General features: G+C 47.2%; 4 protein-coding genes and 1 long non-coding RNA gene across 9 annotated transcripts; 2 read left to right on the top strand and 3 right to left on the bottom strand.

The window, feature by feature from the left end:
• Window positions 1-8,656: 8,656 nt before the first annotated feature.
• On the bottom strand, window positions 8,657-11,772 carry LOC123126099 (uncharacterized). The gene is made up of 3 exons (XR_006461560.1): window positions 10,397-11,772; window positions 10,253-10,315; window positions 8,657-9,953 (listed from the first exon to the last, which is right to left on the bottom strand). It is a non-coding gene; the product is annotated as an uncharacterized lncRNA (long non-coding RNA).
• Window positions 11,773-14,374: 2,602 nt separating this feature from the next.
• Window positions 14,375-15,977, top strand: LOC123126098 (zinc finger protein STAR3-like). Its single transcript, XM_044546499.1, has one exon. The coding sequence runs from the start codon at window positions 14,437-14,439 to the stop codon at window positions 15,673-15,675; it is 1,239 nt and encodes a 412-aa protein (XP_044402434.1). The 5' UTR covers window positions 14,375-14,436; the 3' UTR covers window positions 15,676-15,977.
• Window positions 15,978-33,663: 17,686 nt separating this feature from the next.
• On the bottom strand, window positions 33,664-42,444 carry LOC123123684 (uncharacterized). 3 transcript variants are annotated; one of them, XM_044544251.1, is made up of 4 exons: window positions 42,227-42,444; window positions 41,971-42,057; window positions 40,996-41,411; window positions 33,664-33,882 (listed from the first exon to the last, which is right to left on the bottom strand). In XM_044544251.1, the coding sequence occupies exons 2-4, from the start codon at window positions 42,049-42,051 to the stop codon at window positions 33,708-33,710; spliced, it is 672 nt and encodes a 223-aa protein (XP_044400186.1). In that variant the 5' UTR covers window positions 42,052-42,057; window positions 42,227-42,444; the 3' UTR covers window positions 33,664-33,707. The 3 variants fall into 3 exon arrangements, with proteins under 3 accessions (XP_044400186.1, XP_044400185.1, XP_044400187.1); XM_044544250.1 differs by lacking the exon at window positions 33,664-33,882 and having other exon boundaries at window positions 40,652-41,411; XM_044544252.1 differs by lacking the exon at window positions 33,664-33,882 and having other exon boundaries at window positions 40,652-41,411; window positions 41,971-42,052; window positions 42,227-42,438.
• Window positions 42,445-42,665: 221 nt separating this feature from the next.
• LOC123123685 (E3 ubiquitin-protein ligase RNF170) lies at window positions 42,666-45,527 on the bottom strand. Of its 2 annotated transcripts, XM_044544253.1 has the most exons (5): window positions 45,240-45,527; window positions 43,988-44,187; window positions 43,423-43,524; window positions 43,146-43,197; window positions 42,666-43,052 (listed from the first exon to the last, which is right to left on the bottom strand). In XM_044544253.1, the coding sequence occupies exons 1-5, from the start codon at window positions 45,364-45,366 to the stop codon at window positions 42,940-42,942; spliced, it is 594 nt and encodes a 197-aa protein (XP_044400188.1). In that variant the 5' UTR covers window positions 45,367-45,527; the 3' UTR covers window positions 42,666-42,939. The 2 variants fall into 2 exon arrangements, with proteins under 2 accessions (XP_044400188.1, XP_044400189.1); XM_044544254.1 differs by lacking the exon at window positions 42,666-43,052 and having other exon boundaries at window positions 43,146-43,329.
• Window positions 45,528-50,214: 4,687 nt separating this feature from the next.
• Window positions 50,215-56,715, top strand: LOC123123683 (ubiquinone biosynthesis monooxygenase COQ6, mitochondrial). Of its 2 annotated transcripts, none has more exons than XM_044544248.1 (10): window positions 50,215-50,512; window positions 50,612-50,690; window positions 50,790-50,892; window positions 51,232-51,375; window positions 52,114-52,172; window positions 54,329-54,396; window positions 54,500-54,551; window positions 55,031-55,219; window positions 55,307-55,909; window positions 56,152-56,715. In XM_044544248.1, exons 1-10 carry the CDS (start codon window positions 50,451-50,453, stop codon window positions 56,365-56,367), a joined length of 1,575 nt encoding a protein of 524 aa, XP_044400183.1. In that variant the 5' UTR covers window positions 50,215-50,450; the 3' UTR covers window positions 56,368-56,715. The 2 variants fall into 2 exon arrangements, with proteins under 2 accessions (XP_044400183.1, XP_044400184.1); XM_044544249.1 differs by having other exon boundaries at window positions 50,262-50,512; window positions 50,790-50,896.
• Window positions 56,716-70,441: the final 13,726 nt, after the last annotated feature.

Here is a 70,441-nt window from a genome sequence, read left to right as displayed (position 1 = left end):
AGGCGATCAGATTAGGACCCAAGAACACAGCATGTCCCCCCGTGGATCGCCTGTCATCTGGACACCCAGCCCAATCAGCATCAGAGAATGCAGAAAGAACTCCGGAGGAACTGGGGCGCAGGTGCAGACCAAAGGAGACAGTGAGACGCACATAGCGCAGTATGCGCTTCATAGCAGACCAGTGTACATCAGTAGGAGCATGAAGATACTGGCACACCCTGTTAACCGCAAAGGAGAGATCAGGACGCGTGATCGTCAGATACTGCAGGCCACCAACAATACTCCTGTACTCAGTAGCATCCTCAGGATAGAGAAGAGCACCATCAGCAACAGAAAGAGTGTCAGTGGAGGACATGGGCATAGGCGATGGCTTGCACTTGAGCATACCAGCACGGTGCAAGAGATCAAGAGAGTACTTCTTCTGGGTGAGAGCCAAACTGCCACGAGACTGATTAGCGACCTCAATACCCAGGAAGAAATGAAGCTGTCCCAAATCCTTAACTGCAAAATCACGACCAAGTGCAGCCACCAGAGCATCAGCAGCCGTCGGAGAAGAGCTCACCAGAACAATATCATCCACATACACAAGGAGGTACATGGTCACACTCGGTCGCTGAAACAAGAACAGTGAAGTATCAGCTGTTGAAGGAATGAACCCATGAGTGTGTAGAGCTGAAGCCAGGCGAGCATGCCAGGCACGGGGAGCCTGCTTCAGTCCATATATGGCCTTCGTCAGATGACAAAGATGATGAGGCTGAGTGTGATCAATAAATCCAGGTGGCTGCCGCATGTAAACCTCTTCTTCAAGTAATCCATGAAGAAAAGCGTTCTGCACATCAAGCTGGCGGAGAGACCATCCGCGAGAAACTGCCAGAGACAGAAGAAGTCGAATAGTGGTAGGCTTGACAACTGGGCTGAATGTATCCTCACAATCCAGGCCCTGACGCTGTTTAAAGCCCTTAGCCACGAGGCGTGCATTGTAGCGCTCAATGGAACCATCTGCATGTTTCTTCACCTTGAACACCCACTTCGAATCAATGATGTTGACGCGAGACGGAGGAGGAACAAGTGTCCAGGTCCTATTCTTCATAAGAGCATGATATTCTTGTTCCATAGCAGCCAGCCAGTGTGGAATACTCATAGCGGCTTGATAACTGCGTGGTTCGGCGGTTGGATCATCCACAGCATGAGCAAGACAAGCAGCAAGATAGGTGACCGTGCCATCGGTGCGCTCCATGGGATGAACAATGCCACTGCGGCTGCGAGTGTGTGGACGCCGCGGAGGAGCAAACACCAGGGCCGGCGGGATGTCCGGAGCAGGTGAGGCCGGTCCAGGGGACTCCGGCGATGAGGGACCGGGTGACGGCGGGTCGGGCGACGGCAGACCAGGCGACGTAGGCCCCAGCGACGTGTGAGCCGCTGCAGACCCAGGCGAAGGAGGCACCAGGGACGCCCGCGCGGATGGCGAAGGCGACGATGGAGGGGAGTCCGGGCGAGGAGTCGGCAACGAAGACTGCTCAGAGGAGGCCGTCGCAAGCTCTGGCCCGGTCGCAGTAGCCAGCATGGGCTCCGGCCCAGGCGCGGTTGAAGACGGGGCGCCCGGTGTGGGGTCGAGGACGGGAGGCGGTGCATCCACCGGCTGATCGACGCGCACCACAGGCGACGTAGCAGGTCCGTCAGGGAGGAGTTCCAGGCGAGCTCCACGTCCAATTCCTGCACCATGATTAGGTAACAACACAGGCGAATGTGCAACATCTTCAAATTGGCCAGACATACGAGGAGATGAATGCATAGATGGTGCTGTGAAGGATGACTGAGGCATGGCAGAAAAGGGGAAGACGGTCTCACCAAAAACAACATCCCGGGATATGTAGACTCGATTGGTTGGGACATGGAGACACTTGTAGCCTTTATGGAGAGAACAATACCCTAAGAACACACACTTTTTGGAGCGAAACTCAAGTTTGCGATCATTATAAGGACGAAGATGAGGCCAGCAGGCACACCCGAACACCTTAAAAAAGGTATAGTCAGGAGTTTCACCTAAGAGAAGCTCAATAGGAGTTTTCATATTAAGAACACGCGTAGTTAATCTGTTAATGAGAAAACACGCGGTAGCAAAAGCATCACTCCAAAAACGAAAGGGTACAGAAGCATGAGCAAGAAGTGTGAGGCCGGTCTCAACTATATGACGATGTTTGCGCTCAACAGCGCCATTCTGCTGATGTGTATACGGGCATGATAAACGATGAGAGATCCCAAGCTTATTAAAGAAAGTGTTGAGGTTGCGATATTCGCCCCCCCCCCCAATCCGACTGAACATGAATAATTTTATGCTTGAGTAGACGTTCAACATGCAATTGAAACTGTATGAATATATCAAACACATCAGATTTGCGCTTAAGAAGATAAAGCCACGTGAAGCGACTATTGGCATCAACAAAACTGACATAATAGTTGTGACCACTAACAGATGTTTGTGCCGGACCCCACACATCAGAAAACACAATTTCAAGATGGTTATTTACTTCTCTAGTAGATGAAACAAAAGGTAGCTGATGACTCTTGCCTTGTTGACAGGCATCACACATGGACATCTCTTTATTGCTAGACACTAATGGCAGCTCATGACGGTGGATTATGTGGCGAACGATGGGTGTGGCGGGGTGACCAAAGCGAGAGTGCCACTGGGAAGGCGACACACGAACACCGCTGAAGACGCACGGGGCGGATGGATCCTCCAAACGGTCCCGGGTTGCTCGATCCTTAACAAAAAGATTAAAAGGGTGAAATTCACATAGGACATGATTATCAAGGGTGAGCTTAGGGACAGATAAAAGATTACGAGTCACCGAGGGCACCCGTAAAACATTACGAAGATGGAGCTGCCTAGAGGGGTGACTAGTTAAAAGAGATGCTTGGCCAATGTGAGAGATGGGCATACCTACACCATTGGCGGTGTGAACCTGATCGTGCCCGTAGTAGGGCTGGTAGGTGGAGTGTTTGTTGAGCTCGTTCGTCATGTGATCCGTGGTGCCGGTGTCCATGTACCAGGCTGGATCAACAGGGTAGGATGGTCTGTATCCCTGCTCGACGCGCGGGTCCTTGCCCTTGGCGGCGATGTGGGTAGACGGGGCGGCAGCAATGTGGGCAGCCGGGGCGGTGGCGGGAGGACCGAAGTCTGCCATGGCAAACTGGCGCTCGTTTCCCTTGCCGTCATTGCTGGTGCCAAGGAAGCTCCTCTGAAAGCGGCGGTGACACTTGGAGGCAACATGGCGTTCACGACCACATAGCTGGCACACCACCCTAGTGTTAGGGCCCCCACCCAGGGTCGATGCAGGGGGCGGGGCTGCCTTGCCAGGTGACGGGGCAGGGGGCGCTGGCCGTGAGAGGCCCAGAAGGCCGCCGGCTGGGCGGTGATGGTGGCGGAGGAGCAACGAGCCTCGACGCGTTGGTCGGTGAAGAGGAGGCGTGAGTAGAGCTCGTGAGGAGGCATCGCTGGCTTGGCGTTGTGAACGGCCTCGGCAAGATTGTCGTAGTCGACGTCAAGGCCTTTGATGACGAAGCCAGCGAACTCCTCATCGCTAAGCGGCCGACCAATAGAGGTGAGCGTGTCCGCCAGCACCTTCATCTTTTTGAAGTAGGTCGTGGCGGAAGTGTCCAGCTTCTTGATGTCGGCGAGCTCACTGCGAAGGGCCATGGAGCGGGAGGTAGAGACCTGGGCAAAGGCGTGCTCCAGGGTCGTCCAGGCGTCCATGGAGGTGGCGGCGAAGAGACAAAGGCCAGCGACCCCGTCGCCGAGGGAACCCTAGACGGCAGAGAGGATCGCCTGGTCCTGCTGCACCCACATACGATGTTCCGGGTTGATGGCTGGGCCGTGGACGGTAGGGATGACCTGCGGAGGACACGGTAGCGAACCATCAACAAACCCTAGGAGAGACCGGCTGCGTAGCAGCGGTAGGACCTTGGCGCGCCAAAACAAGTAGTTGTTCGGCGTGAATCGGATGGCGATCAAGTTGTCGAAGTGGAACAGCCCGGTGGGCGTGATTGCGCCAGCAGCAGGGACGGTTGGCGGCAGAGCCGCGACAGGATCCACGGCCGCGACCGATGCCGCGGGTGGCGCCGCGGGCAGGGGCGGGATCGCGGCCGCAGGCAGCGTCGCGAGCGTGGCCGCGGGCGGAACCTCCCCCGAGGCCGCCGGGAGGACGGCAAGTGATGAGGAAGCAGCCGCGGGTGGCGCCGCGGGCAGGATCGCCGTCGTGGCTGCGGAGGTTGCAGGCGACGGCGGCGGGATTGGAGCTGAGAACATGGAGCCCACAGCGGTGGTGCCAAAGAACTGGGGCACCGACGGAGCCAGGGGCGAGGTGGGAGGTTGAGGAGGGCGGCAAGCGACGCGGGGATGCACCCGGAGCTGGTAGCGCCCGAAGCGGAAGCGGTCATGGCATCGGCAGCGGCGGCGCGGCCCTAGGGTTTAGGGTTTGTGGCGCGGCGGCGGCGGCGACGGTGGATGGGGTGGAGGACCTAGGTTAGACTCGATACCATGTAAAACGTAGGTTTTGGGGGAACTGGCTCAACCCTCAAAGGGGTGGTCTATCACATATATATATAATGATGACATACAAGTCCAATACCAATAAGGTATGGTTTACACAGTAAGGCTACAATACGTAGTCTAACAGACAAGAACAAGTTACTGGTGTGGTTCATTTGGGACATTCAGTACTTATTCTATACTGCTTTGTTTTAGGTGATGAAATAAAGAGAAGAAATTCCTATGATCTACTTTGAATACCTCTTGTGTTGGGTTTGGTCTTCATTCAATCTCCAAATTATATAGTTTGCTAAGATTTTCCTTTTTGCAAATTTGATCGTTTAATGATGTGTACGTCAGCATCCGTCTCCCACTGGTTGTGTCCCTTGCACGCTCACGGATAGCAGCGGCATCTGCGGACGAGGAGGACTATCCTGTGTTTATTCCGACGAGCATTGCAAGCTCTGAAATGTACTCCCTCCGTCCTGAATTACTTGTCACAAGAACGGATAGAAATGGATATTACCGTGACAAGGCCGCGCGCTCACGGATAGCAGCGGCGTCTGCGGAAGAGGACTATCTTGTGTTTATTCTGACGAGCGTTGCATGCTCTGAAATGTACATATTAACGTGACAAGGCCGCGCCGTCTCAATTCTTGGCTTCTACCGCAATCACACTGGAATAGTGTTGCGCGTCTTCTGTGCCGATGTTGTTGTGTTCTACCTCCACGCTTCGCCGTTGTCATTCCATCCGCCGCAATTGCAAGTGTTTGTGGATGGATTTTCTATTTGCCGCATATGCTCTGCCCCCTCGGTATGGGACAACAAGGAGAAAGCTGGGTAGGGAGAACAACAAGTCTTCTGCAAGTGAAAAATTGGGAAGAAAATGTTTGGCTTGGACGAGGAGGTTCATGGGTCGGAAACCATATATTTGATTTTGCTCTATGTGTATTTATCAAAAACATGGCATCATTTTTATGATGTCTTGGTACACCTTTTATTGTTCAGTAGGGTCTTGACACTTAAGTGAACAAGTTACACCCGATCTTTTGTGATTCCGTAGCGTAGCACGGGCATCTTACTAGTAAATGTATAAGAGCAACTCCAAAGGGCCGACCCATTTCGTCCGCCTGCGTCCATTTGGGTCGGCGCGGACAAAAGTGGCGGCCCAACGCGCCGACCCAAACCCAAATCACGTCCGCGCCGACGCATTTGCGGCCCAAATTTGCGCCCCAAATGCGTCGGCGCGGACGCCGAACGGACGATTCACGTGCCTTCTCGCTATCCGTCGCGTCCCCACATGGCGGCCGTCCAACTACCCGCTGCCCATGCGGTCAGCTTAATTTATGACGACGGGCCCACGCGTCAGCGACGGCTCTCGTCCTTTTTTAAGCCGACCGTGCGGCGGGGCCGTCCTCATCCAAACTCGCCGTCCACATCTGCCATCCTTTGCTCCCTCGTCGCTGGCAAACCCTAGCCACCACAACCACAGCGAGATGGGCCTCTTCTCCGGCGCCAGCGGCAGCAAGGCCAAGGGAAAGTCCCCCGCCATCCCTTTCCCCTCAGAGTTCCTCCCACCTCCGCCGGTGCCGGCGCCTCGCCGGCAGAGGCAGCGCGTGAACATGCCAGTGCACCAGGCGGAGTGGTACTGGCAGCACCGCCAGCCTCTGCGGTATCCCGACGTGACGCTGCCGCACGACTAGCATCTGGATCCAGATAGGATCCCAGTGCCGGCGGCGCCGCGGACGGCTCGTGCTCACGCAGAGGAGGTGCGGCCCCGGCGGTCGCTGCTGACGCCGGAGCAGCGCCGCGACCCCGCCTACGCAACCGACTCACCAAACTGGGCGAGGTGGTTCGCGTTCGAGCACGAGGAGGCGAGGCGACGGGGCGTGCGCGAGGTCGGCCGGAGGTCGCCGCCACCGACGCTCGTCGTCCGCGAGGAGGACCAGGCGGCCCTTGCGGCCGTCTACCAGGAGAGCGAGGAGGACGAGCGGCACAGAGCGAAGGCGGCGGAGGCGGAAGAGGAGGCTCGGTACGAGGCGGCAATGGCGTAGGCCCTTGCCCTCTCCGCGGCGGGCGACAGCGTGGTGCCGCCGGTGGCCCCGCCATCCCTCATCAAGCCGGAGCCGGAGTGGGAGCCGTCCCCCATCGAGCGCTACTCCTGGACGGGAGTAGTGCGCGAGTGGGTATGCGCGCCGCCGGTCTTGATGAGGGCGACGCCAGCGCAGGAGCAGGCGTACCTCGAGATGTGGCGCCAGCGCCGGCTGACAGAGGAGCGCCGTTGCGGCGAGTACGAGGAGATGCTCGAGCGCGACCTCAAGGAGGAGCAGCGCGAGGCCGAGGAGGAGGCGCGCCAGGCCGCGACTGCACAGGCGGCCGCACCCCCCCCCCCCCCCCCCCGCCCCGGCACTGCCCGACATGACGGCGCTCTGGAACACGGCGTTCGCCTGGGCCGGGCTGGCGCCGACGCTCATCGACCTCACGGACCCCGAGGACGACGCCGACGTCGCATAGGTCAGCGCGCCGCCTCGTAGTTTATGCTGTTTTTTATTTTTTTTAAATGCAAATGTGGACGCGTGGACTCTCGCCGGCCTTCGTGGCCGGCTTTAATATTTAATTAATGTTGTTTCTCTTTTTTTAATATGCATGTGTTTATTTATTTTTTTGCGCCGTTAAAATGGGTTCAGGCCAGCGTTGGGCGTACACGCCGACCCAAATGCGGAAGCGGGCATCCGTGTCCGACTGGCCGACCCAAACGGACAAAAAGCGGACGAAATCGCCGTTCATTTGGGTCGGCCCGTTGGAGTTGCTCTAAGCTGCTCGGTTTAAGATAAATCTGCTTTATCAAATATTGTACTACATGCCATCTGATCCCGCTGCAATTTCTAACGTGTCAAGTCGGGCCAGGGACGGAGGAAGGAAGTTCATATGAGGGGGGCCAATGATGCATGTATGTTCATTGGAGGGGGGGCATGGGGGGAGCCATGGCCCCAGCTCGCCCTGTGCTCGGCAACCGTGGACGCCTCTTCCAAGAAACCAAGATTTCAGAAAATTCAAAGTACTAGTTTGATCAAATTCCGTTGTAAGGGCCTGGCTGTATGCTAGTCATCTGAAAAATTACTTTGAGTAAGTCATTTTTAAGGTCATTAGACTAAGATTCAATGGCCGCCCTTTTCCCTCTTCCTCCTTCAATTGTTCCTCTTCCCACTAAGTCAACTTACATATAACTAGTAAGTATGCAGGTGTAACGCACGTATAATAGTATAAATATTTCCTGAGTCATCATACTTATTTTGAATCTTAATTGGGAATCGATTCCCCTCGACCGGCTGATTTTGTGGCTCCCATTCGCCGCTTCGCTCGCAAAACACATGTCCCACGTGACACGCCCCTGGCTCCTGATGTTTTTCTTTGGCAACTTCTGCAACATTACCAACGTTGTAGAAGTTTTCCCCATAACATCAACTATGTTGCAAAAAGGTGAAGATGATTTATTTTTTTGCAAACCCCGCTACAAAAAATCTGCAACAAAACCTGAGTTGCAAAAAAAAACTGCAACAAGACCTTTACTGCAGAAATTTTCTGCAACAAGACCTATGTTGCAATGACGGAGGGCGCTGATACGTTAAATCCGCGAGCCAGCCGATCTTTTAGAAAGATCAGCCGGCGAACGGGTAGCATACCCCATCTTAATTTGAACTAATAAATGTAGGTTTTGTAGATAATGTTTTTTTTCATATGAGCACCATATCTCAATGAACTTCTCAACCATGAAGACTTAGCAAAAACACATCACATACAACAGTACCTTGCCAATTTTGTCCCACAACATGGCACTTAAGTAACACACACATAGACAACATCTTGGTCATCGGCTCTGGATCCATATGCCAACAAAATGTGAAGACATTGAGCATATTTGATCTATTATCATAACACCATCCTTTACGGAAGCAACAAACCATGTGTATTTAACTTTCATATATAACTATTATTTCTCCTTAAATCTTAAGCTTAATCATACCTTCGTTGATGCTATGCACCTTCAGTGTAAACCACTAAATTAGGAACCGTCAAAGTATCAATAAATAGGGTACACAATTAACCTTGCAAAATGCATCTCCATGTATCACAATCTATAGATACAGTGTTACCATGACTTTGTGTAATCAAACAATAAAATTAACAACAACAATGATATATTAAATATAGAAAAAAAATGCATAATCGTGAAGCTCCCCATGCCCTACAACCCATCAATCACCTCAAGTCCTTGTAACGCAGAAAAATACAGAAACAAAAATGAAAATGAAAATAGAATAACTGAAAGTAGACTTCAACATGTGGTGAGACCTTGTACCTCCTGCACAAAGAGGAGATGTAAATCCGAAAGAAGAAATGCCAAACACATTAGATGGTAAGAAAACAAGTAATGAATAATTGTATATTTCACATATACTATAGTAGCCTCAAACATTTTTATCCCTCGGAAATGGAGTAGAATATTAAAGCCCATAGCGAAAAAAAGCAATGTATCAAAGCACATATGTCCCAAGCTCATGCAGCTGTGCACTATACTACTCATCCACATGCAAGCAGCGGCAACAAGCACACACACGATCATCAGCGTTCCAACCAGCAGCAGTAGCATCTCCCGCGATTCATTCACTTGACTTCGCAGGATAAGTAGATTAGGCCTCCTGAATCCTGACTCACCCATGGTAAGCACAAGTTGGAGGCATAATAATCCCCTCATTTAAATGGATTACCGCATTCCTTTTATATAAATGCTTTAAATAAGTATGTAAGAACATAAACTAATTTCATTCTTCTAGGGGTGCAGAGTACAATAGAGGCTAAAAAATGAAATATAAAGGGAACACTTAATATATTTTTTGCTGAGACAATTAGCTGATAAAATCTGAAATAATAAGCAATAAGAATAATCAGGCATGCAGTACTTATATAAAAAAATATTTAGCAAGCTTGGAGGGCTCATTCTACTACCCCAATAACAGCGAGTTAAGCTAAACCTGACAGGTACGCACATTGTGCATCTCTACTGACATAATTCAATGAAAGCACATTACAAAGCCCATTAGAAGTAATATCATTATCAAGCTCAAGCCTGGAATGAAATTCGACAATTCAACTCATCCTAAGAAGACAATTTATATCCGAGACACCAATCATATGGATACCACCACATTCGACAACTCTACTTAGAAACACACAAATAATTTTAACAATGAGCGTTTTTGTCTATTCTCATAATTTCATATTTTTTAAACCCACATACGATTGGTGCCAACTTCGATCTGTAAGAATTATTCTGACTCACCAACAGATCATCACGCTCAGGATCATCATCAATAAAGAGTAAATGCTTGTTTATCTTCAAGCGGCGGCATAATGATGTTACCTATCAGAGATGAGTACATATATGAAGTTACTTGATCAAGAAATAGTCATATATGTAGTTACTGATCCGGCTGCTGAATGATAGCATGACGATATTCATGTACTGATCAATAGCTAGGAAGCAACCAGTAAAAAAATAAACAAATAATAGCTCAAGTTGTGGACTGCAAATTGCATTTTTGGGAGTAATTCATAGAAAAAGGATGGATACTTGCATCTGGTTACCATAGGTGAATGCTGAAACAAAGAACCTGGGAACTGTATGTATTAAAGGCAGGAGGGTAGAAAACTTCTGCGCACCTTCTTTCATATGGATACTATCCAAGTTGTGATTATCATATGCTTTAACCCTTAGAAAGAGGCCTACAAAGGAGAACCAAGAAGACCATCACGTCACACATGAGTTAATAAACTGAATGTTGTTACCTGGCTGAGAAAATGTACCTTTAGGTCTGTAGGGAGATAATTATGCACAAACTATTCCAACAACTTGACAGTTACTCATACATCTGTTCACCTACGAAGAAGGAATTATAAATCAGACGCCCCATTATTTCAAATCTTCCTCAGAGAAATCACTGCAGAATTACATAGCACAAAGTTTCAGAAGAACTAATAGGCACGTTTTTGTAAATTTCTCGAGGGGTGATGGTCCTGTCGCTACAAAAATCTTGCGTGGTTTGCAAAAAAGCAGAATAATCATTGTCGCTCATGTAAGGGTATGACTGCAGTCATGAGGTAATCGAATACCAAGTTAGCAACCACAGGCAAACACAAGGAGCAACCATGAGAACCTTTTCAGCACCTACAGGTCTGGAAAGAATATCCATTAGTTTTTGTATCAAGGGGTTGACAACAAGGGCTTTGACATCAGCATCTACATTGCCATTGCCTTCGACGGGGCTACGACCTTCAGTAAAGTTCAAGTAGCCCTGTTTAACTGTAGCCCAGCCCTGGGATAGTTTCAGTGCCGCCTCTATGCAGTTTTCAGGGCAGATGTTCCTTTTTTCAACATCAAGGTCAGCACTGCATTCGGGAATTGTATTAATGTGATCAACAAGGCAACCATACCAACTGGTAGAGAGAACTTATTCAGAACATACATACCTGTTTTTTCGAATCTCGGTCGTGGTCTTGATGAAGTCTTGGTACACGTCGCTGGGGAGGTTGGTTGTATAGCATATATGTTGTATAGTCTCCAGCAACATTCTTTACCTTTCACAAAAGGGGTCAAAAGAATACAGGTCTTGATGAACTCCATCTGCTTGATGCCCTTGAATGCCTGCGGGGGCAGTGGGATGAGGTTCCGCCCACGTGTCACCAGGCTTTACCGTCCAGTTGCTGGTTGGCGAGCCAGGACCTCCCGACGGCCTTGTTTGTGTCGGAAATGCTGGAGACGATCTACCACCGAAGTCGACTGCAACTGCGACCGCCGCCGCCGCCCCGGATCCGGTCGCCTCCGCATCTTCCCAGCACTGACAGAAGCGCTGCGTCCTTCCCGGGCTCCTCCGTGTCTCCTCGCTTCGCCACAAGCCGTCGCCGCCGTCGCCTTGAACGGATCCGGCGAGATCCTCCGCCGACACCTGGATCCCCGCATCCCCGACCGCCTCGAGCCACGGGACCCGCACTCTCCCGCACGGCCAGCAGTCGCGGACTCCGCGCTTAAAGAGAAGCTGGTGTGCGTTAGGCGGTGGCCGAGGTGGTGGCCGAGTGGAGGACCGCCGGGGGGCGAGCCGCTCCAAAGGACGGCAGCGGGGGTGCCTGATTGTAGCGTCTGTAACTTTTTAGATGACCCACGATGAGGCTTTCCTGTGCGTGTGTTTGAGCTTAGAAGCGGCAGGAGGCAGGACATGATGCATAGAAGGAAATTATTTGCGTGATTTCAGCATCAGGATCATTGCCTTCCGTGATTGTAGGGGATGCGGGATCGCAGCGGACGCAGCCTCTCCTGGTGGAATACGGTCAGTCATCGGAAATTGGTAAGTGCACACCATAAAAATATTTGATCAATGATGACTGTTAGATTTAGACTTCTGAACCTAATTGTGTGGTCTAGATTGGTTCGTGCGGTATTGTGGGACTAATTACGGGGTACACGTAAGAAAGTTCTTGTTCGATTGTTTAATTGTAGTGGAGATTATTATCCCATTGTAGATGAATTTCAAACAAACCTAAATTAGGTTTGAATTTTGTGAGAATATTTGCTGCAGCTTCATGGTAAAAAGTATTTCAATATGGGAATCCTGAATATTTCATCGTAGTGTACGACCAACTCTAGCAGAGTGGTCACATCGGGCTAATTGAGATAGTAACGGACGATGTGATGATTTTGGCTCAAAAACCATTCTAGCAGAGTCGTCATTCATCACCTAGTCGCCGAAGTAAACGAGGGCACGCCATATCCAGCATGCAGGCATCCATATTTGAAGGTTTTGGGGCGCTCGTGGAGGACGCTCCATCTACTAACCACTCGCGGGGGAAGAAAGTTTCACCTCCCTGCTCGTCCTCGCGCGCGACCCATTAATGGCGGCCGCCCGCGTGCCAACCGCTTGCAGCTATTCCCGCCACATTTTTTCGCCGCCTGCGGCTATAAAATGGTGTCGCCATGTACAAATAGCTCTTAGGTGGTTTTTGGTTCTCTAGTCCTAGGACTTTTTCTAGTCCCTAGGACTTTTTGAAAAAGACTCTTAAGGAGGTGCTTCTAAGGACTTTTAGCAAAGAGTCCCAAAAAAGTCCCACCCTGTTTGGTTTGCTAGGGACTTTTTCTAGTCCCAACACAAAAAAGTCCCTGGAACCAAACACCCCCTTATCCCTGCCACCCCACGGCCTTCACTTTCCTCTCCTCCGTTCACGACCTCCACTCCAGTCCCCTCTACTCACAACCTCCACTACTTCCCTCCTCGCGGCCAGACTGGGTTTCGCTCTCGAAGGAGAAGAAGTGACCGCCCTCATCGGCGAGGAGCAGGAGGAGTTGGATCAACACTGTTACTTGAAATTATGACAAGCATCAGGTGGGACACCCACATAGAAGTCTGCCTTGATGCTTATTATTACAGTGTTGGGCATCTTCGTTGAAATCGAGCAATGCAGTTGAAATCGCCACCCACAACGGGATTAGTTGCCCTTGGGATCGTCTCTGCCCTCGCCGAACTGCTCTTCTTCGTCCAAGATCTCGCCGCGTCCGTGACCGACGGCCTCCACATGTAACAGCCGCCGTGCTCAGCCTTTGCTGATTGTTAATGTGGTTTAACTAAATGTGTTTTTTAGTCCAATTTGAGATTGAGAAAAAAGGTTGTACCATGGACAAATGGTCACATAATAGGGAGGATGTCAATATGCCAATTCTTAGAGCACCTATAGCCGGGCGCCCCAAACCCGCTTAAACTTCCGGGCGGATGGCCCAGTCCCTTACCGGTCACAAAACCATGCCCCGGACGGGCTCCTTAAACAGGCCTCAAATGCCTGGGCTGACCGGCACCCCTCACATCCAGCCCGAATCTGGGGTGGATATGGGGCGCCCGGGCGACCCAACAGCCCGACCCGACCGCAAATTACACCAAATCCACCAAACCCTTTCTCGCCCACCCGCTGCCCTCCTACCAAACCCCACGTCGAACATGGATTTCATTTAAGTGTGTCCGGTTTGCTGAACTATGATTTGTTTTTGCTTTGTCACGAACGGTCGAATTCGAACAATTTTGTATCGTATGATCGACGTGCATGGATTGCATGAATTTAAGAATCGGTATTTGACGTATGTGGATGTGCGGGGCAACATATGAGGGGCCGACGGGCGCTGTCCGCGGGCGGATAGGAGGCCGGATTTGCGTCCCGTTGTAGATGCTCTTACTTTGTGTTTTGCCTGGCCGCTTTTGTGGTACTCCCTCCGTTCATTTTTATCGGGTCTTGAAGGCATTTCAAACAGTGTGCAAAATAACTTATTTTAAGTTGTCTGAAACGACTTATAAAAGTGAACCGAGGGAGTAGTACATACCGAATGGACTTTATATGCACACGAAGGCTGTCAATACGACGACTCGTAAGGATTTGTGACAATTTTAGCTGATGGATTCATGGGGCGATCCATCACTCTGGAAGTCAAGCTTTGACGCAACGCGCTGCGCTCTAGGCTTTATGATCTTCTGTGGTTGGAGAGGGGCAAGATGGCGTCGCTTTCGTGGCGCAAGGCAGTGCCCCAAGGGCCAGGAGAGGAGCCCATCACGGACCGGTCAGCCCGTGCGCATTGACAGATGCAAGCATGTGCGGCCTCGCTCCGTCATCTTCATCTTCTCCACCCTTCGCTGTCGCCTCCCGCCTTCCTTCCACCTGCGCCACGCCGCCGCCATGGACCCCGCCCACCCAAGCTCGGTGCACATATATAACCAGCTCCACTGGCTAAGCCCAAAGCCACACACCCACACACGAACTATTTCACACCACTTCACCGCCGACAAAAACAGAGAAACAAAGTCCACATCTCCATTATGTGCAGCTCCGATCATTTCGCCAGTAATAATGACTTGTACCTTCAGCCCAATCATCAGAGGGGGGCTGGGATCATGGAGGCCTGCGATCTTGACAGAAGTGGGCACGGGCAGAGCCGGCATGGCCAGGAGGCGGAGGAGCACCGGTCGGACCCGAGCGCGGCGCTCACCACGTACCTGACCTTCCTGGAGCACAAGATCGGGCACCTCCGCGGGATCCTCTGCTCCACGCCGCGCCACCCGCAGCAGCAGCGTGCCATCGTCTCCGCCGAGCTCCGCTGCATAATCGTGCAGCTCGTCTCCATCGCCAACTACCTCGACTCCGACTCCGGCGCCGGCGCGGCGGACGCGTCCCCGTTCGAGCCCAGCGAGGAGAGGTCGCCGTCGCTGTCGAACGGCACCCACGACGACTCCGGCGACGGCCACGCCGAGGCCGCCGGCGAGGAGGAGATTGAAGGGGAGGGGCCGTACGAGGTGGTGCAGATCGAGAAGGAGGAGATCCTGGCGCCGCACGCGCACTGCTGCAAGGTGTGCGGCAAGGGGTTCAAGCGCGACGCCAACCTGCGCATGCACATGCGCGGCCACGGCGACCAGTACAAGGCGCCTGGCGCGCTCGCCAGGCCCGGCTCGCCGGCGCCGGGGGCGGGGACGGGGAGGCGCTTCTTCTACTCGTGCCCCTACGCCGGGTGCAAGCGCAACAGGGAGCACAGGGACTTCCAGCCGCTCAAGACGCCCGTCTGTGTCAAGAACCACTACCGCCGGAGCCACTGCGACAAGAGCCACGTCTGCCGCCGCTGCGGCGTCAAGCGCTTCTCGGTCCTCGCCGACCTCCGCACCCACGAGAAGCACTGCGGCCGCGACCGCTGGGTCTGCTCCTGCGGCGTCTCCTTCTCCAGGAAAGACAAGCTCTTCGCCCACGTCGCCATCTTCGACGGCGGCCACACGCCCGCTCTGCCGCCCAGCGACGACGAAGCCATCGGCCATTGCACTGCCGCCACTGCCATTGACAGCATCCTCGTGCCCAGCTCCGGTCAGCCGCTGCCGGTCAGCGGTGGCGAAGCGGTGAACGTGGTGGACCAGAGCTTCTCCGGTCAAATGCTCGATGGTCTCAGCTTCTCCGGCGCCAAAGGGGGCATGGATGACGGCCGAGCAAAGCTCTCCTCCCCGATCGGCATTGACTTCTGTGACTTCGATGGATTCGACCTGTTGGGAGCAGTTGCAATGGACTTCAATTTCTGATATCAGAGGATAGATTAATCTAGAAACTCTCTCAACCTGATGATGAGTAACTAGAAAATTTTATGTTGAACCAAATTGGTTGGCACTAGCCTGCACAGCAATTAGGAAACAGTGGGTTCTAAAAGAAAGGAAATAGTGGACTGATTAATCTACTCCTGCAATTTAATAGCATTGATTTTTTTATTAATCTGAAGGGAATTGAGATGCTAAAGTGACAGATAACGATCCAATTGTACATAATGATCCAACTGAACTTAATGAAAGCATCATTAGGCTGGAATGGCAACTTTTGCCAAGTTACTTGGCTGGAGAACTTTGGGACTTGCTTCAGTTGCAGGCATTATTCAGTAGTTCAGAGGTCAGACTTCCATGTTCATCATATATGATAATCACAATCATCAATAAGCGTATACAGTGACTAGAGTTATGCAATTTCAAGTTTAGCTTGAAGGTAGATTTTTTTTTGTTGACAAAGGGAATATATTAATATCGCGAAGATACCAATTACACTCGGCCTCTGCAACAACGAAATGTCCTAAAGACATTACGGATGCACACAGCCCAAAAAATTAAAGAAGAAAAATAAACAAAAGATCCCGCTACGATGGTCAATTTATTGTAGCTGCAACACAAACCACCACCAAGACAACACCCCGAAATTCAAATTCTTCAAAAACGACGCCTCCAAAAAGAAAATGGTGCACAAGCGCCATCGTCGCCCGATCATAGATCTTAGGTTTTCACCCTGAGTAAATCCACGCTCTCAAAACAATGCCTTCAACAAGGTCATTGCCAAGCACAACCAGTTAAGGCCGGACCTTGGGTTTTCACCCTGAAAGAACAGACTTTGTACTCCTCCTGTGTTGCTGCCCCCACTTGCCAATGTCACTGCTACGAGTCATGAAACACCAAGCAAAGTCTTCATCGCCTCGAAGCTTGGTCCGCCATTACTAGGTCTCAGATCTCAGCCGTCATGACATTCTCCGCCACTGTCTTCATCATGAAGATCTCAGCCGTCATGACATTCTCCGCCACTGTCTTCATCATGAAAATCGAAATACCGACATGTCCCATAATGTTAACAGACAGCGAAGCTTCACGTGATACCCACCTGAAGCCATATGGACTCAAAATGGAGGCGCACACGACCAAATCCCATCCGATCCACCAATCTACAGGCAACATGCGCCCAATGAAGATCTCCGGCGTAGCCTAGGTCGCCAGTAGCGAACGGAAAATGAATCTTCGCGTCCGCAAAGTCCAGCGGCAATCGACGACGGGGGTGTACCACACCCGAGGCCAGAATGCACACAGGGGCGAACAAAGCAACTGATGGCTGGCAGGCTCGGCCGCACGAGCTCATCGGTGGCAAAGACTGAACAGACGACAAACGCATTGCTCAGCTTACCACGAAAGCCATCGATCTAGTGCACCCTCTGTAAACTAATATAAGACGTTTTAGTCACAGGCACTGGATATATTTATTGCAAACCCCTTTATACAGTGTATGGGTTAGATGTTCATGAAGGTGTATAAAAGAAATTAGTAGGTTCCGTCCATACAAATCTGCTTGGTTTAGATTGCGAGAGGGTTTTCACATCCGTCGCTAAAACAGAGAGTTGGTAATGTATCATCTGAGCTTCTGAAGTTCTGCACAGTACGTATTAACTAGGAAATTTTGATGTTAAACAAAATTGGTTGGCACTTGGCATTAGCATGCACAGAACGGTGAACTGATTAAAGCAAAATATTTCTACTCCTGCAATTCAATAGCCATTATGGTGATGGTATTGATTGGTTTTTCTGAAGGGAATTGAGGTGCTGGAGTTACAGATAATGATCCAAACTGAACTTAAGGACAGCATTAGGCTGGAGCTGGAAATTTTGGCAATGCACCAACACATGCCAAGTTACTACCTGTACAAGGGAGAACTTAGGGACTTGCTTCAAATTGCAGGCATTAAAATAGTGAATCACGCCTTGTTATTCAGAAGCTGAGAACCAAATAGGCATGCGGCAATACAATGACCAGATTCTGCACTTTCAGGTTTATCTCTCTCTCTTTTTTTTTGAGTGATACTTTCTGGTTTATCGTGACACTGAAGTCTGAAGGCACGTCAAGTACAGTGGAAGAGTCACTGACACTGAGAAGGAGAACTCAAGTAGCGCTTATGAGCTCAGCAATCCAGAACAGGGAGAGTCTATACCTTGCTTATGGCGAGCTAGAAGCTCGGGTCGCTTACTATGAACCTATATCGAGCCGGCTCAGGAACGAAACTACCACACAGAGCAAGCTTCACCGGCTTTTCTGTTCTTCTTTGTTACGGCTATAGTCTGGTTTTCCGTACAGCTTTTTCTCTCCGTCTCTAGCATTTGCTTTTCCCTTTTTCTAATTCTTTTTCTTGTTTTCCTGCTTTTTTCTTTCTTTTTCATTTTTGCAGTTCTTTTCTTCCTCTTAATTTTTCTTTTCTTTTGAAAAACGATGCATGCATTTTAAAAATAAACTGGCAGTTTTTAAACATGCAGGAATAACTTTTTAAATGTATGTGAACACTTTTAAAATTGTACGCTATTTCATTTACAACCGTAAACATTTTTTAATATATGATGACCAATTTTACTACACAATAAGAATCTATTAGTTACACTATGAAGTATGAACATTTGTTAATTACAGAAGATATATTTTTAAAATAAACAATGAAAATTTTACAATATACTATGAACATTAATTAGTACATGATGAAGCTTTAAATAAAAAAATTTAAATAATTTTTTTTAAATAAACATGTATGATGAACATGTATGAAATGCCACTTACTCTATCGTCCTCATTTGTGCCACTTGGGTTCAACTTGTCAACCGCCTTTTGACAGGCCGCCTACCTTTGACAATCCGAGTTGATTGTCAACCATCGAGACCGAAATGATCTCTCGGAGCGATCAATTCCACTCACGTTGTGAACATCAAAGTGTTCTTTCATCCGCCCCCAATAAGCATCTCTACTTTGATCACCTCCAACGGATGGATCCCTCGACACTTGCAACCAAGTATTGCATAGTAAGATGTCATCGGCGTTGGTGTAATTGCCCGCTCTTCCTTTCGGTGCGTCGACAATGCCCTCACCCTCCTCGTCCACCTCGAACTCATGGTCTTCGAAATGCATGTCACTGGTTTGAGACCAATGCGAATTGTTGGAGCCAACACCCATAGTTGACATGTATGCATCATCATTGAGACTACAAAGTTTTTTGAACAATGCAAATAAGCTATCTATATGTGAATGCATTGAAAAAATAACAAGAAAAGAAAAGTTGGAATTTTTTTTACCTTGGGGGCATTTCGTCGAACATGTTGTGCGCGTCGGCCGCCGGCTCAACGAGTGAGCTCGTCGGCGCTTCGGTAGCCGCCGCGCCTCTCGCACGCCCTGCAAGCTTCTTCCTCCTCGCCTTCGAGGTGCCGGAGCCGTCCACCGCCTTGTTCTTCTTCGCCGATGTCTTGCCCTTCTTTGGCCGCGCCGCATTGGGGAGCTTCGAGGAGGGGGCGGCGGCTCGGGCCGGCGCCGGCGCGACGCCACCCGTCGCCGAGGTCATCCGCGGCGGCATAAAGAGGCCGCGCGGGAGGCCGATGGTCGGAGGAGCTCCGGCGGAGGCGAGGCCAACGCCACCCGGGCTAGGGTTTGCGGCGGCGGCGGCAGCGGTGGAGGGGTCGCGGCTATAGGATGGGGTGAGCGGGGTGCCGACACGTGCGTCCATGGGGTGCAGTTCGCCGGCGCCGGCGCGCGCGGGGCGTAGGAGGCGGAGAAGAGAGAGTGCAGCGCGCGAGCGCTCGAGTGTGCCGCGCGCGGAAGCGGGCGCCCCAAATACACCGCGCGAGATAGCGAATCCGACCGCGCGCCCAACTCCTTATACCGCGCGTGCGGTTATTGCGCGCCTGCTGGAGCCACCCGCCGGGTTGCGCGCGTGCTAAACTGGCCAAATTTACGGCGCGGCGCTTGTTTAGCGCGGCTGTTGGAGATGCTCTTATAACCCAGGTGATGGGCATGGTGTCTGGGGTGTGGTGGTGCGGGATAGTGCTGGTGAGGTGATGGCTGCACGGGCTGGTCGGGTAGACCATGTCGCTGATGCATTTAGTACTGATCTGCGAGCTATGGAGAAGGCAATGGACCTTGCGGCTGAGCTAGGTGTGGTGCGTCTTATGATCGAAACGGATACGCTCCTGGTTGTGCAAGCCCTTAACAGACGTGCTCCAGATTGTTCAAAAGAGGCCCATGTGATTGAAGATGTCAAAGTACAAGCCAGCTTATGGTTCTCTTCTTGTGTGTTTGTCCACTGTAAGCGGGAGGCTAATATGCCTGCCCACCACCTAGCTAAGTTAGGCTTGGCTCTCCCTGTTGGAAAAGTCCTTGTAGCCGATTATGTGGTTCCAGCCATTGTTGCTGAGTCTGTAATGGGCGATGTAGCCCAGACTATTGAGTAATAAAGCTATTTGCTTGTCCTAAAAAAAAGAATTTTATTTTTGTTGTATTTTATTTGCCTTTTATGTATTTTATTTTATTTTACTTTATTTCAATTTTTATTTCATGACATTTTTTAAACTTGCAAACATTTTTTGAAATTCATCAACATTTTTCAAACCCAAGAATAATTTTTAATTCATGAACAATTTTGGAATTCGTGAACATATTTTCAAATTCATGAATAGTTTTTGAAATAAGCAAACTTTTTTGAATCCATGAACATATTTTCAATTCATGAATTTTTTATTACATGAGCATTTTTTCAATTTTTAATTTTTTTTCTAAATTAATGAATATTTTTTAAACATTCAGGAACAATTGTGGAATTCATAAGTATATTTTTAAATCATGAACATTTTTTGAACTTGAGACATTTTTGAATTTGAGAAAAAATTCAAACTCGCGAACATTTTTTCAATTCCGTAGCATATTTGAAATTCATGAATATTTTCTGAAATTCGTTTTGTTTGAAATCCTAAACATTTCTTAATGAAGGGAAAAAGCTGAAAGGACAACAAATTGGGGTACGAGAAATATTAATCGTACACTTTTTGTATGCACATTTAAAATTTTGTGTATGTTAAAAATATAGGTTTTCACAAAATGTTAATCTTGTATACAGTAATGTTTCCGGTGTATACAAAAATGTATGATGTGTATGAAAAAACTAGAAATTAAAACAATATAAGTTTTCAAAAAACTATTAATCATGCATTTGCTTTTTTAAAACATGTGAATAAAAAATGTTCCTAATGCATATGAAAAATGTACAAAGGAAAATTAAGAAAACCAATAATAACCAAACTATAAATAACATAAACAAAGAAAGAAAAACAGAAAATCAATGAAACCGAGAAAGGAAAAATAAGAATAAAATAAAATAAAAACCGATAAAGGCAACAAAAAACAGGTGGAAAACAAAAGAAAACTATAAAGAAACGAATAAAACCTAGAGTAAAGAAAAGGAAAAAGAAAAAAGAAAAAAAATAGAATGAGCGAAGCGCAGCTGTAGCGAAGGAGTGAACGAAAATGGGCCTGCTTTGTAATGTAGCGCACATGAAAAGTCTTCAGGCGAGGGGAGCATAAGCGAGATATAGCTCGCGCGAGGTATCATGCGTCGTCATTTCGCCTCGCGCGCGCGCACACACAGATCGCGGCAGATAGCTTTGCTCGAGGAGGAGGCCAGATCGCAACGGACGCGGGCACGCAGCGGCGCGCTGGAGCTTAGCGGCGGACCAGCACTGCGTCTCGACTATAGAGGTGAGTGTTGTCGGCCGGTCGATGTTGGTGTCATTAGCCGTTATGTTTCTGCGTTCAGTAATGAATGTTCCTGTGGTTTCGACCTCAAAAAGATCAAGCCGATGAGCCGAGCAACGATGGTACAAATATGACGGGTAATTCACTCCTTTTTTTCGCGAATACGCAAAGCGTAATTCACTCTTAGGTAAGAGCAACTTTGCACCATCATGGTACTGTTGGTGTAGAAACAGTTTGTTGTGTGTGTGTGTGTGTCTGTTGATGCAGATGCATGAAGAAATAAAATTCTTCCTTTTTCCAGAAAGAAACACACCCAAAAAGCCGAAAATACAAGTATTTTGGTGGTTTAGCCTTACTTTCTCTAGGTGATGTTACACTCTCTTATGTAGTTTGCTGCATGCATCCATGCACGGGAACTACAATCAGGTTGTGTGACCTGCTCTGCGAACAAGTATAAAAGGGAAGAGTCAATTATACCGGTGGTGCTAGAACTTGGCGCAAACGGTCACTTTGATGCTAGAACTTGCGGCATACATTGAACTGGTGCAATAACTTCGCTCAAGCCTGCAAATACGGTGCAAATGTTGATTGTGTACGCTCGGACCGCTGACTAGGCATGCCAGCTTGGCGTGGGGCCTGCTGTCAGTGGCTCGACAGCTGAGAGGGGGCGTGTGGCCACTTTTTTTGAAAACAACCTCGATTTTTTAGCAAAAAAAAACCCTGTCGTTATTGGTGAGGTGGCATCTCAATTTTCTGAAAAAATAAAACATAAAGAGAGCTCCGCCTCGAACCATCGACCCGTAAGTAGCAAATAGTCTATAATAGCAAATTCACCCGTAACGCATTCATGTCTTAGAAGGATAACTACGCATAATGTAGTTGAACGAAGGCGTTCACCGGAAACTCTCTTTTTTATTTTTAGTAAATAATGAAGGCGTTCTAGGAGCTGAAATAACCTGCTGTCAATGCGGCCATTTGCATCTGCCCTTATCTTTCAGAAATTTGTAAAAGGTATGTAAATTCTAATCTCTGTAATAAAATAAAGTTCAAATATTTGTGACATATAAATATTATATACATACAAACTAACTTACTTATTTTTTTTTAAAATCAGGCATTATTTTCAAAAATATTAATATATATGAAATAATATTTACAAATTATGAAAATGTTTATATAATTCAAAACAATACAATATAAATACACGTAATTTAAAAATAAAATTGAAAATAATTTTTTTATAATACAATTATATACATACAAATAAAAATGTTTGTATAATTAAAAAATTCAATGATTATACACACATTTGTATAATAAGAAATATTTTAAATTTAAATTCTACAATGTTCGTATGAATACTTAATCATGGCTAATATATAAAATATATAACGTTTTTGAATATAAGTCAGGAGTTAAAATTATACACAGGTGAATATTTAGTAAATGTTTGTATTCATCATTTTGTATAATTTAAATATAAGCTGCAACTGTATATTTTTTTGTATTCACTAAACATTTTTATTTAATATAAATATTTTAAATGTTTTTATTTACTAAACATTTTTATATAATACATGGGTGTATATTTAAATTTTTTTAATTTACTAATCATCATCGTTATGTATACTATTTATATCCACACAAAAAATTATAATATTTATAAATCATGAATATTCAAACATTTTATTTTTATTACATACGTTTTACAAATATCTAAAAAAACTCCCTCAAAAAAATATCTTAAAAAAACCTAGTGCAAGCAAAATGGTTGCAACCCATTTAAGCCTCACGTGCAACCCATTTTTTGTTGTATACTACAAGAAGGACTATTATCGATATTGTGCAAAAGAGTACTATCGATGGAGTGGTTTAAGTCGGCTAGCATTCTTGCGTAGTTCATGAGTTCGACACGTCGGGGGCTTCTTTTTACCGGTTAATTTCCCTGTACTCAAACCCGGGACCCATGAGTCATTGAAGCGGAAAAATAAAATGCATTCTGAGGCGTAGACAGGGGCTTTTTTATGAGAAATAAAAAAATCAGGGGGTTTTCACAAAAAAAATAGGCCACACTCATTCCTCTCTGCTTTCTACTCACCGACAGCGGGCCCCATGCCATGCTGGCGCGCCAAGTCATTGGTCTTTTCGTATCCAACGTGATTTGCACCGTATTTGCACGCCTGAGCCAAGTTGTTTCACCAGTTCAATGTATGCCATAAGTTCTAGCATCAAAGTGACTGTTTGCGCCAGGTTCTAGCATCACTGATGTAATTGACTCAAAAGGAACTACAAGGATTTGCTCTAAAACAAAGCAAGGGATATGGATCTTAAAAAAGAAAAAGGAAATGTAAACCAGACAAGAACATCATCATGGCAAACACGTGAGTGGTACCAATATTACAGCAAACACACAAGGAAAAGCCTAAAATATTGTGGTTGAAGCTGCTCAATCATACGGGTTCAGCTTTACCCCAAGATCACTGCGAACAAGAGACAAGAATTGCTCAAATAAAGGCAAAGGGTCGGAGAATCCGAAAAACAAACGCCGTCGGTCAATGAAGGTACTGGTTGAATTGGTGGCTGCCTTATCAGTTTCATCAAAATGAAATTAGGAGCTTGAGCTCCTTTGATCGAAAAAAAAATCGATTAATAAAGGTGTTGGCTGCAGGGGTTTCGGTCGGCTCCTTCGGCCAGTCTTCCCCTCTGTTTTCGTTGTTTTTTCTAGTGTTTGGCCTTCCTCTTGGGCGTCTAAAAACTCATCACGTGGTCAACGAAATGTGTGAAACAAAAAGTCACTGTTTTCTCTATCTTAATCTCTAACTAACATAGTTCCGGAAAGAACTAGTTAATCTGAGAAATGCCTATCATAGAGTATAGAGACAACTGAGCTTTGTTTGGGAACTGGTTTTGAGCATTCTGAAACAAGCGGTGGATGTGGTCACCAATGTTAGATGTGTATAGTCCCTTCTCAGTTTATCCCCGTTGTATAAGGGGTTTTTTGCATTTTACCATACATGTATATGTAATGGCTTTTGGCCCTCAGCGAACACTAGTTGCTGATTATCCAACATGGTATCACATGCTATGCTAGCCTCCCGCACGATGCAACTCCGTGCCCATCGTTCCTAGCCCGCCTGCCTCAGGCCGTCCGGCCGCTGCATCTCCGGCCGCCTCCTCCCCAGTCCCCGTCCCGGCTCTGCTCCCTCTCTGTCCGGTAGCTGTCCCGTCCGGCTACTGCTGCCTCCGTCCCGTCCGGCCGCTGCCCAGTCCGGCCTGCTCCGTCTGGCCGCCGCCCAGCCCGGCCCGTCTCGTCCGGCTCTGCTCCGGATCCGGCTGCTACCCTGTCCGGCAGCTGTCTCGTCCGCCCGCCCCGTTCAGCCGCTGTGGCCGCTGCTCCGTAGCGGCTTGGGGCCGGCCGGCACGAGCCTCGATCCGGCCTTGGTAGCCTGCGCCTCTCGATCTTGCCCCGCGAGCGTGAGCGCTCCTGCCTGCTTCGCTCGATCTAGATCGGGTCGTTCAGGTAGTTGACTTCCAAAAAAAAGAAAGAGAGTTCGTCATGTCCTCTTCGGGCTATGTTGCTGTCCCTCGCTGTTCGGTGATCTTCGATGGCACCAACTATGCTGAGTTTGTGGGCTTCATGCGCATCCATATGCGTGGACTACTTATGTGGGGTGTTTTCTCTGGCGAGGTCCCTTGTCCGCCATGTACTGTTGCGCCGGTGGCCCCAATCCCACCAGTCCCGTCGGTACTTGCTGCTAATGCTTCTCAGGCTGACCGGGATGTCGCCAAGGCTCTAGATGATGTTGCGGTTGATGCTTATGATCAGCAGGTATCCGCTTATTCAGATGCTCTTTCTGTGTACCGCGATGATCTGTCTGCTTACACTCAGTGGTGCAATGATGATGCTCGAGCTGCTGCTGTTCTCACTGCAAGTGTCCTCCCTCAGTTTGCTTCAGAGTTCATGGGACTTGGCACTGTTGCAGCGATGTGGTCTTATCTCTGTCAGCGCTATCAGCCCTCTGGTGATGCTCTCTACCTATCTGTGGTGCGTCAGGAGCACGCACTCCAGCTAGGTGATTCTTCTGTTGATGAGTTCTATTCACAGTGCTCTACCATCTGGCGCCAGCTTGACTCTCTTCGGACAATTGTTTGCGGAACCTGTCGTTGCTGTCAGACTACTCGGTCTGATTTGGAGTTTCAGTGGATTCATGAGTTCTTATCTCGTCTCCGGTCTGAGTTCGAGCCTCGCCGTGCTCACTTGCTTGCTCATGGTCGTGTTCCTATCTCGGAGGTACTTGCCGAGCTTCGTACTGAGGAGACCCGTCTTCGCTCTGCTGGGTTGCTTCTGGCTCCGTCAGTGTTGGCCGCCCGAGCTCCTGTGTTGTCTGCTCGCTTCACCGCTCCGCCGCTCCTGCCTACTCCTTCAGGGGGGTGAGTCGTTCTCCTTATGCTGAGAAGGGCACGTCGCACCGTGACACCTTCTGTTGTTACTGCTCCCGGTCAGGTCACCCAGAGTCTGATTGTCGCAGAAGAAGCGAGACTAGAGGCGCTCCTCTTCCAGCGGGACTCCTGCGTCCTCCTCGACTCCGTCACTCACTGACCAGGACATTGTATGCCTCAAGCGTCTACTTGCTTCCTCCGGCTCCTCGTCGACTGGTTCCGCTGCTGCTATGACTGCATCCACTTCTCCACCACCGCCGGCATCTACACAGTCAGGTACATCTTCGTGGGTTCTGGATTCTGGAGCCTCCTTTCATATGTCTTCTGATTCTTCCACGTTGTCTTCTCTCCGACCTCTTGATTCGCCTGTTAATATGCTTACCGCCGATGGCACACCTCTTCCTATTGCTAGTCGTGGTATTCTTTCCACTCCATCTTTTTCTGTTCCCGATGTTTCACATGTTCCTCGCCTTATCATGAATCTTTTTTCCGCTGCCCAACTTACTGATTCTGGTTGTCGTGTCATTCTTGATACCGACTCTTGCTCCATTCAGGATTGTCGCACCAAGGCTTTGGTTGGTGCTGGCCCCCGACGCCGTGAGTCAGAGGGCCTTTGGGAGGTTGACTGGCTTTGTGTTCCTTCCGCTGCCACCACTTCTGCCAGCTCTCATGCTCTTGATGCCTCTTCGTCTGCGTCCTTCCAGCAGTGGCATCATCGCCTTGGTCATATCTGTGGTTCTCGCTTGTCTTCTTTAGTTCGTCAGGGCCTCTTAGGGTCTGTATCTGGAGATGTTTGTTTACATTGTAATGGTTGCAGACTTGGCAAATAAACCCAGTTACCTTATCCTACCAGTGAGTTGGTATCTCAGTATCCTTTTGACTTAGTTCATTCTGATGTCTGGGGTCCCGCTCCCTTTGATTCAAAAGGTGGTCATCGCTACTATGTTTTTTTTATTGATGATTTCTCTCGCTACACTTGGCTCTACTTCATGAAATCTCGTAGCGAGGTTCTCTCTATATACAAACGATTTGCTGCAATGGTTCACACCTAGTTCTCCACGCCCATTCGTATCTTTCGTGCTGACTCCGCTGGAGAGTATATCTCCCAGCTGTTGCGTGGTTTTCTCGCGGAACAGGTTACTCTTGCCCAGTTCTCATGTCCTGGTGCCCATGCTCAGAATGGCGTTGCCGAACGTAAGCATCGTCATCTGCTTGAGACGGCTCGTGCGCTGATGATTGTCGCTTCCCTTCCACCCCATTTTTGGGCTGAGGCTGTTTCTGCATCCACCTATCTCATCAACATTCAGCCATCGACTGCTCTGCAGGGTGGTATTCCTATGGAGTGTCTCACTGGTCGTTCTCCTGACTACTCAGCTCTTCGTATGTTTGGATGTGTGTGCTATGTCCTTCTTGCCCCGCGAGAACGCACCAAACTGATTGCTTAGTCGGTTGAGTGTGTTTTCCTTGGCTACAGTGATGAGCACAAAGGCTATCGCTGTTGGGATTCTGTTGGTCGTCACTTGCGCATCTCGCGTGATGTCACTTTTGACGAGTCTCGCTCTTACTATCCACGCCCTTCTTCCTCGAGCTTCTCTGTGGATGATATTTCCTTTCTTCTTCTTCCCGATACACCTTGCTATGTGCCTCCTATGCCTCATGTTTCACCTCTCCCTCCGGCCCCTCTCATTCATTCTCATTCACCACCGACACTCTCTTCCTCATCCTCATCCTCAACCTCTCCATCATCATCTCCAGTCCGTCGCCCTCTCTCACCGTTTGCCCCTCCACTATAATCGTCGCCCTCGTACTGTGAATGCTTCCCCTGATGCGCCTTCCACTTCTGGTGCGCCTTCCACCTCTGGTGCGCCTCCCTTCACGCCTCCCCCGGTTCATACCTCCGTGCTCGGCCTCGCCCCCCCGGCTGATCGCTATTCTCCTGATCGGTACCGTCTCTCTGTTACTGCTGAGCCCACTTCCTATCGGGCTGCCATGATTCAGCCTGAATGGCAGCTTGCGATGGCCGAAGAGCTTGCTGCTCTTGAGCGCTCTAGCACATGGGATGGTTTCCCTCCCTTCCGGTTTTCGTCCCATTACCTGCAAGTGGGTCTACAAGATTAAGACTCGCTCCGATGGTTCTCTAAAGCTCGTCTTGTGGCCCGTGGTTTTCAGCAGGAGCAGGGACGCGATTATGATGAGATATTCGCTCCTGTGGCTCACATGACCACTGTCCGCACTCTCCTTGCTGTGGCTTCTGTTCGTCATTGGTCTATCTCTCAACTTGATGTCCAGAACGCCTTTCTCAATGGCGAGTTGCGTGAGGAGGTTTATATGTAGCCACCATCGGGGTACTATGCTCCCGATGGTATGGTCTGTAGACTTCGCCGCTCCCTCTATGGTCTTAAACAGGCCCCTCGTGTCTGGTTTGAGCACTTCGCCTCTATGGTGACTGCCGCTGGTTTCTGGCCCAGTGATCATAATCCCGCGTTGTTTGTTCACACGTCTCCTCGTGGTCGGACTCTTCTCCTTCTCTATGTTGATGAGATGATCATCACTGGTGACGACTCTGACTACATTGCCTTTGTTAAGGCTCGCCTTCGCGACTAGTTCCTCATGACTGATCTTGGCCCACTTCGCTATTTTCTTGGGATTGAGATCTCCTCGACCTCTGATGGCTTCTACATCTCCCAAGAAAAATATATTCAGGATCTTCTTGCTCGCGCTGCTCTCGGTGATGAGCGCACTGTTGTGACTCCTATGGAGCTCAACATTCAGCTTCGTGCTTCTGATGGTGACCCTCTTCCTAATCCCACTCGCTATCGTCACCTCGTTGGCAGCCTTATCTATCTTGCTGTTACGCGTCCTGACATCTCCTATCATGTCCACATCCTGAGTCAGTTTGTTTCAGCCCCCACCTCTGTCCACTACAGTCACCTCCTTCGTGTTCTACGATATCTTCGTGGCACGATCTCTCCGCGCCTTTTCTTTCCCCGCTCCAGCTCTCTTGAGCTCCAGGCCTACTCTGATGCTACCTGGGCTAGTGATCCCTCTGATCGACGCTCGCTGTCTGCTTACTGTGTCTTTCTTGGTGGCTCTCTTATTGCATGGAAGACAAAGAAACAGACTGCAGTTTCTCGCTCGAGTACGGAGGCTGAGTTGCGAGCCATGGCTATGTTGACTGCTGAGGTGATCTGGTTACGGTGGTTACTTGAGGATTTTGGTGTGTCTGCTACTACCTCGACCCCCTTACTGTCAGACAGTACCGGTGCTATCAGTATTGCGCGTGACCCGGTGAAGCATGAGCTCACCAAGCACATCGGTGTGGATGCCCACTTTGTGCGTGCTGCTGTGCAGGATCAGACTCTCGCTCTTCACTACGTGCCCTCTGAGTTACAGTTGGCAGACTTCTTCACGAAGGCACAGACTCGAGCGCAGCATGGTTTTCTTCTCTCCAAACTCAGTGTTGTCGATCCACCATGAGTTTGAGGGGGGGGGGTGTTAGATGTGTATAGTCCCTTCTCGGTTCATCCCCATTGTATAAGAGGTTTCTTGCACTTTACCACACATGTATATGTAATGGCCTTTGGCTCTCAGTGAATACTAGTTGCTGATTATCCAACATGGTATCAGATGCTAGGCTAGCCTCCTGCACGATGCAACTCCGTGCCCCTCGTTCCTAGCCCGCCTGTCTCCGGCCGTCCGGCCGCTGCATCTCCGTCGCCTCCTCCCCGGTCCCCGTCCCGGCTCTGCTCCCTCTCTGTCCGGCAGCTGTCCCGTCCGGCTATTGCTGCCTCCGTCCCGTCCGGCCGTGCCTTGTCCGGCCGCCGCGCCGTCCTATGCTGATTATCCAACAACCAAGATCTAATCCTGGCCTCATAAGGTGATTTATTTTCGGGTGTGTCTAGGGCACATCTAGATGTGCCCAAATTATTGCACATCTAAGTGACTTAATCAAGCATAAAAAAAAGGAGAAAAGAAAATACCCACACGAATCTCTGCGTAAGATCAATGACACAAGACTTAGATGTGCAATACTTATGGCACATCTAGATGTGCTTTAGCAAAACTGTTTATTTTCTTCTTTACAACCCATCACACCTGAAGTGCAATTTGCATGTAGGCTACTAAGATTTCGTGGGGCAAACTGAGTTGGATGGAGCATTTACAGACTCTTATGAAGCTTGCTTCAGGCTACTGAGATATATGCACATGCTTCCCTGAATCTGGTTCTGAGCTGCAGCTCAAACAAGCAAAGGGAAAGCCAGTGATTGCTCTAAAACAAAGCAAGGGATAGGAATAAGAAGAGTGTGATCATGATCAACACGTGAGTATGTACCAATATTACAACGAACACACAAGGAAAAGCCAAGAATATTGTGCTTCAAGCTGCAAAATCATATGAGCGCACCTTTACCTTGAGATCGCCGCGAACAAGCAGAGGCAAGAATTCCTCAAATAAAAGCTAATTAAAGGGCGAGAATCCTAAAAACAAAGGTAAAGAAGCAGGATATCGATGCATTGTTTCGATTGGGAGCAGGGCTGGCAGGAATGTTACCACGAGGACTCCAGGTACAACGGTATCAAATGAAAGCTCTGTTGTACGTACACAAGTTGTCGTACTCCCACCGTGTCCTTTTACTGCACATATTTGTTGTGTCTCGAGTCAAACTTTCCAAAGTTTAACCAAGTTTTAGTTCCTAATGGATAATTTTCCAATTAATAATTAACCAAAAGATTAAAGGGGAACTTGACAGGTGTAGCCACCTACTACTTTACATCACAAAGGCAGCCGCTAGTAGCACCAATCTTGCATCATGTATATATATATATGGCCATGCATCACACTGGGTCGCCCTAGAAGAAATTAAGCTTAGCTAGCTAGAACCAAAATACCCAAGTGAACAAGAGAGGAAGAAAAAACACTGCATGCATGCATGGGTCTCTCAGATGCAATGCAATGGTGGGATGAGTGGAAGCTGCGCGTCCTCGTCTTGGGCAGCCTCTCTGTCCAGTTCTTCCTCTACTTCTCTGATTTGGTGCGTCTATGGTATAAGCTACGCTGGTTGAGGATGCTGGTGTGGATGGCGCACATAGGCGGGGATGCGTTGGCGGTCTACGCTCTCGCCACCCTCTTCAACCGCCAAAAGCAGCTAACTGCTGATGGAGGGAGCGAGGCTCTGGAGCTCATATGGGTGCCTATCCTCCTCATTCACCTTGGAGGCCAGAGCATAAGTGCCTACAGCCTCGAGGACAATGAGCTTTGGATGCGGCATGCCATAACTCTGGTGTCCCAAGTCGTGGTCGCCTTGTACATCTTCTGCAAGTGGTGGTCCGGCCAGAAGAGGCTCCTGCAGGCGGCAGTCTTGCTCTTTGTGGTTGGCATCCTCAAGTTCAGTCAGAAGCCATGGGCCCTCAGGAGCGCCAGCTTCAATAGCATGGCCTCCAGAAGTCTCTCCGTGCCAAGAGATAAAGGATCCTTCACTCCATGGTGGGCATGGTGCACTACGGATTGCTTGGATTTTATTTCAGCAAGAATGAAGACAGGAGAGCAAGAACACAAATGCAACCTTTCACTCCAAGACTATGTAAAAGAGGCAAGGAGTATTGTAGTACAAGAGAAGGAGGTACCAAGTGAAAGTGCCCGTAGGCTGGACCACATCTGTATGATGCTTGTGGACCTATCTTGTCGGGACCCCATTCGTCTTAACTATCTGCAGTATTTCCTCAAGTTGGATGACGAGGGTGTACACAAAGGTCTACGGACGTGGGTTTGGGATACATATAGGATCCTTTACACCAGAATGAGATCATACCAAACTCCTCTTGGCTTATGCTCAGTGTGGTTTCTTCCTTTCCTGGCCTTGGCTTCCCTGGTGCTCTTCGCCAAGAGTGACAAGGATGGTTACAATGACAAGGACATTACAGTATCATACATCCTGTTGGGTTGCACAGCCATGATTCAGTTCGCCGCCTGGTTTGCACCCTTTTTGCGCATGCCTTGCGACATCTCGGGCAGACTCAAACTTGCTACTTGGCAAGACATGGTTTCACAGCAAAACCTCATGTCATTTTGTGCTCGCGAGAAGCAGCAGCCCACCACCACTTTCATGAAAATTGTTGCTTGCATGTGTCCCATGGAGTACATTAACAAGCATTGCTACAATTGGCAAGAGACTGCGGCTCTCCAGATTGAAGTGCTGATTTGCGAGTACATAAAAGATGGGTGGAAGGAGTATATAAGTGGTCCTACCACATACAGAAGATTCAATAATTTCAGGGGGCAACACACTCTGTCGAGGCACCCTCAACATCTTTGGAGCCTCGAAGAACTAGGATTCGATGACACTGTTCTTGTGTGGCACATAGCCACGGATCTCTGCTTCCACCACCCTGACACATCCTCCCAGCAAGGTCCAAGTGGAGACACCATCCTACGCAGCACGCAGATATCCAACTACATGATCTACCTGATTTTCGTGTGTCCTGAGATGCTAATGGCAGGGACGAGGCAAGATTTGTTCACAGTTGCTTGCAATGACATCAAGGCCATTCTCACGGACCAGGACGATCCACAGGGCATTGCACGGCAGATTCTTCTCATGGAACGAGATGCACTTAAAGGAATTGTGGTTCAGTATGCACACAAACTCGCCAAGCAACTCATGGACCACCCCAACGAGGAACAGAGGTGGAAGGTGATCCAAGGTGTGTGGGTGGAGATGCTCTGCTATTCTGCCAGTAGATGCAGGGGCTACCTGCATGCCAAGAGCCTGGGTGAAGGTGGGGAGTTCCTTACAAATGTCTGGTTCTTATGGTCGTTCATGGGAATGGAAATCCTGGGCGACAAGATCAACCAGCCTCTTGAAAAAGAAGGAATCACAGATGCTCTCGTGTGAAATTATATTCTCGTTACTTGTTCGAATAAACTGGTGTGGTGTTGTGCTGATTTTCTCTTCATTCCTTTCCCTATTTTGACTTGAGTGTGCTGTTTCTTTTTGAACTTGTGTGCTTTGCTTTCCATAAGAGAGCGCGAGCGTGCGGTGTGTGCACGTCGCGCCATGTCGAGTACGCGCGTGGTGTCGAGCATGTTCGCACTGGGCGATGTCCTAGTGTTGCAGCCGCCTCCGTCGTGCCTGATTCTAGCTGTGGGATGGCACAGCTACAAAAGAATCATGGCACGAAGCGAGCGAATTGTTGTAGCACCCATGACCCGTGGGGTCTGTTTGATCTTGTTTATTTATAAGCTATTTGTGTGCTATGTGATGTGCCGCGAGTTGTTATGGTTATACGATTCCATCTACTTTTAAATTTGATAGCATTACTTATAAACTGCTACAGTTGTACAAGTTGTCTCTAGTTCATACTAAGAAGTAAACCCACACATTTATTACTTAAGATTGACCAAGGGATTATCAGGAAAAATATTAACATCTACTCACTCCGTCCCAAAATAGTGTCACTGATTTAGTATAAAGTTGTATTAAACCAGCAACGCTTATTTTGGGACGGAGGGAGTACAATACAAAATCAATATCACTAGATCAATCATGAAGTATACATTTCCATACTAGATTTATACGAAGTTGTAGATGTTAATATTTTTCACGACAAACTCTGGTCGATGAGCCTTGTAAATCCGCCAAGAGGGATTACATTCATCTATACAAATCTGCTCGGTTGGAATAACCGATGCAAAAACAGAATATCGATTGAACTTCTGAAGGTGTTCGCAGTAATAATTCACAACAGCACACTAAAACGGTAAAACCTATCATCTGAGCTTCTGAATTTCTCCACCGTAACAGCGCAGAACAACACACTAAAACCTAACCCAGCAGCGGGTGCACTGCGCCGCGCAGTCCCCTCTGCAGTCCACATTGTAGCCCAAAACCTTGGGATTCCGTAAGAGAACGCTCCGGAGAGTCTTCCCGTTTATCCCCCAGTCACTGTCCAGCTTGCCGACATTCAGCTTCACCTCGCTCTCGAGATCGCACCCAAGAACCTCCGGGAATTTCTTGAGCAGCTTAGCTTGTGTTGCTGTCACCGGCGTCCACGACAGCGGCGGCCTGAGCTGGGTCAGATGAGAGCGGCCGCCATTTTCTGTGAATCCTATTTGCGTGCTGAATGTTTGGCTGGACAGTTAATCCTGTGAGTGAGTGGGGTTCCTGTTCCATGTCTCTTCTTGTAAAACATCTCAGTTGGTGAAGATGGCACAGGAGGAATAGAACAGAAACCACACTTAGAGCATGTTCGGATTCTCTCTGCTCCACAACTCCACTCTTGGAGCAGGCAGAGCAGAGCCAAACGCTTTAACTCCTCGGAGTCGGAAGCGCGGAGTGGAGCAGTCTACAGTTCAATTTTCTGGAGCTGCTAAAACCGAACTCTGCAGATCCAGCAAATGATGGAGTTTGTGGAAATTACAGGAACCTGCCACCGATAAGTGGAATATACCGGTTCGTGCGATCTATCTCTCTCTCCCGCTCGTACGTTCCGCTTCATTATTTTTCTTGGGCCAGCTTTTTGAGACAAAAGGCCCAGTTAGCGAAGGGAGCCAGGGTTCGGTTGCCGAACATGTTTCAGATCGGAAAAATCGGAGCAACTAGTTAACGAGCGCTCCTTCGGAAGCCTCGTAACTATCAGCGCCAATTGGCGCGCTCTCAGCCATTTGTCACGTGTCGCGCTCTGGACGCTCCCTCCAGATTTTTTTTTAATTTTTCCGCACGCGTTTTCGGTTTTTTAAACGGTTTTTTCCCGGGGTTTTTCGATGTTTTGGTTTTCCCCTGGTCTTCCTTAACTTTTCGACCAAAAAAAATTTTCGAAAAAAAAATTATGCGAAAAACGCGTTTTTTTTTTGCGAAAAGTCACGGTTTTGCTTCCGCGAGAGGCACGGTTGTGCTTTCGCGAGAGTCACGGCCGTGCCTCTCGAAAAGGGAAAAACAAAACGCGTTTTCTGTTTTTTTTTTTCTTTCACGAGAGTCACGGTTTTGCTTCCGCGAGAGGCACGGTTGTGCTTTCGCGAGAGTCACGGCCGTGCCTCTCGGAAAGGGAAAAACAAAACGCGTTTTCTGTTTTTTTTTTCTTTCACGAGAGTCACGGTTTTGCTTCCGCGAGAGGCACGGTTGTGCTTTCGCGAGAGTCACGGCCGTGCCTCTCGGAAAGGGAAAAAATACGCATTTTCTGTTTTTTTTCTTTCGCGAAAGTCACGGTTTTGCTTTCGCCAGAGGCACGGTTGTGCTTTCGCGAGAGTCACGGGCGTGCCTCTTTCGGAAAGAAAGAAAACGCGTTTTTTGTTTTTTTCCTTCCACGAGAGTCACGGTTTTGCTTCCCCGAGAGGCACGGTTGTGATTTCGCGAAAGGCACGGGCGTGCCTCTTTCAGAAAGGAAAAAAAAACGTGCTCCCGGTTTGGTCTTTTCGTCCGGTTTTTTTTTGTCCGTTTTTTTTCAAGAAAAAAAAGTTCGTCAAAACCTATCAACATGGGATCTAGTTTTGAAGATCTCGACGCGAGGAATCCAATGGTGAAAACGGTTTGAGATTTGGACGCACGGTTTAAGAGATAAAACATTTTGAATAAACGGATCTACGAAAAAAGGGAAAACTACCAGGTTGCGACAAGTGGCGCGCTGCATGTGCGCCACTGGTCGTGACTTGGGAAGGTGGAGTGTTCTTTGCAACGAGTACTCCTTAATTAGTGATTTCGGGAAAAATCTCGGCGGGAGCAGGGAGCCATCGAGCGGAGCGCGGATTTAAAGATTCGGAGGAGCTAGGTTATTGCCGAACAGGCCCTTACTCAGAAGTCATTGGTATTATGCATTAAGTCATCATGCAGATAAAATCAGGCTTTAGTGTCTGCTCGGAGCTGTCGGTGGTTCGCGCGTGTGACCATCTGTTGCCATGTTGGCCAGGTTGGCCTGTGGTGCCCATGCTATGGATTGGGTTGTATCGGTTTTAGCCTGGTTTTCCGCCAATTAACCGGGCAAATCTCACTTTTTCTAATCAATGAAAATGGCAAGTCTTTTGCCTCGTTTCAAAAAAAAAAAAAATCGTCGTCCACCGCTGCGGGAGATGGAACCAACCAACCAGGGAGGGGAAGAAGGGGAGTAGTAGAAGTTATACGCACGCATAGGGCAGGGGCAGCTGGGCCGGCGGCCGCCGGTCTTCGCTTTTGACTGCTCCTCAACGTCTGATTCTCTCGGGTCTCGGCAGAGGTTAGGAGGGTGGGGAGGCCGGAGAGCCGGCCCAAGGAAAGGAACAGAAAACCCCAAAAAAAAAGCATCATGAAAGACACGTGAGTAGTACCAATACGACAGCGCAGCAAAGAAAGCTAAAAAAATTGTGCTTGAAGCTGCTGAATCATATATGGGTTCACCTTTCCACTTGAGATCACTGCGAACAAGTAACAAGAATAATAAAGGTAAAGGGTCAGAGAATCTCAAAAACAGAAGTAACCGAATAAGATCATCGATTAATCATCTCATGGTCGATGAAATGTGTGAGCTGCCGTTTTCTCTATACTCTCAAATTATCATAGTTTTGGAAAGAACTGATTAGTCTGAGAAATGCCTATCATAGAGTAGAGAGGCATCTGAGCTTTGTTCGAGAACTGGTATTTGAGCATTCTGGGACTAGCCGTGGATGTGGCTGCATACTCTTATGAAGTTTGCCTCAAGCTAGGTACGGAAATGTATGCATTGCATGCACATGCTTCACTGAATCTGATTCTGAGCTACTACACCCGATTGCTCCAAAACAAAGCAAGGGAAAAAAGAAAAAAAGCAAAGAACGTCATCATGCTCACACGTGGGTAAGTGCGCACCTTTACCTTTGAGATATCCTATATATGATAGAGGAATCCTGCCGGCCCTTTGAGGTTATGGGTGCACCCTTACCCTGAGATCACCGCGAGCAACGGGCAAGAATTATTGTAGTAATAAAAGGTAAGGTAAAGAAGCAGAATATCGATGCATCATTTCGAAAAAAACAAGGGGGGTGATAGGCGCCGGTCGACCGGCCCAATTTCGGTTGTAGCTTTTTTGCATCACGGATGCAGCTCCGCGGAGTTGCCGCCGTTTGGTTGTAGCAGATTTTCCCATCGCGCGGTGGTAGCAAAAATCTGCATCGGTTGTAGCAGATTGCCCTGCCGATTGAAACATCGCCGGATGTAGCACCGTGTGCCGCCCCCATCGCAGCTCCGATTGTAGCTTCGTCCGTCCACAGGTTGCAGCTCCGGCGTGGCCGGTTGTAGCTCCTCCGTCCATCGGTTGCAGCTCCCGGCGTGGCCGGATGAAGCTCCTGGTGTGTCCGGCGGTAGCTCCATCGTCCGTCGGGCTGGTCTATCCCTGGGTGAGAGGGGTCGTCGGGGAACTGGAGGGGGAGGCCTCGTCGGAGAGGGAGAAATTGTAGTAGAGAGAAGTCCTCCGGTGGTGGGGCTCGCCGGAGCTAGTATCCGGCGGCGCGAGCGAGAGGTGAGACAGAGGATGCGTGAGCTGAGAGGCGAGGCAGGTGTTGCGCGAGCGGAGAGGACGGGTGCTGGAGAATTTGTGTGGATGAGAGAAAGAGCGGTGTGGATAAGGACGTGGGTGGTGTCCCGTGACGCGTGTGGCGTGCGCTTGCTGTGCATGTGTAGTTGTGCACGAGTATAACGGCGAGACCGGCCGAAAGTTCGGCCGGCTGACCGGTTCGAAACGTTTCCCAAAAAACAATCAATATCCATAATACCAAATCAATATCATTAGATCCTTCATAAAAACAGATCTAGCACACTGCGACCGAAAGTGGCGACCTCGGGCATCGGCGAGGAGGGGTTGGCTACAGCAGGCAGCAGCGTCGTTTTAGCGTTGATGTTTCATTTTCCTATTTAATTAATCAAAAGATTAAAGGAGAACTGGACTAGTGCTCACCTTCATTACATCACAAGGCAGCACCACTCTTTCATGTATGTATAGGCTCATCAATCACATTGGGTCACCCGAGGAGAAATTAAGCTTAGCTAGCTAGAACCAAAATACCCAAGTGAACAAGGGAGGAAGAGGAAGCGCCGCATACATGGGTGTCCCAGATGCAATGCAATGGTGGGATGAGTGGAAGCTGCGCGTCCTCGTCTTGTGCAGCCTCTCTGTCCAGCTCCCCCTATACTTCTTTGCTTGGGTGCGTCGATTGCCTAAGCTTCGGAGGTTGAGGGTGCTGGCGTGGATGGCGCACATAGGCGGGGATGCCCTGGCGGTCTACGGTCTCGCCACCCTCTTCAACCGCCAAAAGCAGCTAACTGCCGGTGAGGGGAGCGACGCCGTCGAGCTAATATGGGTGCCTATCCTCCTGATTCACCTCGGCGGCCAGGAGATTACGGCCTACAGCCTCGAGGACAATGAGCTATGGAAGCGGCATGCCATAACTCTGGTGTCCCAAGTCACGGTCGCCTTGTACATCTTCTGCTAGTGGTGGTCCGGCCAGAAGAAGCTCCTGCAGTCGGCGGTCTTGCTCTTTATCGTTGGCATCCTCAAGTTCAGTGAGAAGCCATAGGCCCTCAGGAGCGCCAGCTTCAACAGCATGGCCTCCAGAAGTCTGTCCGCTCGAAGAGAAAAAGGATCCATTCCTCCATGGTGGGCATGGTGCACTCTGAATTTACGGGATTTTGTTGCAGGAAGCAAAGGAAGGACCCCCAACGCAACCTTTCACTTGAAGAATATGTAAAAGATGCAAAGAGGCTTGTACAAGAGACCAAGGTAGCAAGTGCAAGTGACCAAAGAAGAGAGAATAAAAAGTTTCTAGACCGTGCAATAAAGAAACTACGTCTCTATGATGCTTGTGGACCTCTCTACTGGGTACGCTGTTCGTCTTAACTATCTAGAGTATTCCCTGAAGCTGGATGATTGGTATGGACACGGAGATTTATTTACCTGGATTTGGAAGACATATGGAACCCTGTACACCAAAGGGAGATCACACTACACTATCCTTGGCATCTGCTCGACGATTTTGCTTCCTTTCCTGACATTAGCTTCCCTGGTGCTCTTCGCCAAGAGTGACAAGAATGGTTACAATGACAAGGACATTGGAGTATCATACATCCTCTTGGGTTGCACAGCCATGATTCCATTCACACCCTTCTTGGCCTTACCTTGTGAGTGTTGGATCCTAAGATATCTTCGTGGTTGGCAAGACGTGGTTTCACAGCACAACCTCATGTCCTTTTGTGCTCGCAAGAAGCAGCCCACCACTTTGATGAAACTTGCTGCATTCAAGTGCCTCAGGGAGTACATTAACAAGCAATGGTACATTTGGCAGGTGCCTGCGGCCTCCCAGATTGAAGGGCCGATTCGCCAGTACATAAAAGATGGGTGGAAGAACTACATACATGATCCTATCACATACAGAAGATTCAATAATCTCAGGGGGCAGCTGACTCTGTCGAGGCACCATCAACTGGGGCGACAACTAGCTTGGAGCCTCGACCTACCGTTTGACGAGATTGTCCTTGTGTGGCACATAGCCACAGATCTCTGCTTCCACCACCCTGCTCACACATGCTCCCAAGGTCAAAGTACCCAACACGGCAGGCAGACATCCAACTACATGATCTACCTGCTTTTCATTTGTCCTGATATGCTGATGCCTGGGACGAGACAAGATTTGTTCACGGTTGCTTGTGATGATATCGAGCACATTCTCAGGGACCAGAATGACCCAGCAAGCATTGCACAGGGGATTCTTCTCATGGAACAAGATGAGGAACATAAAGAAGATGTGGTTCCCAAAGCCCACAAACTCGCCAAGCAACTCATGGACCACCCCAACGAGGAAGAGAGGTGGACGGTGATCCAAGGTGTGTGGGTAGACATGCTCTGTTATTCTGCTGGTAGATGCAGGGGCTACCTGCATGCCAAGAGCCTGGGTGAAGCTGGGGAGTTCCTTACAAATGTCTGGCTCTTATGGTCGTTGATGGGAATGGAAACCTTTGGTGACAAGATCCACGTAACAAGTCAGCTTCTTGAAGAAGAGATCCGCGTAACAAGTCAATCTCTTGAAACAGAAATCATGGATGCTCCCGTCTGAAATTGTATCGGTCAGTGTGTGCTGGTAATTTTCAGCTCTCCTCTTCCTCATGTGCTGGTTTTTCTTTTAATTCCTTTTCCTATATTGAGTTGAATGTGTTGTTGGTTTTTAAACTTGGGTGCTTCGCATTCAATGAGAGAGCGTGAGCGTGCCGTGTGTGCACATTGTGCCATGTCGAGTACATGCCCGGTGTCGAGCATGTTCGCACCGGGCCATGTCGTATAGTGTGGCAGCCGCCTCCGTCGCACCTGATTCTAGCTGTGAGATGGCATAGCTACAAAAGAATCGTGGCACGGAGCGAGCGGATTGTCATAGCACACATGACTCATGGAGTAGTCATGGGGTCCTTATCCTGGGTCTGTTTGATCTTGTTTACTTGAGCTATTTGTGTGCCTTGTGATGTGCTCCAACTTGCCTGCCGCGAGTATATATGCTTATGTGATTTCATCTACTTTTAAATTTATTATCATTACTTATAAACTGCTACAATTTCTACAAGTTATATTCAGTTTATACTAGACTGGAAGTAAACCCATGTATTTATTACTTAAACTTTGACAGAGTTTATGGGGGGGGGGGGGGCATCAACATCCACGGTACGAAATCAATATCACTAGATATATCATGGAGTATATTTTCATACTGGATTTAAATAAAACTGTAGATGTTAGTATTTTTTTCGAAAAACTCACTCAAACTTAAAATATTTTGACTTGAGACAAATCAAATTAGCTTTGTAAACCCTCCCGGAGGGAGTACATGTACATCCATCTATACAAATCTGCTTGGTTTGAATATAACCTATACAAAAACAGACAGACAGTTGGTAACGTATCATCTGAGCTTCTGAATTTCTCCACCGTAACAGCGCAGAACAACACACTAAAACCTAACCCAGCAGCGGGTGCACTGCGCCGCGCAGTCCCCTCTGCAGTCCACATTGTAGCCCAAAACCTTGGGATTCCGTAACAGAACGCTCCGGAGAGTCTTGCCGTTTATCCCCCAGTCACTGTCCAGCTTGCCGACATTCAGCTTCACCTCGCTCTCGAGATCGCACCCAAGAACCTCCGGGAATTTCTTGAGCAGCTTGTAAAGGTCGTCATCAGAGAGCCCGAGGCCCCTGACGTAGTCCAGCACTCCATTTACCACCTCCGCGCTCGGAACCTCCTTCTTTCTCTCATCGGTCCAGTACGGCGAATGGAGCCATCCGAACGCCTTCTTCAGCATCTTCTCGGCGTCTTCGGTGGAGAAATTCAGTGAGGTGAGTATCTGCTTGCACTCTTCCCATGTCTTGCTGTCACCGGCATCCACGACAGCGGCGGCCTGAGCCGGGTCAGATGAGAGCGCCCGCCATCTTGTGTGAATCCTGCTTGCGTGCTGTGCTTTTCCGTGCTGAATGTTTGGCTGGACAGTTAATCTTGTTCCATGTTTCTTGTTGGAAAAGATCACAGTTGGGGAAGCCAAGAGATGACACTGGAGGAATAGAAGGCGAACCCCGCTCGATCAGAAAGTCATCGGTATGTGTTAAGTCGGCAGGCAGAGAAACCAAGAAACTGAAAACTCCAAGTGTAAAAACACAGCAGTATATAGCAGAGAGAAGAAGCAATATGGGATGTGAATTGTCAAGTTAAGACTTGGTTCTCATATGCGTATACCCTCCAATCGAATCAATCAATGAATGTGAAAACTGCGCTAGAGAAATCAGTAAATACGTTTAGTGCTAAAGTCTAGGATAAATACCAGTTCCTCCGAATATACTGAATGCTAGGTTGGGAGTAGAAAGATAGCAAAAGGCGTATCTGGCTTGCTACTGGTAGGTATGACTGATACGTATTGGTGTACTGAAAATGCACTAGCTTATAATACTACGTAGTACGTATATGAGTAGTGTGCAGTTCAAATTCAGGAATCCATGTGGGTCGTGGTATGACTATGAATTATGATGGGACAAAATCTGAAATAAACAAGTTGAGCGCAAGGTGTTAAAAGTTAAAAAACAGAGAGAGGGGCTAGCATGAGCATCGCGTCTTACAGGTTGAAAGAAGGCCGGCGAAGCGGAAGCTTCAGTGGCCGTCGGGAAGGGGAAGGGCAGCGCCGGCGACCTGGCCAACATCCTGCACTGCATAGCCAAAGATTTAACCCCCAAAAAAGCGAGGTGTCAAGAAAGTCGTCGGACGCGGTCACAGATTCAGATTGGCTGGCCGGGGTCGGTAGTAAATGAATCTGGCGGGGTTCAGCATCCCGGCGGGGAAGAAGGGAGAAGCAGCGAGGGGGGTGGTAGTACGCACGGATAGGGCGGGGGCGCTGCGCCGGCGTCGGAGTCCCCGGCTGGTCGGCGCTTGTGCTTCACTTGTCTGTGGCGTGGCGTGGCTGGCTCCTCAGCGTCTGCGGCGGAGAGGGGAGCCGGCGCCTCCAACCAACTCCAACCAGCGGCCCCTTCCGAGCAGCCCCCAGCCAGCCACTTGCTCGGCCTCGCAAGAGCCACACACACACACACACAAAAAAAAACTAATATTGCGAGATTCAGGTTGGTGTCTTTAGACTGACAGTAACAATATGCCACATCATTCTTCAAAAAAGAAAAGCATCAGCACACGACACACACACACAAACACACCAAGAGAGTCAGTTTAATTTCACCCAGGTCCTACAATTTGTGTTCGAAACTTCCACGGGAGACAGGATCTAGTAGGGTCTGATGATCGGTGACTCGGTGTCAAACAGCAATGGCACAAGAATAAGCAACTTCCTGTTGCTCTTTTCTTTTATTTTATTTTCTTTCTGGAACTAGCACTGACAATGGTAATAATAAGCTAAAAGTACATACAGCGTGTTTGTGCATCATCCATGATCCATCCAGCAAACCAACATAAAGCCGCTCAGCTCTCATCAACACGGCAAGACGTTTAATTCCCGTACAAATCAGATCTCAAATCGCCACGCGCAACCGTGCCCACCAACTACTGCTACTATGCATCATCAGCGGCGCGCCAAGTCCAGATCAATGGCCGCCGTGGCGGTACAGGAGCAGCGACCGGTACACGGCAGCAAGGTGGAGGAACACGATCACCAGGATGAGGAAGTCGTCAAAGAACCCAAACAACCCCAGCACGCCTGCACATCCAACAACACACCCATATCAGTGCATCATATGTCACCAAGGAGTTTGGACTGCAAATCAGCTTGGATTGGAGGGGCCACACTTACTCTCGGGAAGGATGTCGACCGGGCTCAGCACGTACACTCCGCTCAGGATCACCTACATAGTTCGAATCAGCAAGCGCGTCAGGTTCGTATCTACATGTGTGCGCGCTCCGTCTCATGCCTCGCATCCATAGCACCGGTCACCAACGGATGGTACGAAGATGAATGAAGTAACAAACAGCGTGACCTGTTTTGTTTACTTCCACCGTCTTAGTAGTTTTCCAGTGTAATGTTATAAGGTGGTAAACATGGTTTTATTAGTGGCCTACAACATACGTACCATCAGAATCATCCTCGCCCTGAAGACAAGTGGGAGGGTCCTCTGGGGATCCATTAGTTCTCTGAACAGTCTCCGTATGAAAAACGGTAGGTCTTGCAACCTCTGAAAAAGGTAATAATGAACTAGTGGTTACCATAATCTACTATTAGTAAATGCCTAGAGGTTGTCTTTGGATTAGAAAATACATGGTAAATTCATTGTAGAATGCTAACATTTATCATGACAAATATAAAGCTTGAATAACTATATCTAAGCAATTTGCAATGTCCTAATCTGATCGCCATAACTGATGCTGTAGAACTTTCTCCTTCAACTGCAATCATTAATGTGAGAATTTCTAGCCTATACAAGAACATGGGGTACTGATGAATTCCCCCTTGGCACTGCTGAATTGCTATCAGGTAATTTTGCCAATCATATATCCATTGCAAAATTTATATCAGGAAAACAGTCCTTGGTCATTTTGAAGAGGATGAAAATTTGAAATCATCTGGCCAAATCTCCTATGCAGATCATATATCCCAAATAAATGAAAGACAACTTCCATGACCAGAGTACAATAAACCTGAGTTAGGCTGCGTGGTGCTCCACCGAATATGTGATTGTAGTGCTGAATCTCTCCCAACACACGCTGAAGTTGGGGATCATCATTCTGATCATCTGATACATTAGCAGGTACCAGAAGATTTATCAGGCGGCGGCAAATGGGACACTTGCAAGGCTGTACAGCAGCTCCATGATTCCAAACACGGATGATGCACTCTCCTGCAAAAACTTGGGAACTTAGAAGAACTAACTAAATCTTCAGTAATAGAACTATAGAAGATAATACCCTACACAGGAATAAGATGGGTAAAGTATGTATAATGTGTGAATCAGCAACCAGATATTACAACATATTGTGTAGAGGGTAAGCCGGAAGACAAACAGTAACCTATGCAGCGGACATCTCCACTGTAACACACCATATGGTATATCTACTATTACATTGATTATACACTTTAGGCAGACAAACTTGCTTATTCCTAGTGAACAAAATCAGCGCCACATTTCCTTAAAATGATAAATAGTATCCTTCAACCAAGATACAAGGATGCATATGGAATTCTTGAAGTAACTCATCCATTGTTTCAGGTGGAGACGATCTGAACTCAATGTGAACACGCACATGTGATTTTGTTGCTTCGGGACTGTGAACGGACATTGGATGGGCCGAGACGATGCTTACATCGCCAATGAAGGTGGATTTTCTACAATGGCTGCACAAGGGGATGGTGTTCATCGCCTTCAGTACTTGCTGGAAACAATTTTAAACTCCAGATAATGAGAAGCAATCTTGAAATATGGCAGATATTTCTGTCGTGCACATTCTAGTAGACACTACCCTGTTATCAGACAGGTGGTGCACATAGATTCTAGTACCCACTACTGCCCTGCCATCCCGTTACACACTATATGAGTTCGATTATTTCACCGCAAGCAAACCAGAGCACCCTAAACCCTCATTTCGGATCGATTCGAGCAAGCACGTCCAACACAAACTAGGAGAGAACAAGGGCAAGTTCTCGATCTGGGCGTACGACTCCGCAGCTCGCCATTGATCTGAACAATCGAACGAATCTGACACTCGTCGGCAATTCCGAGCAATCCAGAGCCCCCTTCCACGCACCCGAAGGGAAGGAGCAGCAGCTTCCCGTAGCCAGCCGAACGCTCACGCCTCTATACAATTTGTGGCAAATTTTCCGGGGAGGGAGGGGGAACAGTGGAGATGGATCGGGGGAGGAAAGGGAGGAGGGAGGAGGGAGGGAGGGACGAACCGCAGAACCAGTGGGAGCAGTTGGCCTGGCAGGGGATCCGGAAGCGGTCGTGGCAGACGGAGCATACGTCGTCCTCCGGCGGCACCGGCGACGCCGACGAGGAGGCGGCGGCGGCGGCGGAGCTCATCCCCTTCCTTCCTTTCTTTCCCTGTCGCCCTCGGAGACGCACGGGAAGGCACACGTCACACGCGTTTCTATTTTCCTTTCCCTTTCACGGTCAAGTCGTCGGACGGAAACCGTTTTGCTCTGCTCTGCTTTTACCCGTCGTCGGCTCGACGCGCACGCCACGCGGTGCTACCCCCACACGAAGCAACCAATGCTTTTTTATCGCTCAGCATATACACCCAAACGTCTCAAATTAGCCTCAAACATCTAAACGGACGGACCGATCACTGACCGTTTTTTAAAAAATTAACCCATCCGGATGTTTTAAACCTGTCTCAAACGCCCAGACTGGCTGTTACTTCTCATATCCAGCCCAGGTGCATCCGTCCGGCCCCCCTATGACCCACCATGGCCCCAAAAAAAAACCCATCTGGATCGAACCCTAGCCTCATTTCACTCCGCTCCGCTCCCCCTTTCTCCAATCCATCAACTTCCGATCTCCCGCGACCATGTCCAGCACCGGCAGTCACTCCGACGGCTTCTACGACCACGATTGGGACGCATCCCTCCGCGATGCTGCCTACAACGAGGACGAGCTAGCCCTTTTGCATTGCACTGCAACACTCGTGGGTGGACACGGACGACAATGCGAGTATGGTACATTGATGGATGGATGAAGTAGTACAATTGAATGTATAGCCCTCTCTTCACAAGACAATATTTGTGTAACAAGAAGAATCGGGTGAGAGCTAATTCAGGTCTTACAAAAACAAATGCGACACTCCTCTTAACTTAACTCTTGCCAGGTCAGGAGCATAACTTAGCCCATGTCCACCACACAAAGCACATCTAATTAATGGCTCTCATCTGCTCAGTACTACTTCTTTGTGAGTGAAGTACGATTTAAATACTGAAGTTGTAAAGTTCATCCGAAACGAACCCTCACCTCTGAATCCCCGAAGTCTGTACCATCTCCTCTTTGATCCCGGTTGTTTGCGACTTTGATGTCCTTTTAGACTAGCCACAATGGGTCCATGTTATTAGTCTATGTTACTACCTCTATAGTGGGGAGTAATATATGTGTGGTAACATGGAGCACTTCATTTATTAGGCTATAGACACATCTTGCCTTGATATGTGTGATGTTACTCATACTAGTAGTAACTAGCTATGTTACCATTTTCATCTCTTTCTTCATTTATTGTATGCCACATCATCTGTTTAACCTAGATATGTGTGATGTTACTATCTATGTTACTCTCACCGTGGGATGACATGGCAGAGGGAATGCCGTGTTTACCGACTAGGCTTTGATTCACGCTCTCGGGGGGCCGTTCATGATCTGCTGCCTCGGGCGTCCGAGAGCCGCCCAATGCCAGTGATTATTGAGTGCATAGCATACGTGTTCTTGGTTGTATGGATGCATGAATGAAGCAAGGCGTCTACAGAGTAGTAACTACTCCCTCCATAAAGGATTATAAACCCTCTTATATTTCTGTACAGAGGGAGTACATCGCAGCGCACGCATGGGGAAGGTGCGGATGTGCGTGTCAGAGTTCCACCTCGGCGACCAGACCATCGCCGCCGCGCAGGGCCGCACCGAGGTGGGCGGCTTCGTGCTCTGCCAGAAGTGCCCCGAGGTGTGGTACTTGGAGCTCATCATGGCCGGTCAAAAGATGAACGCATGCTGTACCGCTCGGCCTCCGGCGGCGCGACGTCATCGGCACTCCTCCACGTCGTCGGTTACATGAAGTTGGAGCTGATCCAGACGGCCGCCATAATGGCCGGATCAAAGGGACAAGCAGGCTGCTTGTGGCGTCTTCCACTGCCTCGCGCACCTCCTGGTCGACTGCACTCCTCCGCCGTAGCCGTAGGTTATGCTGCGACCAGGAGCTGGTACACCGAGCTAGTTTGCATGCTGCCATCGCCTCATGCGGTGGAGCGCAAGTGAGATCGTCGACGACATTGCCGCATGCGGTGCGGTGCGGCAGGATGCCGGTCGCCATGAGCCACTGCTGGGCCGCCACTGCACACACACGCAAAGCCGCGGCCATGTTCTGGTTGGTTGCGGTGGTGATGTCGAGTAGGTGAGGGTGCGTCGTTCGTGAGGACGCCGGCGGGTCGCGCCCTGCACGTGCAGAGAGGAAGTGCACTCACGGGATGTGATGGAGTCGCTGGAATTCGTCGGGGACACCTTTGCTCGTCTTGGTGTACTGCCGGAGCGGCGAGTTCAGACTGGCGATGGAGACGCTCGGCCAGATGATGATGCCAGGAGACGCACTGCATGTGTTCGACAATATACCATGCCGGTGTACTGCCTAACCGATCCATCCTCCTCTTTTCCCGATGCCACCTACGGCCTCAAGGTTAAAAATGACCGGGATTGCAGAAGATAAGGTACAGACTTCAATGATTTATAGATGTGAGGGTCTGTTTCTGACGAGGTCTACAACTTACGGTTTTAATCAGACTTCACTCCTACTTTGTTAATTTAAAATGTGTACAGATGTTAAAAAAAAAGGTATAATCTTCTCCAAAGCTTCATGATTAGAATATATCTTCAGCATATATGAGCATAATAGTCTCCAAAACTTCGTTGGAGACATCTGTAAAACTTGTTGATTGCACAGAGTTGTATGGGCCAGAAATATCAAACTTCATATACGCTGTACAATTTTAAAATATCATTGAACATTTTTTGTTATACATGTTGAAGACATTGTTTTTCTGTTTATCTTTTCTTTGTCTTCTCTTTTTTGTGTGTATTATAGACAGTTCGCCGTGTATTAGAAAAATGTTCATCATATATTTAAGAAAATGTTAACCATATATTCAAGAAATTGTTCACCGTATATTAATAAAATGTTCAACGTACTTAGTGTTTTCATTGTGTATTTAAAAATTGTTCAGCATATATCACAAAAATGTTCACCGTGTATCTTTTTTCAACGTATATCACAAAAATGTTCAATGTATATATAAAACTGTTCACGCTTTTCTTTTTTGCTCACTTCCATTTCAAGGTTTTGTTCGAATTTTGAATTTTCTTTCACACTTTCAAACATTATAACATTTTTTAATAAAATTTGTTCACAGTTATCCCAAGATATGTTGATTTTTTTAAAAAGAAGCCCATATGCGCCAGCGGTCGCCGCAACCAAATCCTCGTCTCCTTTTTTTTCTCACAAAAAAAAGCCCGAATCCTCGTCTCCTTCCTCTGCTAGGCCTAGGTCGACGTGTTTCTCCAAGTTATGACAAGGCCCAAATATTTGGGCAGGTTAGGGTTCAGGGACATGGAAATTTTTAACCTCGCCCTACTTGCTAGGCAGTCATGGAGGATTATTCAAGAGCCCAACTCTCTAAGTGCGAGAATATTGAAATCAGTGTACTTCCCCGAGGTTACTATTCTTAATGCAGAACTTGGCACAAAACCCTCCCAGGTGTGGCATGCAATTCTAGAGGGGAGGGATATCCTGAAGCAAGGTTTGATTCAAAGAATTGGGAATGGACAAGAGACTTTTATTTGGTCAGACAATTGGATCCCTAAAAATTCCTATCTTCGGCCAATTTTATCGCTTGTTCATAACCCACAAGAGAGGGTTTCAGACCTCATGGAGCCAGCTACAGCAAGCTGGAATGAGCAGCTAATACGCAACATCTTCTTGCCCAACGACGCGGAGGAAATTTTGAAAATCCCGGTTTGCACACAGAATATTGGTGACTACTGGGCGTGGCATCCGGACAGTACGGGAGTTTTTTCAGTGAGCTCGGCCTACAAATTCATCATCAGGACTAAAACTCAGCGAGAGTGTTGGCTTGAGGGATGTGGTGAATCCTCTGACAGTATCAAAGAACAGAGTGCCTGGACATTGCTGTGGAAGATCAAAATTCCCGCCAAAGTGAAAGTTTTTCTGTGAAGATTGGCACGTCATTCACTGCCAACTTTTGATGTGTTGCTTCGAAGAAATATGACAGAAATTGATGCTTGTCCTCTATGCGGAGCCGAGGACTCATGGAGACACTCACTTTTAAGCTGCACTATGGCTAGGTGTGTATGGGCTTTGTCAGATGACGATCTTGTTGAGAAAATATCTAATAATCTGGAGCCTAGCGCAAAGAACTGGGTGTTCAATTTGCATGAGATTCTGAATCATGAGCAGTTCACGAGGCCGGTCATCACACTATGGGCGATATGGTATGCACGAAGGAAAGCTGTGTATGAATCGATTTTTCAGGGGCCAAGACAAACAGATGAATTCATAAACACGTACTTGCGTGACCTGGAGGAGGCCGTGGAGCCGGCTGTAGCTTCGAGACAGGCAACAGGGCACTCAACAGATAGTACTGTACGATGGACGGCTCCACCCGAAGGCACTTTCAAATTCAATGTTGATGGAGCTGTAGCAAACAATGGCAAGATGGGCGCTTCGGCGGTGGTGTGCAGGAACCAGGATGGCGTTTACATGGGGTCCTCCACATTAGTCTCTCGTATGAATGACCCAGCGACTTTGGAAGCATATGTGGTGAGGGAAGCTCTTGCTCTCGCTGAGGATTTGGGCATCTAGCATCTTCACGTCGCCTCGGACTGCCTGGGAGTAATTAACAATATTCATCAACTCACAGGTGGAAGGCATGGTGCAGTTATTAGGGAGATCATTAGCCGCTCGAGATTTTTTCTTTCATGTACTTTCATCCATGAGCATAGGCAATTTAATTTTGAAGCGCACAATCTAGCAAAGTACTCCTGTAATTTAGGAGTAGGTCGTCATCTGTGATTTGGGATTCCCCACGATCAAAATCTTGTATCCATGAACATTTCTGAGACTTAATAAAGTGGGACTAGATTTCTCAAAAAAAAAAAAAAGTACCGTGGCCGCCGCCGTCTCCACCCGCACAAAATCCCTACTCGCCGCACGTTAGCACCCCCAACAGCCGCCTCCCGCGAGTCCGCGACCGGTGCCCCGCCTTCAAGGGTCTCCGAGGCCGATTTGACTCTGTTCACGGCGGCAGAGCAGAGTGTTCCGGCGGCCGGCGGAACCGGGGGTCCGTCAATCTCGTAGATACAGGTATCCGCTCGGCTCGGCCCTCGGAACCCAAACCTCGCCGATGACGCTGACGCCGGCGCGCGCCTCCGCGGCCGCGGCCCACGCCCTGCTGCGCAGAACGAGGTGCGCGCGAGTGCTCTCTGTGTCCCCGCCCTCCCCCCTCCATCCCCGATTTCTTCTGCTCCGGCTCATCCATTCTCCACCTTCTCCCCCAAACCGCAGGTGCTTCGCCGCGGCGGATCGGATCCGGAAGGCCTCGAGGGCCTTCTCCAGCGCGCCGGCGGGAGCGTCCGAGCCGCAGGTACCCTTCCTCTCCGCGAACCGCATGTGCCGTGGCCCATAGTGTGCCGCGAATTACGAGATTGATTGAGGTTTATTTATTCTGCCGGTGAACATTTAGGATGGCCTGGAGAAGGTTGGCGGGGTGAGAGCCGGAGACGACGAGCTTGATGTTGCTATCGTCGGTGGAGGCATGGTGGGCCTGGCTGTTGCTTGTGCACTCTGTAGGTATTGCTGCCTTGGTGTACTTCTGTTACTTACTTCCAATTGTTCATGAGCTCAGCTTCGTGTTGCTCTTAGTCGGAGAATCGATCCTCATAATGGGCAGGCTACAGAATTAGTTATAGAAGGAATGTTGGCACCATTGGAATAAAATTCTCCCTGCTATTTTACTAGTTCAATGTCAAGTACTGCAAATGCTGTTGGTAGTGCAGGGTAGTCTGAGGGCTATACGAAAACATCTTGTGTATGAATTTGACAATCCTATGCTATGGTTGTGTTAGATTAGAAATACCTATTCTGTATATAATCTTGGGTTTACGCTTATTTATCCTTACATGCAGCCAATATGCCATTGACCAAACACCTGCGAGTTGCCGTCATCGACAGCAATCCTGCATTGAAGTCAACGAATTATCTGAAGAAAGATGGTATACCTGATTCAAGGGTCAGCACTGTTACTCCTGCAACCATTTCCTTCTTCAGAGGTAAGATTGTAAATATAAAATCGATATGTCATTGCTTGTTACAAGCCAGAATTCTGCGAATGTTTGCTGTATATCAATATCTGGAGCTAAAGCGTGCTTAGTATGTTTTGGTGATAATTCAGAAAGGTCGATCCCTTTTGTTGGGTTTGACAGTTGTTTAAACAAGACATGCTACTAGCTTTTAAGTTGATCTGAAGAACCCATCTATGCTTACATTAGATTGTTCCTATAACCTCAAAGTGCTTCAGTCACAACCTACTGCTTTGCGATGTTAGCTAAGTACTCCCTCTGTAAACAAATATAAGACGCTTTGGATCACTACTTTAGTGATCTAGAACGTCTTATATTTGTTTACAGAGGGAGTAACTGATATGTGCCTAGCACTTGTCATCACGCAATATCCAGCTGAGCTGCATTTCTTGTTTAGTATAGTGATAACCTGGAACTTCATGTCAAATAGGCACAATCACGGATGGTGCTGCCAACTCTGCTGATCTATATATACCCATTGTTTCTTTTTTGCCGCTGGTTGTGCCTAATCATAAATTTGATTAAATGTGTGGCACTATTTTCGCTTATTGAGGATGAAAAGTGGAATGCTTGACAACATGTAGTTTCAGAAGTACAACATCTTAAAACATTCCTTATTATGTGTTTGTAGCTACTTCATTTTATTTAGTAGCTATAGTATTGTATAGTTTGACATATATTTCATACTTGTATGATGTCACGTGACAGATATTGGTGCATGGGAGCATATTCTACAGCAGAGACACGCTTTCTTTGGTAAAATGCAGGTGATGACATGCAATTTTCATCATATGGATGGTGATTAGCTTTCTGTGTTCACCTGCTTTCTACCACTATATCTATTCCTACACTAGATATAATAATTTATATATGTTGGTGTTCCTATGATTGATAGATTGTCAAATCAAACTAAAATGACATTTCATGATTCATCTGTCTGCTTATTTCATATTTTCTTCTATTCCAGGGGAAAAATAATTATGGGTTAACATGTAATCAAGTTTGTTAATAAAGCATAGAAAACATAAATACCTTGGCAGTTTAATGGGCAATAGCATTTTTGTGGGCCTTTTGAGCTTGGGCTGGCTGTAAAGTATGCATGCCTGTCATGTTGTTTTTAATATATGGATGATTCTATATAGAGGACAAGTACATCTAGTTCTATCATATCAGTTCCCTATACATGAAAAACGGGTAGCATAGCCAAAGATTATCCACTACAGATGCAGTATCCTGTAGATATATTGTGCGTTGTTTGAAAGCTGACCAGTTGTATTCAATATTGTGACCTGAACTCTTAAGCAGATTTTTCTGTCATCTTTGTATAAGAATCATATCTTGACCTCCCTTACGTGTCTTCTGACATCATGGGATTAAATATGTTTTGGTAACTGAACTCATGTTATGTTTCTGATATTAGTATATCTTCCGCACAATCCTAATAAACTTTAAATTCCAGTGCTAAAGCTTGAGAGGGGAATTCAGAATTATGCTAGGCAGCCCTTACATTGCATAGTAACTGTAATGCCGTGAATGGATATGTTGATATTGTCACCTACAAACACCATAAATGAATGGTATAAATGCTATATAACGTATGAGAGGGACAAACGTTGACTTGCTGTTCTTGGTTAGTTTTAGCTGTCAACGTTGTTTATCAATCTGATTATTGTGTGTGCTCTATTGAACCTATGTGATAAGCATTATTATTTTTGTCTCTGGTCTACATTGCTCATTGAGGAAAAACTACCGAGTCTCCATTCGAGTCCATGGTTTCTTGCAAGATCTGGTCTGACTAACTTTATATAGGACATTCGAGGGTTTCATGGTTTGTTCTTTTAAAGCATGATAAGCAAAGAAAGTTTCACTAAATATGGCAGATGCTCATTCAGTAACCCTGCCCTCATAGAACATGGCAATAAATTGTCATGCTTACAAGCATGTAAGCTTGTCCTTAGAGTGCATCCTGGGGAATTTTGGCAAGTTCATTGTAGTGACTTGCAGCACTGCTGCTTTATTTTATTGACTACCTGATGTGTTATGTTAGATTTGTAGCATATAGTCTCATTAAAGCTTATTTCTGTCCTGATATGTTGAAATGATTGTTGAAGTACTGGCTTATATCCAATATTATGGCACAACCTTAACTCTCTATGGTCCATAATATGGATGTTTCCTGGCACATGTTTAAATTTGGGGTGACTTAGACTTAGTTTGTTTCTTTACTAAATAGACTGAATATGTGCAAACCTCAGTGCCAACTTGATTTCTGCAACCTATGGTCCATGTATAAAAATATGTTGATTAACTTCATCATGTGCTTGATAAGACTCAGAGCAATTCGCTGATGCTTCTCTATTGAATCCATTTGATTCATTTGTCCCAGTGAACCAAATTGAATGAACTATTGAATTGATCACAATAAAAATGGTGAAATGGAACATGCACAAATGCTTCACACTTTCAAAGTTTCCCACTCAATTTCCAAATGGAACATAAATACATTGACATAGTGGTATACCTTATTCTGCCCCTGTTTTACCTAGCCCCTTTCATTTAAATTTAGGATATTATAGATTACTTGAAGCTTAACTATGATTGGATGGTACATATTGTATGCCTTATTTCGTGCATATTAGGCCATTATTATGTGATCTTTTTCATGGCAACTGTTCTGCCATATGTACATGCATTAGCATGCCTCCTTTACCTTTGGTCTTGTCCTCTTTTATTTGTTGCGCTTGCAAACAATGACAGCAACAGTTTCTTCATTCTTATTTGTTGCACTTGCACACAACAAGAGCAACAGTTTCTTCCAACTTATTTGCTGCACCTGCACACAACAAGACCAGCAGTTTCTTGCTTTAGATAGTGGGTGTTCAACATAAGCATTGATTGCAATTTGACGCATTTTCGCTGGCAGGTGTGGGATTACACTGGACTAGGATACACAAGGTACAACGCAAGCGACGTGTGCAAAGAATATCTTGGGTATGTTTAAATGGGAGCTGCTGTAAACCTCTAATTGTCTGATAACCTTTTCTTTTTCCACTGGTTCAGTGATAACCTTTTGCTTTGTTTTCCCGTTATTTAGATGTGTGGTGGAAAACAAGGTGCTTTGCAACTCACTTCTGTTACGCTTACAGGTCTGTATTTTTCAATAAACTTTCGATGATTTTGATCCGCATCTAGATTTTTAGACCTCACTCCATACAAATGGTTTGTTTCCTAGTTTATAAACTTGTTGAATACAGTACAGCCTTACAGCCCACACATTCTAGAGAGCAAAGTAAATCTTATATAAGAGACCTTTGTCATAAAAAACAGATGTACTTACTTTTATGGCACCTAATTCCCATATGTTAGTTTTTTATTAGCTGTACACGACGATTAGTTACCGACAACATATTTCGTTAGAACTGTTGGTCATGAAGCACAGTTCAAATTTATGTGTGACATTAATAGTCCTCATAAGGTAATCTCAAATATCCTAAAAATGTCAAGACACACGGAAATTAATGGATGGGTGGTTTCCAGCTAGATGTTGCACTTGTATTGTTATCTTCCTTTATTTTCCATTGAAATAGTCACCTTAAATTGCAACTTAAGATGTTTGCCTTACCAGGAGCAAAAGGAGGACATTGAAAAGATGGTCTACCCTACCCGATTGGTCTCTCTTGCTTTCCCATCAAAGAGCAGAAACGTAGGAGTAGCAGGACTGAAGCCACCATCAACTGAGGCAGAGGAACTACGCCGTAGTAATTTGGTTAAACTTGACCTAAGTGATGGACAGACTTTATATTCAAAGTTGGTGGTATGTTCCTATATATGATTCTCCATTCATTCAAACTTTTGTATCTCTTTATTGCCTTCAGTCACTTATTTTAAATTATGGTCGCAGGTAGGAGCTGATGGTTCCAAATCCAATGTAAGGCAGATTGCGGGCATAAAAACAACTGGTTGGAGTTATCCTCAGAGTGCCATTATCTGTACAGTAGAGCATACTGCAGAGAATGACACTGCATGGCAGAGGTTTCTCCCTTCTGGTCCGATTGCCCTGCTTCCAATAGGTGACAACTTCAGCAATATAGTGTGGACAATGAGCCCAGAGGAGGCATCACGCCATAAGTCAATGAGCTCTGAAGATTTTGTGATGTCAGTGAACCGTGCATTGGATTTTGGTTATGGACCCCATCCCAATTCTAGTAGCCTTGACCATTACGTGGAAAGGTTGTTTTCTGACTTTGGAGGTACTGCAGCGTCTACGAAAGAATGCTTTGAAGTACCACCAAGGGCAATTGGGCTGATCTCAGAGAGAATGGCATTTCCATTGTCCCTGATGCACTCCCATGATTATGTTTCAAAAAGGCTAGCATTAGTTGGTGATGCTGCTCATACAGTGCACCCCTTGGCCGGTCAAGGTGTCAATTTGGGTTTTGGAGATGCAGCTGCCTTAGCAAAAGTTATTTCTGAAGGAGTTTCTGTTGGTGCTGATATTGGGGATGTAAGTACCTAATATTGCTGTGTTTTGGTTAGATTTATGCGGATACTACTGTATCTAGCTTCTGTGAGCAACTCTTAATACTATGAGCTGGTCATTCAGCAAGCTTAATCTTCCTTGCTTTGACTCCTGGTTTCTTTATTTGGATCATTGTTTGTCATCATCTTGCATATGCTGGTTACTCTAGTATAAACAACATGTTTGTCATGGACAGCAAACTAACCAAACCTTTTCCCATTTGCCAGCTATCTTTGCTGAACCGGTATGAGAATGACCGCAAGGGTGCCAATGTTGCGATGGCGGCAGTTCTAGATGGCTTCCAGAAGATGTACTCTGTCGATTTCGGACCCCTCAATGTTCTAAGAGCCGCTGCATTCCATGGTGCCCAGTACATATCACCATTGAAGAAGAACATAATTTCTTACGCAATGGGCGACAGGAAATCGCCTCTGTTTTCATAAGCAGCAGGTCTTACAAACTTGTTGGCTCTTGGCTGTCACTGCAGCACTGTACCGAAATGCGTTAGTTCAAACTAGCATGGTGTACTTTTGGCAATATCTTCTAAGCTAGCTAGTACCATATCCCACCTGAGAAACGTTAGTTGGATAAAATGTAACAAGTACTCCCTCTATCTCAAAATGTAAGACATTTTTTAACACTATCATAGTGTCAAAAAACGTCTTACATCTTGAGACGGAGGAGTAGTTAATACTAGTAAATAAGATTGTATTTACTGGATTTCTTTTCATGTCTGTAAGGCTTGTTCTGTACTTTGCTTGCCATGGAAGATTAGTTTATTTTCGTTGGCACCTTTTTTATCTGGTTAGTTATATAGGCAAAATGCAGACCATTATGCACTCAGGGTTTTGAGGGTATCTGCCTGAAGGGTTGGCAGGCTATATGTTTTAAATTTCTCAGTGGCACATGCTTTCTATTGTTTAGATAGACTGCTATATTTTGCAGCACATTATCTGTGTACACCTGTTTTTATACAAATAGAGAAAAAATAGAGAAAAAAAAATCTGTGTGCACTTAGGCGTTGGGTGGGCTTGCTGAGATCATGGTCACCCGCTCCGAGCCGTGTGCCGATCAATTGACCCAGTGGGAAAATATCTAGTGATACCAACCTTCACATGCTCCCGTGATACCAACTTGAAGAATCTTAAACAATTCAAAAAAATTCTGAAAAGTCATAGATGTTCACAACACATACATTGACAACCCCTAAAAAATTCAGATCAAAATTCTGAATACACATGGAGAAACAAAAAAAGACAAATTCATATGTGAATAGTGTCATTTTTGTTTTGTCTTCTTTTGACACTATTCTTGATTAATTTCTTTTTTTTTGTTTCTTTGTATATTTCGAATTTGGATCTGATTTTTGTGTTGTGAACATGGATGATTTTTTTCAGATTTTTTTGAAATGTTTAAATTTAAATTCTTAAAATTGGTATCATAGGAGGTGAGAGTTTTTTTTAATTGTTTGGATTGCTTGCCACATGTGTCACGTGGTATACGAGGTGAGAGTTGGTAGCATCTCATATTTTCCCTTGACCCTCGGCCGTTCAGCCGGCTGTTATGTTTTTTTGTTTTTTGTTTTGTAAACTTGGAACGCAATGCAGAGCAAAACCGCCACAGCCAGCTGGGCCCATATTCTGGATATGTGGGCTGCTCCAGCAAGCAGCTGGGACCGTATCCTTGACATGTGGGCCGCTCCAGCAAGCAGCTGGCCCATTTGAATTAGGCTCGACACGAGAGCTCGCGCCCTTCTAGTTCTTCCTGAGGTGCATGCACACTGTACGTAGCTTGGAAGGCGACGTAGAGCAGAACCGCCATGGCCACTGCAAGGGCATCTACGTACCATCCATGTCCTGCTGTGGCATTCGTATAATCTTTTTGTTCTAACTACTGCCTCCGTCTCGATTTATATGGTGTGTGTGTTTCTGTGCCATCAATTTGATTAACCAAACATGTGTTTATATAAGGTGGGGCTGTCTAATCTTCAGCCGACTGATTTCAATTTCTGTTTAAGTCCATTTTTTGGCCTATAGAGTGCCGACACATGCCTTGAGCGTGTTTTGTCTTAAATTGAAGAATTTCGACTGGTTTCATTCCACATCTCAGTCGAATTTACAAATGGCCGTTGCACGCCCTTACCCAACTCCAATCCCCATAAAGGGCCCGGATACCGACCTGTTACCCGCAAAGACACCCTAATTAACCAAAACAAAACCCCAAGCCTCCTCGCCCCCAACCCTAACGACCCATTAAAGTTGTTGGGCTTTTGCTACCCCACCGCACCCGTCCAAAAAAGAGAAGTGAGCTTCTTCTTCTGCAAGGAAGGACACCAGGAGTTGAAAAAGAACAGCAGCTCCCCCCCCCCCCCCCCCCCCCCCCCCACACACACACACAGAGAAAGCACAAGAACGATATCGACGATGCAAGGATAATATAGAAAAAAATAGAGAGAAACCCTAGATCATAGGATGCATGATGTGCTTGAGCGAGCAGCTGGGGGTGGTGCTGCATACACGCCTGGTGAACAACCTGCTGAGGTGCTCAGTCAGGCGGGGAGGGGGAAACATATTTATGCCTATGACACATAGTAATGCACACAAAAGCTCCACACAAAATGGAGCTCACTGAAAATCATCAAGATGGAAAGTACGAGGGAGGTATAGAAGGAACTGGTGCCATCATTAAGGAAGGGAGGCGTGCTGCAAGCAAGAAAAGATCACCTCCAACTCGAATCAAAATTATTTCCAAAGTTATCATTAAAATTGGTTCTGATTCAGTTCAGACAAATAGGAGATCTGGAACTGAAATAGGTGTAGAATCTGTATACATACTTCAAATAGTGTAAATAAATGCGAATTCGAAAGCTAAATCTGTGTGCTTTCCATACTGTATGTTGCATGCCTTTAATTCAGAGAGACGGAATCACTATCTTCCAAGCAATATGTCGTTGTTAATCCTGAGTTTCTAAATAGAGTCTTTTGAAGTTAGAGATATGGTTGATTTCCACCCCAAATGTATGTTGGACGTCCAAGAGTCTTTATATACCTTTCTAACCCGTGTCTCTTAGGGTTAGACCATGTTTAGCTATTGTAAAACTCATGTTGAATCCTCTGCACCATATTCGTTGCGATAAGGTGTTTTTATTACTACCAAAATTTCTAGTGTAATCTGTTGTTCCGCTGGGAATTGACTATTCACACAAGTATGTTGCGTTGCGATTTCCATTGAGTTAAAAGTTCATTTTATTGGCAACGGGTGATCAGTGGGAAGAATTGGCAGAATCATACAAGTTATCATCATCGCTCCTTGAGAAGGCCGGGCCATCCCATGTCACATGCTCAGGCAGTGCCAACGCCAATGCGTTGGCGCTGGAGCAAACGTCGTCGCGACAGCAGAGCATGAGGACTCATGTCCACCATGAAGGAAATATGCCCTAGAGGCAATAATAAAGTTATTATTTATTTCCTTATTTCATGATAAATGTTTATTATTCATGCTAGAATTGTATTAACCGGAAACTTGACACATGTGTGAATACATAGACAAAACAATGTGTCACTAGTATGCCTCTACTTGACTAGCTCGTTGAATCAAAGATGGTTAGACATGAGTTATCATTTGATTAACGGGATCACATCATTATGAGAATGATGTGATTGACTTGACCCATTCCGTTAGCTTAGCACTTGATCGTTTAGTATTCTGCTATTGCTTTCTTCATGACTTATACATGTTCCTATGACTATGAGATTATGCAACTCCCGTTTACCGGAGGAACACTTTGTGTGCTACCAAACGTCACAACGTAACTGGGTGATTATAAAGGTGCTCTACAGGTGTCTCCGAAGGTACTTGTTGGGTTGGTGTATTTCGAGATTAGGATTTGTCACTCCGATTGTCGGAGAGGTATCTCTGGGCCCACTCGGTAATGCACATCACTATAAGCCTTGCAAGCATTGTAACTAATGAGTTAGTTGTGGGATGATGTATTACAGAACGAGTAAAGAGACTTGCCGGTAACGAGATTGAACTAGGTATTGAGATACCGACGATCGAATCTCGGGCAAGTAACATACTGATGACAAAGGGAACAATGTATGTTGTTATGCGGTCTGACCGATAAAGATCTTCGTAGAATATGTAGGAGCCAATATGGGCATCTAGGTTCCGCTATTGGTTATTGACCAGAGAGGTGTCTCGGTCATGTCTACATAGTTCTCGAACCCGTAGGGTCCGCACGCTTAACGTTCGTTGACGATATAGTATTATATGAGTTATGTATGTTGGTGACCGAATGTTGTTCAGAGTCCCGGATGAGATCACGGACATGACGAGGAGCTCCGGAATGGTCCTGAGGTAAAGATTCATATATTGGATGATATGGTTAGGTCAAGGGGTCAGGCCCACGGGGCTATAAGTCAGTGGAAAAGGAGTTTTGCGGAGGCCAGGGGGCCAAACGCCGGAGACCCTGGCGTCTGGCCCTGGGCCAGACGCCGAGGCCCATGGCGTCTGGGCCAGACGCCAAGGATTGTGGCGTTTGGTCCTGGAGTCCGAGTGGGACTCTTGCCTTTCGGGCAAAACCGACTTTGAGGAGGCTTTTGCTCCAAGTTTCGACCCCAGGGCTCAACATATAAATAGAGGGGCAGGGCTAGCACCAAAGACACATTAAGAAACACCAAGCCGTGTGCCGGCAACCCCGTCTCCTCTAGTTTATCCTCCATCATAGTTTTCGTAGTGCTTAGGCGAAGCCCTGCGAAGATTGTTCTTCACCAACACCGTCACCACGCCGTCGTGCTGCCGAACTCGGAGGTGCCGTGCTTTCGGTACTTGGATCGATCGGATCGTGAAGACGTACGACTACATCAACCGCATTGATATAACGCTTCCGCTTTCGGTCTACGAGGGTACGTAGACAACACTCTCCCCTCTCGTTGCTATGCATCACCATGATCCTGTGTGTGCGTAGGAATTTTTTTGAAATTACTACGTTCCCCAACAGTGGCATCCGAGCCAGGTTTATGCGTAGATGTTATATGCACGAGTAGAACACAAGTGAGTTGTGGGCGATACAAGTCATACTGCTTACCAGCATGTCATACTTTGGTTCGGCGGTATTGTTGGATGAAGCGGCCCGGACCGACATTACGCGTACGCTTACGCGAGACTGGTTCTACTGACGTGCTTTGCACACAGGTGGCTGGCGGGTGTCAGTTTCTCCAACTTTAGTTAAACCGAGTGTGGCTACGCCCGGTCCTTGAGAAGGTTAAAACAACACTAACTTGACAAACTATCGTTGTGGTTTTGATGCGTAGGTAAGAGCGGTTCTTGCTCAGCCCGTAGCAGCCACGTAAAACTTGCAACAACAAAGTAGAGGACGTCTAACTTGTTTTTGCAGGGCATGTTGTGATGTGATATGGTCAAGGCATGATGCTATATTTTATTGTATGAGATGATCATGTTTTGTAACCGAGTTATCGGCAACTGGCAGGAGCCATATGGTTGTCGCTTTATTGTATGCAGTGCAATAGCCATGTAATTGCTTTACTTTATCACTAAGCGGTAGCGATAGTCGTAGAAGCATAAGTTGGCGAGACGACAACGATGCTACGATGGAGATCAAGGTGTCGCGCCGGTGACGATGGTGTTCATGACGGTGCTTCGGAGATGGAGATCACAAGCACAAGATGATGATGGCCATATCATATCACTTATATTGATTGCATGTGATGTTTATCTTTTATGCATCTTATCTTGCTTTGTTTGACGGTAGCATTATAAGATGATCTCTCACTAAATTATCAAGGTATAAGTGTTCTCCCTGAGTATGCACCGTTGCGAAAGTTCTTCGTGCTGAGACACCACATGATGATCGGGTGTGATAGGCTCTACATTAAAATACAACGGGTGCAAAACAGTTGCACACGCGGAATACTCAGGTTAAACTTGACGAGCCTAGCATATAACAGATATGACCTCGGAACACTGAGACCGAAAGGTCGAGCATGAATCATATAGTAGATATGATCAACATAGTGATGTTCACCATTGAAACTACTCCATCTCACGTGATGATCGGACATGGTTTAGTTGATATGGATCACGTGATCACTTAGAGGATTAGAGGGATGTCTATCTAAGTGGGAGTTCTTTAAGTAATATGATTAATTGAACTTTAATTTATCATGAACTTAGTCCTGGTAGTATTAGCATATCTATGTTGTAGATCAATAGCTCGCGTTTAGCTCCCTTGTTTTATTTTTGATATGTTCCTAGAGAAAACTAAGTTGAAAGATGTTAGTAGCAAAGATGCGGATTGGATTCGTGATCTGAGGATTATCCTCATTGCTGCACAGAAGAATTATGTCCTTGATGCACCGCTAGGTGACAGACCTATTGCAGGAGCAGATGCAGATGTTATGAACGTTTGACAAAGCTCGGTATGATAACTACTTGATAGTTTAGTGCACCATGCTTTACGACTTAGAATCGGGACTTCAAAAATGTTTTGAACGCCACGGAGCATATAAGATGTTCCAAGAGTTGAAATCGGTATTTCATACTCATGCCCGTGTCGAGAGGTATGAGACCTCTGACAGTACTTTGCCTACAAGATGGAGGAGAATTGCTCAGCTAGTGAGCATGTGCTCAGAATGTCTGAGTACTACAATCACTTGAATCACGTGGGAGTTAATCTTCCAGATAAGATAGTGATTGACAAAATTCTCTAGTCGCTATCACCAATTTACTAGAACTTCGTGATGAACTATATGTTGGAAATATGCCCTAGAGGCAATAATAAATTGGTTATTATTATATTTCCTTGTTCATGATAATCGTTTATTATCCATGCTAAAATTGTATTGATAGGAAACTCAGATACATGTCTGGATACATAGACAACACCATGTCCCTAGTAAGCCTCTAGTTGACTAGCTCGTTGATCAATAGATGGTTACGGTTTCCTGACCATGGACATTGGATGTCGTTGATAACGGGATCACATCATTAGGAGAATGATGTGATGGACAAGACCCAATCCTAAGCCTAGCACAAGATCGTGTAGTTCGTTTGCTAAGAGCTTTTCTAATGTCAAGTATCATTTCCTTAGACCATGAGATTGTGCAACTCCCGGATACCGTAGGAATGCTTTGGGTGTACCAAACGTCACAACGTAACCGGGTGACTATAAAGGTGCACTACAGGTATCTCCGAAAGTGTCTGTTGGGTTGGCACGAATCGAGACTGGGATTTGTCACTCCGTGTAAACGGAGAGGTATCTCTGGGCCCACTCGGTAGGACATCATCATAATGTGCACAATGTGACCAAGGAGTTGATCACGGGATGATGTGTTACGGAACGAGTAAAGAGACTTCCCGGTAACGAGATTAAACAAGGTATCGGGATACCGATGATCGAATCTCGGGCAAGTAACATACCGATTGACAAAGGGAATTGTATACGGGATTGATTGAATCCCCGACATCGTGGTTCATCCGATGAGATCATCGTGGAACATGTGGGAGCCAACATGGGTATCCAGATCCCGCTGTTGGTTATTGGCCGGAGAACGTCTCGGTCATGTCTGCATGGTTCCCGAACCCGTAGGGTCTACACACTTAAGGTTCGATGACGCTAGGGTTATAGGGAATAGATATACGTGGTTACCGAATGTTGTTCGGAGTCCCGGATGAGATCCCGTACGTCACGAGGAGTTCCGGAATGGTCCGGAGGTAAAGATTTATATATGGGAAGTCCCGTTTTGGCCACCGGAAGAGTTTCGGGCGTCACCGGTAATGTACCGGGACCACCGGAGGGTTCCGGGGGTCCACCGGGAGGGGCCACCAGCCCCGGAGGGCCCTATGGGCTGTATGTGGAGAGGGACCAGCCCCTTAGTGGGCTGGGCGCCTTCCCTCCCAGGGCCCATGCGCCTGGGGGTTTGGGGGAACCCTAAGGGGAGGCGCCCCCCTTGCCTTGGGGGGCAAGGCAACCCCCCTGGCCACCGCCCCCTCCTCAGATTGGATCTGAGGGGGACGCCCCCCCTCTCCCTTGCCCCTATATATATGTGGGGGGTGGGAGGGCAGCCGCACCCAAGTTCTGGCGCAGCCCTTCCCCTCTTCCATGTCCTCCTCCTCTCCCGCGGTGCTTGGCGAAGCCCTGCAGGATTGCCACGCTCCTCCATCACCACCACGCCGTCGTGCTGCTGCTGGACGGAGTCTTCCCCAACCTCTCCCTCTCTCCTTGCTGGATCAAGGCCTGGGAGACGTCACCGGGCTGCACGTGTGTTGAACGCGGAGGCGCCGTGGTTCGGCGCTTAGATCGGAATCAACCGCGATCTGAATCTCTACGAGTACGACTCCTTCATCCGCGTTCTTGCAACGCTTCCGCATCGCGATCTACAAGGGTATGTAGATGCACTCCCCTTCCCCTCGTTGCTAGATTACTCCATATATTGATCTTGGTGATGCGTAGAAAATTTTGAATTTCTGCTACGTTCCCCAACAGTGGCATCATGAGCTAGGTCTATGCGTAGTTTCTATGCACGAGTAGAACACAAAGTAGTTGTGGGCGTCGATTTTGTCAATTTACTTGCCGTTACTAGTCTTATCTTGATTCGGCGGCATCGTGGGATGAAGCGGCCCGGACCGACCTTACACGTACTCTTACGTGAGACAGGTTCCACCGACTGACATGCACTAGTTGCATAAGGTGGCTAGCGGGTGTCTGTCTCTCCCACTTTAGTCGGATCGGATTCGATGAAAAGGGTCCTTATGAAGGGTAAATAGAAATTGGCATATCACGTTGTGGCTTTTGCGTAGGTAAGAAACGTTCTTGCTAGAAACCCATAGCAGCCACGTAAAACATGCAACAACAATTAGAGGACGTCTAACTTGTTTTTGCAGGGTATGCTATGTGATGTGATATGGCCAAAAGGATGTGATGAATGATATATGTGATGTATGAGATTGATCATGTTCTTGTAATAGGAATCACGACTTGCATGTCGATGAGTATGACAACCGGCAGGAGCCATAGGAGTTGTCTTAATTTATTGTATGACCTGCGTGTCAATGAAAACGCCATGTAATTACTTTACTTTATTGCTAACCGTGAGCCATAGTAGTAGAAGTAATAGTTGGCGAGACAACTTCATGAAGACAAGATGATGGAGATCATGATGATGGAGATCATGGTGTCATGCCGGTGACGAAGGTGATCATGCCGCGCCTCGAAGATGGAGATCAAAAGGCGCAAGATGATATTGGCCATATCATGTCACTTTATGATTTGCATGTGATGTTTGTCATGTTTACATCTTATTTGCTTAGAACGACAGTAGCATAAATAAGATGATCCCTCACTAAAATTTCAAGAGACGTGTTCCCCCTAACTGTGCACCGTTGCGAAGGTTCATTGTTTCGAAGCACCACGTGATGATTGGGTGTGATAGATTCTAACGTTCGAATACAACGGGTGTTGACGAGCCTAGCATGTACAGACATGGCCTCGGAACACATGCGAAACACTTAGGTTGACTTGACGAGCCTAGCATGTACAGACATGGCCTCGGAACACAAGAGATCGAAAGGTCGAACATAAGTCGTATAGTAGATGCGATCAACATGGAGATGTTCACCGATGATGACTAGTCCGTCTCACGTGATGATCGGACACGGCCTAGTTTGACTCGGATCATGTATCACTTAGATGACTAGAGGGATGTCCATCTGAGTGGGAGTTCATTAAATAATCAGATGAACTTAATTATCATGAACATAGTCAAAAGGTCTTTGCAAATTATGTCATAGCTTACGCTTTAGTTCTACTGTTTAAGATATGTTCCTGGAGAAATTTTAGTTGAAAGTTGATAGTAGCAATTATGCGGACTGGGTCCGTAATTTGAGGATTGTCCTCATTGCTGCACAGAAGGCTTATGTCCTTAATGCACCGCTCGGTGTGCTGAACCTCAGCGTCGTCTGTAGATGTTGCGAAACATCTGACATACACGTTTTGATGACTACGTGATAGTTCAGTGCGTAATGCTAACGGTTTAGAATTGTGGCACCAAAGACGTTTTGAAACGTCGCAGAACATATGAGATGTTCCAAAGACTGAAATTGGGATTTCAGACTAGTGCCCACGTCAAGAGGTATGAGACCTCTGACAAGTTTCTTAAGCCTGCAAACTAACGGAGAAAAGCTCAATCGTTGAGCATGTGCTCAGATTATCTGAGTACTACAATCGCTTGAATCGAGTGGGAGTTAATCTTCCAGTTGAGATAGTGATGGTTCTCCATAGTCACTGCCACCAAGCTACTAGAGCTTCGTGATGAACTATAACATATCAGGGATAGATATGATGATCCTTGAGCTATTCGCGATGTTTGACACCGCGAAAGTAGAAATCAAATAGGAGCATCAATTGTTGATGGTTAGTAAAACCACTAGTTTCAAGAAGGGCAAGGGCAAAAGGGATACTTCATGAAACAGCAAATCATTTGCTGCTCTAGTGAAGAATCCCAAGGTTAAACCCAAACCCGAGACTAAGTGCTCCTGTAATGAGGGGAACGGTCACTGAAGCAGAACTACCCTAGATACTTGGTAGATGAGAAGGCAGGCAAGGTCGACAGAAGTATATTGGATATACATTATATGAATGTGTACTTTACTAGTACTCCTAGCAGCACCAGGGTATTAGATACCGGTTCGGTTACTAAGTGTTAGTAACTCGAAATAAAAGCTGCGGAATAAACGGAGACTAGCTAAAGGTGAGATGACGATATGTGTTGGAAGTGTTTCCAAAGTTGATGTGATCAAGCGTCGCATGCTCCCTCTACCATCGAGATTGGTGTTAAACCTAAATAATTGTTATTTGGTGTTTGTGTTGAGCATAAACATGATTGGATTATGTTTATCGCAATACGGTTATTCATTTAAGGAGAATAATGGTTACTCTGTTTATTTGAATAATACCTTCAATGGTCTTGCACCTAAAATGAATCTCGATCGCAGTGATACACATGTTCGTGCCAAAAGATATAAAATAGTAATGATAGTACCACATACTTGTGGCACTGCCATTTGAGTCATATTGGTATAGAACGCATGAAGAAGCTCCATGTAGATGGATCTTTGGACTCACTCGTTTTTGAAAAGATTGAGACATGCGAACCATGTCTATTGGTATGAAGAAACTCCATGCAGATGGATCGTTTGGACTCACTTGATTTTGAATCACTTGAGACATGCAAATCATACCACATGGGCAAGATGACTGAAAGGCCTCATTTTTTGTAAGATGGAACAAGAGAGCAACTTGTTGGAAGTAATACATTTTGATGTATGCAGTCCAATGAGTGCTGAGGCATGCAGTGGATATCGTTATGTTCTTACTTCACAGATGATTTGAGTAGATGTTGAGTGTATTTACTTGATGAAACACAAGTCTGAATTATTGAAAGGTTCAAGTAATTTCAGAGTGAAGTTGAAGATCGTCGTGACAAGAGGATAAAATGTCTGTGATATGATCATAGAGATGAGTATCTGAGTTACGAGTTTGGCACACAATTAAGACATTGTGGAAAGTGTTTCACAATTAATACCGGCTGGAACACCACAGTGTGATGGTGTGTCCGAACATCATAACTGCACCCTATTGGATATGGTGCATACTGTTGGAAATATGCCCTAGAGGCAATAATGAAATGGTTATTATTATATTTCCTTGTTCATGATAATTGTCTATTGTTCATGCTATAATTGTGTTATCCGGAAAGCGTGATACATGTGTGAATACATAGACCACAACATGTCCCTAGTGAGCCTCTAGTTGACTAGCTCGTTGATCAACAGATAGTCATGGTTTCCTGACTATGGACATTGGATGTCATTGATAACGGGATCATATCATTAGGAGAATGATGTGATGGACAAGACCCAATCCTAAGCATAGCACAAAGATCGTGTAGTTCGTTTGCTAGAGATTTTCTAATGTCAAGTATCATTTCCTTAGACCATGAGATCGTGCAACTCCCGGATGCCGTAGGAATGCTTTGGGTGTACCAAACGTCGCAACGTAACTGGGTGACTATAAAGGTGCACTACGGGTATCTCCGAAAGTGTCTGTTGAGTTGGCATGGATCGAGACTGGGATTTGTCACTCCGTATGACGGAGAGGTATCTCTGGGCCCACTCGGTAATGCATCGTCATAATGAGCTCAATGTGACTAAGGAGTTAGTCACGGGATCATGCATTACGGTACGAGTAAAGTGACTTGCCGGTAACGAGATTGAACAAGGTATTGGGATACTGACGATCGAATCTCGCGCAAGTAACGTACCGATTGACAAAGGGAATTGTATACGGGATTGATTGAATCCTCGACATCGTGGTTCATCCGATGAGATCATCGTGGAACATGTGGGAGCCAACATGGGTATCCATATCCCGCTGTTGGTTATTGACCGGAGAGGCGTCTCGGTCATGTCTGCATGTCTCCCGAACCCGTAGGGTCTACACACTTAAGGTTCAGTGACGCTAGGGTTGTAGAGATATTAGTATGCGGAAACCCGAAAGTTGTTCGGAGTCCCGGATGAGATCCCGGACGTCACGAGGAGTTCCGGATTGGTCTGGAGGTGAAGAATTATATATAGGAACTCCAGTTTCGGCCACCGGGAAAGTTTTGGGGTTATCGGTATTGTACCGGGACCGCCGGAAGGGTCCCGGGGGTCCACCGGGTGGGGCCACCTATCCCGGAGGGCCCCATGGGCTGAAGTGGGAGGGGAACCAGACCCTAGTGGGCTGGTGCGCCCCCCATGGGCCTCCCCTGCGCCTAGGGTTGGAAACCCTGGGGGTGGGGGGCGCCCCACCTGACTTGGGGGGAAGTTTCCCCCCCTTGGCCGCCGCCCCCCCATAGATGGGATCCCAGGGCCGGCGCCCCCCCAGGGGGCCTATATAAAGGGGGGGGAGGGAGGGCTGCTGTACCCTTGCCCCTGGCGCCTCCCTCTCCCTCCCGTGACACCTCTCTCTCCCGCTTGCGCTTGGCGAAGCCCTGCCGGGATCCCCGCTACTTCCACCACCACGCCGTCGTGCTGCCGGATCTCCATCAACCTCTCCTTCCCCCTTGCTGGATCAAGAAGGAGGAGACGTCGCTGTTCCGTACGTGTGTTGAACGCGGAGGTGCCGTCCGTTCGGCGCTCGGTCATCGGTGATTTGGATCACGACGAGTACGACTCCATCAACCCCGTTCACTTGAACGCTTCCGCTCGCGATCTACAAGGGTATGTAGATGCACTCCTTTGCCCTCGTTGCTAGTAAACTCCATAGATGGATCTTGGTGATGCGTAGAATTTTTTTAAAATTCTGCAACGATCCCCAACAGTGGCATCATGAGCCAGGCCTATGCGTAGTTACTATGCACGAGTAGAACACAAAGCAGTTGTGGGCGTAGATGTTGTCAATTTTTCTTGCCACTACTAGTCTTATCTTGTTTCGGCGGTATTGTGGGATGAAGCGGCCCGGACCGACCTTACACGTGCGCTTACGTGAGACAGGTTCCACCGACTGACATGCACTAGTTGCATAAGGTGGCTAGCGGGTGTCTGTCTCTCCCACTTTAGTCGGAACGGATTCGATGAAAAGGGTCCTTATGAAGGGTAAATAGAAATTGGCATATCACGTTGTGGTTTTACGTAGGTAAGAAACGTTCTTGCTAGAAACCTATAGAAGCCACGTAAAAACTTGCAACAACAATTAGAGGACGTCTAACTTGTTTTTGCAGCATGTGCCTTGTGATGTGATATGGCCAAAAGGATGTGATGAATGAGATATATGTGATGTATGAGATTGATCATATTCTTGTAATAGGAATCACGACTTGCATGTCAATGAGTATGACAACCGGCAGGAGCCATAGGAGTTGTCTTTATTTTTTGTATGACCTGCGTGTCATTGAATAACGCCATGTAAATTACTTTACTTTATTGCTAAATGCGTTAGCCATAGAAGTAGAAGTAATCGTTGGCGTGACAACTTCATGAAGACACGATGATGGAGATCATGGTTTCATGCCGGTGACGAAGATGATCATGGCGCCCCGAAGATGGAGATCAAAAGGAGCAAAATGATAATGGCCATATCATGTCACTATTTGATTGCATGTGATGTTTATCATGTTTTGCATCTTATTTGCTTAGAACGACGGTAGTAAGTAAGATGATCCCTTATAATAATTTCAAGAAAGTGTTCCCCCTAACTGTGCACCGTTGCGAAGGTTCGTTGTTTCGAAGCACCACGTGATGATCGGGTGTGATAGATTCTAACGTTCGCATACAACGGGTGTTGACGAGCCTAGCATGTACAGACATGGCCTCGGAACACACGCAATACACTTAGGTTGACTTGACGAGCCTAGCATGTACAGACATGGCCTCGGAACACGGAAGACCGAAAGGTCGAGCATGAGTCGTATAGAAGATACGATCAACATGGAGATGTTCACCGATCTTGACTAGTCC

The sequence above is a fragment of the Triticum aestivum genome, chromosome 5D (assembly GCF_018294505.1).
Source record: "Triticum aestivum cultivar Chinese Spring chromosome 5D, IWGSC CS RefSeq v2.1, whole genome shotgun sequence".
NCBI lineage: Eukaryota > Viridiplantae > Streptophyta > Magnoliopsida > Poales > Poaceae > Triticum > Triticum aestivum.
The sequence above is the reverse complement of the archived record's forward strand: the minus strand, read 5'-3'. Positions and strand labels throughout refer to the sequence as shown.

What these genes read in the sequence shown, in the direction of transcription:
- LOC123126098 (XM_044546499.1), top strand. Translation starts at nt 14,437, where the DNA reads ATGTGCAGCTCCGATCATTTCGCCAGTAATAATGACTTGTACCTTCAG.
- LOC123123684 (XM_044544251.1), bottom strand. Translation starts at nt 42,051, where the DNA reads ATGTTGGCCAGGTCGCCGGCGCTGCCCTTCCCCTTCCCGACGGCCACT. An exon ending in CGCCGGCCTTCTTTCAACCT is followed by an intron (nt 41,412 to 41,970) that starts GTAAGACGCGAT and finishes CTATTCCTCCAG; the next exon opens with TGTCATCTCTTGGCTTCCCC. An exon ending in AAATTCCCGGAGGTTCTTGG is followed by an intron (nt 33,883 to 40,995) that starts GTGCGATCTCGA and finishes GGAGGTTCTTGG; the next exon opens with GTGCGATCTCGAGAGCGAGG.
- LOC123123685 (XM_044544253.1), bottom strand. Translation starts at nt 45,366, where the DNA reads ATGAGCTCCGCCGCCGCCGCCGCCTCCTCGTCGGCGTCGCCGGTGCCG. An exon ending in CTGCTCCCACTGGTTCTGCG is followed by an intron (nt 44,188 to 45,239) that starts GTTCGTCCCTCC and finishes AAGTTTTTGCAG; the next exon opens with GAGAGTGCATCATCCGTGTT. An exon ending in GGGCGAGGATGATTCTGATG is followed by an intron (nt 43,198 to 43,422) that starts GTACGTATGTTG and finishes CGAACTATGTAG; the next exon opens with GTGATCCTGAGCGGAGTGTA.
- LOC123123683 (XM_044544248.1), top strand. Translation starts at nt 50,451, where the DNA reads ATGACGCTGACGCCGGCGCGCGCCTCCGCGGCCGCGGCCCACGCCCTG. An exon ending in AACCATTTCCTTCTTCAGAG is followed by an intron (nt 51,376 to 52,113) that starts GTAAGATTGTAA and finishes GTCACGTGACAG; the next exon opens with ATATTGGTGCATGGGAGCAT. An exon ending in CTTTCTTTGGTAAAATGCAG is followed by an intron (nt 52,173 to 54,328) that starts GTGATGACATGC and finishes TTTCGCTGGCAG; the next exon opens with GTGTGGGATTACACTGGACT.